Source organism: Gymnoscopelus braueri (assembly GCF_963280865.1).
Source record: "Gymnoscopelus braueri genome assembly, chromosome: 13".
Taxonomy (NCBI): Eukaryota; Metazoa; Chordata; class Actinopteri; order Myctophiformes; family Myctophidae; genus Gymnoscopelus; species Gymnoscopelus braueri.
This window is the reverse complement of record NC_137615.1, coordinates 35,324,002-35,381,914: the sequence shown is the minus strand read 5'-3', so window position 1 is coordinate 35,381,914 and position 57,913 is coordinate 35,324,002. Positions and strand designations below refer to the sequence as shown.

At 41.4% G+C, this 57,913-nt stretch overlaps 3 protein-coding genes across 8 annotated transcripts; 1 reads left to right on the top strand and 2 right to left on the bottom strand.

The window, feature by feature from the left end:
* Positions 1-780: 780 nt before the first annotated feature.
* On the bottom strand, positions 781-10,416 carry jpt2 (Jupiter microtubule associated homolog 2). The gene is made up of 5 exons (XM_080446063.1): positions 10,273-10,416; positions 7,094-7,245; positions 5,607-5,758; positions 2,764-2,800; positions 781-2,219 (listed from the first exon to the last, which is right to left on the bottom strand). The coding sequence occupies exons 1-5, from the start codon at positions 10,323-10,325 to the stop codon at positions 1,942-1,944; spliced, it is 672 nt and encodes a 223-aa protein (XP_080302189.1). The 5' UTR covers positions 10,326-10,416; the 3' UTR covers positions 781-1,941.
* A 1,463-nt stretch (positions 10,417-11,879) lies between these two features.
* cramp1 (cramped chromatin regulator homolog 1) lies at positions 11,880-42,180 on the top strand. 4 transcript variants are annotated; one of them, XM_080448056.1, is made up of 23 exons: positions 11,880-11,992; positions 14,368-14,729; positions 17,305-17,510; positions 18,244-18,397; positions 19,248-19,331; positions 19,974-20,022; positions 20,631-20,716; positions 23,242-23,365; positions 23,880-23,961; positions 24,170-24,551; positions 25,030-25,248; positions 27,293-27,514; positions 28,495-28,805; positions 29,447-29,624; positions 31,069-31,241; positions 31,986-32,060; positions 32,771-32,852; positions 33,407-33,520; positions 34,118-34,275; positions 35,570-35,759; positions 38,588-38,755; positions 39,589-39,734; positions 41,899-42,180. In XM_080448056.1, exons 2-23 carry the CDS (start codon positions 14,369-14,371, stop codon positions 42,016-42,018), a joined length of 3,684 nt encoding a protein of 1,227 aa, XP_080304182.1. In that variant the 5' UTR covers positions 11,880-11,992; position 14,368; the 3' UTR covers positions 42,019-42,180. The 4 variants fall into 4 exon arrangements, with proteins under 4 accessions (XP_080304182.1, XP_080304181.1, XP_080304180.1 ...); XM_080448055.1 differs by having other exon boundaries at positions 11,894-11,992; positions 14,365-14,729; XM_080448054.1 differs by lacking the exon at positions 11,880-11,992 and adding an exon at positions 13,590-13,965 and having other exon boundaries at positions 14,365-14,729; positions 28,501-28,805.
* Positions 42,181-42,314: 134 nt separating this feature from the next.
* Positions 42,315-55,026, bottom strand: dhrs7b (dehydrogenase/reductase (SDR family) member 7B). Of its 3 annotated transcripts, XM_080448059.1 has the most exons (8): positions 54,892-55,026; positions 52,620-52,810; positions 51,575-51,693; positions 50,651-50,864; positions 49,134-49,226; positions 48,165-48,317; positions 47,687-47,901; positions 42,315-44,375 (listed from the first exon to the last, which is right to left on the bottom strand). In XM_080448059.1, the coding sequence occupies exons 2-7, from the start codon at positions 52,762-52,764 to the stop codon at positions 47,696-47,698; spliced, it is 930 nt and encodes a 309-aa protein (XP_080304185.1). In that variant the 5' UTR covers positions 52,765-52,810; positions 54,892-55,026; the 3' UTR covers positions 42,315-44,375; positions 47,687-47,695. The 3 variants fall into 3 exon arrangements, with proteins under 3 accessions (XP_080304185.1, XP_080304186.1, XP_080304184.1); XM_080448060.1 differs by lacking the exon at positions 42,315-44,375 and having other exon boundaries at positions 46,413-47,901; positions 50,651-50,861; positions 54,892-55,025; XM_080448058.1 differs by lacking the exon at positions 42,315-44,375 and having other exon boundaries at positions 46,413-47,901; positions 52,620-52,815; positions 54,892-55,021.
* Positions 55,027-57,913: the final 2,887 nt, after the last annotated feature.

The following is a 57,913-nucleotide window of genomic DNA, read 5'->3' as shown; positions in this document are numbered from 1 at the left end:
AATAATGCTAAAGTATACATGATTTGAACATACACGGTACACCATTAACTTCTTGATTATGTCAAATTACTGATTTTTTTCTTCCCTACACACACACACACACACACACACACACACACACACACACACACACACACACACACACACACACACACACACACACACACACACACACACACACACACACACACACACACACACACACACACACACCTAGTGCCCAGAGTTCTCAGGTGCTCACAGTTCTGGTTACCCCAAATTGGTATACTGATTTTGATGCTATCATTTTGCTGGGGACCCCTGGAACTCCCTCACGGACCCCACTTTCAATAACAAATAAGTTAGAATTCTCAGGGGAAACTCTTAAGTTATGGAGGCGGATATCTCTTGGATGAGGTGGTCAAACATGTTATGTTAACCACTTAAACCGTGATATATTATGTTTTGTTGACAGGGGTCCCCCAGGGCTCGTTTCTTCCTTAATCTGTCCTACAGTCATAAGATCGGAAATTCTGAAAATCACATTTTACAATAAACTTCGATAAGTAGACGGACACACTTATATTGTACTTAAAGGTTTTGGAACATCTTATCTTTATATCTGCCTGCTAGTACACTGCAATAGCCTGGATGACAAAATCGCATTTCATCATCCCCAGCGCTTATGGCTCCCGGGGAGATACCACATTTCTCTTTTGGGTCTAAACTAAAGGTTAAGACTCAAGACAACTTCCACATCTTCTGAACTGTACCATTATAGTCAGACACACAAACTCAAGCTGCAAAATAACATTTTTATTGCAATACACAGGTTGTTTTTTGTCCTTCTGCTGTGCTCATTGCCTGCCAGGCACATCAACACTCAAGGGAAAGGCTGGCACTTGAATACCGTGAACATGTGCAGTAAATGAAGTAAGTCTGTGAAAACATCAAGTTTTGACACCTTAAGTCGGCCATGCACTTTTCCAGAGTTCACTTGTGTTCAGCCGTTTTAATTTAAAACATAAACAGAGGCCTACCCTGAGCGAGGAGCATTTTCTCTCCAGAGCAAGCAATGATGACAGAGCAGAATACCCGCAAAATACATTCGGCCTCCACATGTGACAAAATGAAAATGTAATTTTTGAGGAAACAGGCAACTTTGGAAGTGGGCAATGTCGACCATCTTAGTTTAAAATGTTGGTGTTGCTCCTTCATCAGTGTTCTAACCTGACAGCAGCAAATCAAATGTAAAACTTTGTAAGTCAGTGAGAGTGATACTGTCATATGGCAAGGTATCATTTGTCAACAATAAGCTTACCCAGAGCTTTTATTTGGCATAATCCCTTTGACGGTTATTCAATAGTGGTCAAATAAACATTTGGTTGCAAACATTACCATCAACTCTCTAAGGCATCTTAAAGCATTACATAGATGGGACAACCTACTCATCGTCAGTATGATCTATGGAAATGAAGGTGACAATAAACATTTGAGAACACAGGCCCACTTAAAAAAACTGACTTTTGTCTGCACATTGCCCAAGAACACTAAACAAGCCATTCATTTGTTTTATTTGACATAACCGTGCCTTTGACCAACATGGAACTTCTTGAAAAAGTTAAAAGAAACCGTAACATTGAATGACTGAACTATGTCAGTTTCAGTAATTAGATTGAAGACAGCCTGTTTGTTGATTGTACGCATGATTGTTAAAATGTTTCACAGAATGTAAAAGCTACAAACAAAGAGAGGGCCAAGGATTGGGGCAAAAAGTGCAAGAAGTTATGAACAACAGTCATAATCGGGAATTCAGCATAAGGGGCTAACATTCCTGATCGTACAGTTGAAATAAATGGAGGGGAAAGGACAAATATAAAGTTGGAATGAGGTTGAGTACGACAGCCGACAAGGAGAGGTGCACAGACAGAAAACAAGGGAGAGTGTCATATGGGAGGGTGTTCAGTAGAAGACAACACTAGACTTTCCTCCTGGGGGGTTGAGGACCCTGTTGTGAGAGCGAGGCCGGGGCCCCAAGTGGGGTTCGTGGTCCTTAAGCGCTTCAGCCTGAGTGGTGGAAGGGGAGGACTCTGGCTTAGGACAGGCTGGGGCTGGGGCAGGCTCTTCCTTGGCCGGGACAGGGACTGGGGCAGGCTCTTCCTTGGCTGGGACTGGGGGCTGGGCAGGTGGGGAAACAGGCACTTCTTTTACCTCCACTTGGCTAACTGTGGCCTGGGGCACTTGAAGAAACAAGAAGAAGGTGTAAGTGTGGAATACCTAAATACATTCAGAATTTGTATCAGAGACCAAATCATAAAAAAGCAGAACTACTACTAACAATAATAATACTTCTCTCAGCTGATGTGCACAACTTTGCTTTTAAACTAATGATTTTGTTAAGTCCCATAGACTGAAAATATAGTATATTTAACTATGACAATTGAGTGCAAGCATTCAACAAGAAACTTTGCAATAGATTCAAGTACAATTCATACCTGAACAAAACTAATCATCTAAAAACCCCACTAGCAGCAAGGATGTACTGCTCCTTACACCCCCTGATGTTACTTTTGTAAGCTTGTTCTTGACATGTCTGCAAGCGCCCTCTTGTGGTTATAACTGTACTGAACAGTTCAGACATTACATGCATTGTGTGCATCCTTTTCTATGAAAAATATAATAATTAAATATAATAAGAATTTAATATGGGTTAATAAAAGGAATAATATAAATCTATTAGCCGAAACAAACCTTGTATTCTGTTGAGTGAAAAATAAAACTCACCTGGTGGTTCAGGCTCAGCAACCACACTTACATTTTCCTAAATATAGAAAAAAATAAGGTGTAAGAAAACAAGTTCCTTAACATTTATTTATTCATTTGTCAAACAGCTTTATCAATCCTATGCCATACAGAATAACCATGACCAATTATGGTCAGCATATACTCAACTCCACTGAATTAGATTTCCTATTTTGACTGGGTAGTCGTCATCACTTAGATTTATCATTTGAATTATTCCCTCTAAAATATTCTAAGTATTATGGTAAAGGGTAACTAAACAGTAGAACATTTTTCATCATGGTTCTGATAGCTTTGTGGTTTGTATGCACTGTAAAGTTTGTTGTGCACTTCAATTTCCACTCTCAGCTTAATGTTACCCCACTATAATCAAGGGAATGTTACACACTGATTTCTGTTTATGTCTAGCACTTGCAAATTATTTATTTTTGGGGGATGACTACATTCAAGTCTGAGAGCAGGCTAAACTTAATGCACATGACACCAGTTTTCTGGTTTATATTCTCAACACTCCCCACACTCATCTCTCACACACACCATCTGTGACCAGATAACACTGCAACCAATTATCTACTTACATTCACATCCCCATGGCAGATACTTTCATAAGGAGTCTGCTCAGAATGTATGAGTGATTGAAATAATTGTGAAAGAAATGGGCAGCACCTAATTGCACTACATGCAACACCAGTGTACACGCTACACTCCCTCTGCCAGCCTAGGGAGAGCCCAGAGCCGAGCTCATGCCTCCTTCAATGCATGAGAGCTAACAAGCCTTCTTATCACCTGACAGGGGGGAGTTTCCCCGGTTGGACGTAGCCAAAGATTGTTAATATACGAAGATACACGATCTCAATTACGAAGATACACGATCTCAATTGGAGCTACTAGAGGCGAAATAGTACACAAATCCTACAAATGGTCTCCTAAGTAGGCATGGTTTGCTTCTCCCCCGACCATCCCACCACCCTCCCCTCTCCCTGACAACGTCATGTGGATGTGCATTTTCTTCATTAAAGAAAATAAATGCTTTACATGTTTGAAAGTGCACTGTTACTGTTATATGAAACCCATAAAATTCCCCCCCACAAACACACAAGTATTATTCAGTTTTATGCTAGATGTGCTCAACATTGTAACAGGCCTTTTATTTATAAAAGGTATATATTTTACCACTATAGTAGTGATGTGCGGGTCAGGTTTTTTCATGACCCGCCCCGCCCCAACCCGCGACGGAACCCAACCCGCCTCAACCCGCGACCCCATATAAATCTATGGCTCAACCCGCCCCGCGACCCGCGGTGGGAATATGAATATATATTATATAGCGCTCTTTTAAGTACCCAAAGTCCCTTTAAATGTCTACAGTAGCACAACATTGTCATGGGCTGAATAAACAAGCATGTTGTTCAAAATAGGGTTTGTTTTTTTTTTTGCGTGTGAGAGCGGCTGACCCGCTCACCCGTAGCCCGCATAATTTCCTCTGAAATCCTGACTCGACCCACCCGCGCCGCGGGTTGACCCGCGGGTCCCGCGGGTTACGGGTCGACCCGCTCATCACTACACTATAGACTATAGTTTGTTTAGCATGAATGTTTAGCAAAATGTCATGATTCCCAAATCATACCCCATCAACCAAGACAGTTAATAATAATGGATGATAATGATTTCACATACTATATTCAGAATCTCAGTTTATCAGTTTTTAGAGCATCATAGAGTTAAGATCTAATATAATAATACAAATATAAGACGGAGCCCTCTATGTCTCGTGCGTCAGACTGCAGATGGACTCTTCAGATATCTTCCCAAATCTTGCGAGAGTTTGTTGCTGGGATAGAGAAAAGTCGATAACAAAGTTAAATTTCTCCTCATTTGTGTCTCTAAAAAAGCCATTTTAGTATGAAAATCTTGTACATTTTGTGTGTCTTGTGACGATCAGGTCCAATATTTAGTTCAGTGAGCATGGAGCTAAAGAATGGTTCAGAAACAGTTCACGTTCATTCTCCCATTGGAATCAATAGACTCCAACCTGCTTCCTGTCTCCTAAAAAGGCATCCCCCTACGTCACGCAGATACGGGAAGTAAACCGGAGATCGCGACTCTTGCCATTTCCCTCTTGGACGTAGCGCATGGAAGGAACACGTTATTCCAACCAGTTCCTTTCCCCTCCATCAGGCGCCCCGGCTGACCAGGGGGAGGCAGTATAGAGACCAGGATTACGGCATGTTTTTGTGAAGGTATCTACCCTTGGGGACACGGGGAGAACATGTAAACTCCACACAGAAAGGCCCTTTCGCCAACCCCACCTAGGGTATGGGCACTGATGACGCGGAGGAGAGGACGTGCCAGCGTCCCCAGCGGGAATCGAACCCAGGACCTTCTAGCTGTGAGAAGACAGCGCTACTGACTGCGCCACCGTGCCCCCGATCCTCGCTATTTTCATACCATGAATTGTGCCCATTAAAAATCCATGTTACCCGAACAGATCGCCAGGGGGTGGCAGGAGTGGAAACAGTAGGGGTGTCATAGGTAAAGATGTACCATGCACAAGGTTAGCATAATTACGGTCCTCTGGGTTGCAGACGGAATTGCATGCGTTATGTTTTGAGACAGAGTTGGAACTGTGGCTTGCAGGGACATAGATTTATTTGAGACTTGGAAGTTAACCTGCTATTGAAAGAATTGAATAAATAAAAGACCATTATCGAGCAAATAAGCACTCGCACTGGGATCCAGGAACAGTAAGCGTAACCCTTAAATGACTGAAATATACCTAGTGTACAAATACACACTATTTTACTCGCAGTAAAGCTTTTCCTAACCTTTGGCTTGTTGGGGTGGCCTTGGACTGGGCTTTGTTCAGGTGTGTGCTCTGGTCCCCCGAAAATGTTGCTGGAGGGTCCTCCTGGAGGTACAGGCTTCTGTGCCTGAGCTGGAGTGGGAGGATCCCCAAATATTCCACTACTCTTCCCACCTATAGCATCAAAAACATAAAATCCAAAAGATATTAAAATGTGTTCATGTTATTTTGCAGTTGGGGAGGTATTGGCTATCCATCACTGTACATTCATTTGTCAGAGGGTGTGTGGCAGAGTTCAATTTTCTGCATTGTTACTGACATTCACATTAAGGCTCATTTATACTTGGTTGCACAACAACAATGATGTATTTTCAACTGAAAAAGGTTCATGAGGTGCGTGATAAACAGACTCCCATTATGGATGGGAGTTTGGGCATGTCTTGTACGTTTGTACACTTGGAAGTGTTGTGTGACATACGCACTACATGACTCCATGTTGTTGACAGAGACAAGCTTGTTCATTTATCATTACATAATATATCTCAAGTTCATTTTACGGGCACTGGATCAGATACACCTTGGCTATCAGCCGCTGGGGTCATGCTTTGTAAACAATCCACAGTGCATGCAGCGCTACGTGACGTCGACTTTTTTGTGTTATCCTTTTAGCCTAACCCATTAAAACCGGGAAAGCATCTGTGTCATTTTTTATTTTTGCGTTGGCTATTCAAAAATAGCTGACATACAAGCTCACTGCTATTTTTTTACATTTAATAATTGAAAGTGTGAGAACTGCTGATTTAGAAGGCATTTGTAGAAACGGCCTCAGATCTTAATGGGCTAAATGTCTGACTGTACCTTGTGCAGTTTACTTTTCTGACTTAAGTATTCAATCAATCGATTCCCAACTAAAGGACGGATTTAGCGTTGTCGGTAAGTAGAAGCAACGCCGGCATCGGTTGCAATTGTAGGCCTTTTTTTGTTTTGGGCAGCACGTTCATAATGACATGTACTGGTTCAGCCAGTCCACATAAAATCAAACCAGTTTAATCTTGCACAATGGAAAATTCCAAATTTGAGGACATCTGCATTTCATAGGAGAAATACACAGAAGAGACAGTGCCTTACCCATTATCCCTAAACTTCTTTGCCATTTTTTACCATTTTTAAAAACATTTTAAAATAGTTCAAATAGCCAATCTACAGGCTCACAACGTGTCAATGTAGATCGGCTAGTTGAACTATTTGAACATTTTATAGTAAAGAAATTGCAAATAAGTTCAGGGATAATGGGTAAGGCCCTGGTGAAAATATGGCCCAGGGTATTTTCCCCATACAATGAGGCTGAGGATTTTCTTTAACATACATATTAGAAGAACTTTGAGGTCAAGATGGCAATGAGCGAATAATTGTACTGTAGGGATCTTGTGACCACTTTCCTGGTCATTGAGAGAGCCTGACAAGCCTGCCTCTACTTGTCTGTTTGCCCAGACTGGCTAGTAGTCTAACCTGGGGGATTGGAGCGTCTGGGTCCTGCCTGGGGCTCTTCTGCTGGAGCAAAAATGGTGGAGGCCGACTTATTGGCCCTTCTTGAAGGAGAGACGTCATCCTCATAACCACCAAACAGGTTACTGGAGGCACCTCCTGGAGGCCGCAACACTCTGCAGACAAATGAATAAAAATACATTTAAAAAAAGACTTGTCATCTATACCTGTCACATTAGCTCCAGCATTTATCGAAGGCTGGGAACCTGGCCAAAGCAGGAACAGTACATTTAATGTGTGCGAGTGTAAGTAAGCATGCGTGAGAAATGATGGCAGTCTTAAAACAATCAACCAAATGCATTGCACTCAGAGGAAGAATCAATTGCTTATTATACTTGTTCTTTTATGTTTCATTTTTATTGCACCGTCATTTTTAATTGTACTTTTGACACTGCTGAGGCAGTGACTAATGGGATCTGAAACAGGTCTATTCTTAAACAATTGCTTAACTTTAAAATATTTCAAGTTAGATTCGATATGTCCACACAGAGCAGAGTGCCCTTTTTTGGTCCATGATCAACTTACAACAGAATGTACTCAAAGCTCAACACTATGATGACATATCACATTTATGTGACGGGGGAAAACATGACGTTGTGTTCTAATGAAAGGAGGATACTGGTCTGGAAGACCAGGATGACCAGTACCATCCTTCAGAGGCGGCAGTGGCACAGGAGTTATAGTGGCCATCTTGGAATCGGAATGTTCCCAGTTCGATACAGAGCTCCGCCTGGCTGCGAGTCGAAGTGTCCTTGAGCAAGACACTTAACCCCCTAAACTGCTCATGATGAGCAGGTTGGTGCCTTGCATGGTTTCCTCTGCCGTCAGTTTGTGAATGTGTGTGTGAACTGGGTGAATCTGAAATGCAATGGGAAGCGCTTTGGGGAAAGGCGCTAAAGAAATAGTCAATTTACCAGGCAAAACTACACAAACATAAACGAAACGATTCCTTCTTTAAAAGTAGGCTAGCTGTCTTCAAAAATGTCCACTGTGCTCACTACTGCCTCCCACGGTGCCTTTTGCTAAAGAAAGCAAAGCAATAACGGTCTAAACCGTTGTAAAGTTAAATGGGCCTATAATAATAGTTTTCCCCGTCTAAAATCTATTTGAAAGCAAGACAGTTAACAAGGAGGAGTACAATTTGCATAGGAAAATGAGAGCAGAGAGGGACATGACAGTGGAACAGGGACGTGGTGTTATGTAGTCGACGCACCAGCGATGTTTTGTGATGATGTGATAATGCCTTGGAGTGACAAAGCACGTCATGCTATGCGGAGATACTTTCAATGGATCGAGGAGCCTTTAGATTCATCTTCACTTCATTAGAAAAAAGAAAAAAAATGTTCATAGACAGCCAATTTCAATGGTCTTAAACACAATGCTTGAATAGAAACTTGAGCTTGGCCACAGCGCCGTCCTGAACAAGCACACAGCAGCCCTCTCCGCGGGCAACGCCTGGTAGGTGTTGTGTCAAATGTGGTATCCCCGTCAGAATCAGTTTCCCATCGCTTCATCCCATTTGGATTTAAATGTGATATGAGAAAATAAAACACGTAGACAGATTTACCAATCGTTGAACTATCAAAACGTCTAGAAGGTCTAAATAAGCAGCTCTCAATTTAACGTACAGATAAAAGTAGCCTAGACACGACTCGAGGCCAATGTGGCAAATTCTCGTATATTAATACTCTCTCAACCAATGAAGAATAAATACAATAAATATACTCTATATAATGAAAAGCGTAAAAACTAAGGAATATGATGGGGGTATGAATGTTGTCCTTTAGTCCCTGTCCACAATATGTTTACTAGAAAAGTATAGGGAAACAGATTTTGACGGGTTACCAATTTTGGCACAACACCTGTTCCGTAGACCCCTAGCTAGCTAGCTAGCAGTGGTGGTAAAAGTACTCAAACGTTTTACTTAAATAAAAGTAACAATACTGCAATGTAGAATTACTCCGTTATAATTAAAAGTCCAGAATTCAAAATGTACTGGAGTAAAAGTACAAAAGAATTGGCATCTAAATATAATTATAGTATCAAAAGTAAAAGTACCCATTATGCAGAATGTCCCATTTCAAATGAATAATGTATACAAATCTCTAGAGAATATATCCGTTTTCAAATAGCCAAAGTTTAAATAGGGCTGAAGTGGTTAATGTTTAAATAATAATAATCCAAATCTACAAAGTAACTTTTCTAATATATGAAATTGAGTAAAAAGTACAATATTTGCCTCTGAGATGCAGTGGAGTAGAAGTACAAGTACTGAAAATGGGAAAGACTTCAGTAAAGTAAAAAATACCTTAAAAAATTACTTAAGTACATGTACTTAAGTTACTTTCCTCCACCACCGCTAGCTAGCTAGCTTAGCAAGCCAGAAAGCTCCAGCTGAACCTTGCCATAAACACGCTAAGAGACAGTCAGTCCCATCAGACATCATTCTAACACCAACCTAACAGTAGCAGAGAAACAAGCTAGCAGTGGTGGGAGAAGTACTCACATTTTTTACTTGAGTAAAAGTATCAATACCACAATGTAGAAATACTATTCAGAATTTACTTGAGTAAAAGTACAGATGTTGGCATCAATATGTGCTTAAAGTATCAAAAGTAAAAGTACTCATTATGCAGAAATGTCCCATTCGTTTGAAAATTGCAGATCTACAAGCTCACAACGCGTCACGATGCCACGCGTTGTGAGCTTGTAGACCGGCGAAATACATATATAGAGCTTATGTGGTTAATGTGTGTTTAGTGGTATTAATCTAAATTTAAAAAGTAATTTAAGTTTTAAAATAATTGTAGTGGAGTAAAAGTACAATATTTGCCTCTGAGATGTAGTGAAGCAAAAGTACTGAAAATCGGAAGTACTCCAGAAAACTCAAATTTGTACTTAAGTGCAGTACTTGAGTAAATATACTTGTTACTTTACACCACTGCAAGCTAACCGCTACAAGCTAAAAAAAAAAACCCAAAGATTAGCTGGCAAAAAAAGGAGGGCGACTGAACTTTAATTAAAACACCGCAACGCTGACTTGTATGTAAATCCTTCATAATAACTCCTCCGTCGAGTGAAGTTACAGTGAACCGTCGGGCTCGATGTTTATTATTACTTTACTTATTATTATTACTTATTACCTCGAGCTGGGCTTGTTGCTGTCCAGACCCTGGAACATGTTTGTCGAAGTCATGGTTTTCGTGTCGTCAAAACTCAACAAGACGAACAACAACTTCTCTCTCTAAAACCCAGACCAGTTTAACCGTCTCCTGTACGTGTGTGTGTGTGTGGATACAACCAGTGTTTCATTCTTGCCAGCGTTGCCAGATGTTGTGAGAGAAATAAGCAGCCAGGTCTAGGAAAACAGGCCCAAAAGAAGCGACATGAGCAATTTAAAGTTTAAACGGTATCCGGAAGAGTCGCCCCAAAATACGCTCACCCCCATTTTTTTCGCGGACCGCTCGACCCCACCCCCCTGCACCCCCAGCGGACGCGTTGTGAGCTTGTAGATCTGCTATTTAAAAAATAATAATCTTTAAATAAAATGTAGAATATTTGGAATATGTTTTGAATCATTCTAATGAATGACACAAATCTGGTACGGGGCTCCCTGGCACAAAACATTTTCAGATGGGGTAAAATAAATGCATATTCATTTGGGGGTCCATGACATGAAAATATTTGAGAACCAATGGATTCAATAATAATTTAATTTAAAATGGATGAACCAAGTTCAAAGTCACTTATAATAAGTGGACGTGGCAACACTTCTTCTTGCTTGCGTGGTGCGCAGCCAACAAAGTCCGTCTGATCCCGCCTTCCGCGTGACACCGTGACACGTGACTGGTCAGAAGCCCCAGTCGACCACTTAATAACACTAGTCTCACTGGTTAATAACGGCAAAGATGGTTAATTTATGAAGATGCACCATCCCAATTGTAGCCACTAGAGGCGACATGGTACACAAATTCTAGTCTCCTAAGTGGGTGGGGCGTCGGCGTCTGGAGGCAAATCTCGCGAGAGTGTGTTGCTGCCTGGGACAGAGAAAGGTTGATAATAAAGTTGGGAAAAAAGTACAAATAAAATAAAGGAATTGCAGTGTTATATTAACCAAATAGACGTTATTCTTTAAAATAAATCAATGAAACGTAATGAGACTTAGTAAATAACTAATATACAACAATCAAAGAGTAAGAACACAATAATTGGTCGTTCGCGATTCCCTCTCTCGCCGACAATTGGACCAATCCCCCGTCATTCCGCCCTCGGTTCAACCTATGGGTTCAACCCGCTGTGTGTGATCAGACTAGGGTTGCCAGATTCTGCGAGAGAAATAAGCAACCAGGTGTATGAAAACAAGAAGCGACTACGCTACGGCTTCTTGAAAATAGCCGATTCTACAAGCTAATTTTTTTTTTAAATTAGGTTGAACATTTTTGAAACATTTTAACAACACAAATCTTGTATAGGCTCGGGTCCCTGGCACAAAATATTTTCAGATGGGGGGGGGGGGTCTGTGGACATTTACATTAAGTTGGGGGTCCTTCATGACAAGTTTGAGAACCACTGGTTTAAACAACATTCAGGAAACAAAATAAGCAACTACACTATAGAAACAAGCCCAATAAACCGCAACTTTAAAGAAAAATAATCCCAAAGTCGCTTATAATAAACGGACATGGCAACGCTAAATCTGACCAATCGCATGCTTTGTTTTCGAGACGTAGTGGGCGGTGCTGGAGCGCGTGGGCTACAGTGTGGTGCGGTGCGGGAGGAACTGTCATCACTGAGTTTAGCAAAACGAGACATGTCAAGTCTTCAAACTCGTGTTTGGAGAGGACAATACGACTGATCATCAAGGTAAAGTGTTGATTAATTGTTGCACTCACGGTTAGTGACAGATCCCCCTCGAAAATAACGGGATTCTGTGCTTGTTTTGATTGGCAACAGCTAGCTAGCTAACATTGGCTAATAGAGCAGCACTTGTGCTAGTAGCAGGCAAGCCGTCTGGTTGAGATGGGTCTTTCCTTTAAATATTCCACATCTTATTTCAAGACCTTTTTTTTTCTTTAAAAAAAAATAGCAGATCTACAAGCTGCTTGTAGATCGGCTGTTTTCAAACATAGGTTTTAAGTGCCCATGTGGTCTAATAGTCGTTTCTTTTGAGCTTGTTTTCCCAGACACGGCTGCTTATTTTAAAGCCTTAAATGCCAATGATTGTCATGGGTGTAAGTTGTACTTTATCTAATTGCAGTTAATTGCAGTTTTGAATGTTCTAAGGCTAGTGGTTCTGACCTATTGAATTAACGTTTTTCTTTAGAGGAATGAAACAAGAGAATATATAGGATTTGTTGTAACCATGTAGTAAGCCTATTGAAGATTTGTTATTACTACGATTTGATTAACCTTGAATTACAATTGATCTTTTACGTTGAGGTCACACATATAGAAATGTATCCCATTATCTATGCATGATACATGTCAAAGTCAGTTGTCAGAGGCTCAGAGCTCAGGGAGTAAATGGTTGAAGTTAGTTATAACAGGCAGATCAGGTTAGTCTATGGGCATGTATATGAGCATCTGGGTGTAATGATAATGTTTTGGTGAAAAATACAGTTCATTTAGGCTGTAGTCCTAAGTGTTGAGAATGAATATGGAATAGTGAGGATTACGATGCTCGTATTCTATTTTAGGAAGAGGTTTCATCATGTCACTGTTGTCAATATCAATCTCACTTGCTCCCTGTCCCTCCATGCTCCATAATGGCTTTAGACATCAGTCACAAACCACCAGATAACATGTACCAAAACAAAGTGTTGTGATTATGAATGTGTCACGTTCATACCAATGCTGTATAATGCCGTTTTCCCAAAAAACAACATTGGTTTCTGTACATAGTGGATATAATTCAATATCCACTATGCTGTTTTCCTGAGTATATGTGGTATTTATTTTAGTCGTTATACATGTTTGTTTTGAAGCTCTGCAACTCTATAAGGATTCACATCAAAATAACTTATAATGGCATTGGCAACTCATTTTTCTGCAGGCGTTGGTGACGTAGTGACAAGTACAGTCCACCAGCTTAATGATGGGATTAAAACTTTATTCAGCCCTTTAAAGACGGCGGGATGAGTGTTTGCTGTTGTTTTAATAATACCACACTGATTTAATATTCATATTCATAATTTCATGCTGGAGGTTTTGTTGTAAAGAGACATTAGAGAAATAAGCAGCCATGTCAGGGAAAACAAGCCCAAATTATTTTGCCACATAGCACTTTAAAGTAAACCTATATAAAATAGCCGATCTACAAGCTTACAACGCAATTGTGATGCGACGTGTTGAGCTTGTAGATCTGCTATTTTCAAAAAATTAAGTCTTGAAATAAAATGTGGAATATTTGGAAGATTCTTGAAACATTCTAACAACACAAATCTGGTACGGGGCACCCTGGCACAAAACATTTTCAGATGGGGGTTATAGGGACAAACATATATTAATTTGGGGTTCCAAACCATGACAAGAACATGTTTGAGAACCTCTGGGTTTAATACTAATGATAAAAAAAAAAGGAAACAACCCAAATAAGCAACAACTACACTTTAAGAAACAATGTGTGGTGAATGTTGTTGCTGACAGAGAACAGTTGAACTGCATCACAGTTCAGCTCTCAGTCGTAGGCAGAACACAGAACGACCAGGCAAGAAGCGACCCAGACCCGTTCAGTGTTTATATTATGCTTAATTGGATCGAATATTGCCAATTAAAACCGTCGGACCCATGGTGAAGAGAAAGAAGACGTCGCCTGCGGTCGAAGAAAAGGAAAATGGGTAAAATAGTCTCGTAAAGAAACACTTTATTTAGAGGTCGAGTTGCGGTGGAAGAGGGTTTCGTTGTCGTTTCTTTCTGCAGGGCGCTTAAACTGAAAGGCGCTCGGCGTTTTGAATTTGATTTAAATTCAACCCCAATGTTTTGAGATTCAACTGAAAAGACAACTAGTTCAAATACACGGCCAGCTTGTCCGACTGTCCCGATGGTTAAAACAACGCAAAAACAATGATATAGCTATGATATTTGGTGTTGTTTTGTTGGGACAGAGAGAGGGGATTTGAAACAAACAGCGGCGGCCATGTTGAGCGAGAGAGAGAACGTCGTCTTTTTAGAAGTTATTTTTTGCACAATGTTCTTCTTTTAACGTGACATATTCTCTTTGAAACGGGCTTTGCCAGCAGCATGACACTGGGCTCACGGGAGGGGATCGGTGCCGATGGAAGGAAGAATTCAGCCCGAAAGCCTGAAGGTTGTGACGAGGAGGAGATCAGCGCAGAGCAGGGGAGCGAGGAGCGCGATACAAAGGGAGACGGAGTGGAAATCCTTAATCCATCACCAGCACCGGTCCTTCCCACCTCAACACCCAGCCAGGCCGGACCGGGAGCCAGTCCGACCCAGCAGACCCAGACCCAGGCAGATCCCACTCCTCCCAGTCACGACCAGCATCATTTTCTCCGATCGAGCGTTCGACCTCCGAGCAAGCGGATCCGGAAGGATTCCATCGGCTCAGCCATCAATGGACATGGCGGGGCAAAATCGAAAGGCAAGTAGGAGTCTTCCATCGGTCCCTCTCTCTCTCGTAAAATTTGTCATTTGTTGAAGTTCAGTGGCCGAACACTTGTTCATTAGCCCGGCATAGAGCTGTTTTTTTTTGTAATCGAGTTGAGGTATATTTCTCATTTTGACTATTGAAATATAACCGCCGCAAGCAACTCTTAGATCCTATTTTTAATATCTGGAATTTAGAGTTATTACAAAAAAAAAAAAAATCTCCTGCACGAAATGTATTGACGGAAAGTAGCTCATAACTAGCTCAAATGTCTACGGTGGATTTTTATGAAACAAAAACTTTTGCAGATAGAAAGAGGATAATTCAAGCTTTCCATACAGCTGCAATGTTAGTGAGTTTAACGTCGTTTAATGCAATCAGATCGGACTTTTCTGTTTGGATGTATGGGCTGTCAAGGGTTGGTATTGCAACTCTAGATTCCAGATATTAAAAATAGAATCTACGAGTTGTTTGCAGCTAACTGCCAATCCATGTTACAATCCCATCTGACCACTACCAAATAGGACAGGAGTCACTATGATGTGGAGAATACAGACCACTTTCACTGTCATTCTACTGTTGAGGTGACCAAATAAACATAGTCGCCAACCTTTTGACATGAACCGGGTTCATATGTACACAACAAGTTAGCTGTCATTTTTAATCTAACTGTGCTGACAAATTGGTCCAGCCAGTTTGGGAAACTGTTCTGAAAATATATAGTTTTCATACTTAAAATAGATGCAGGTATTTGTTGTGTCAAAAAATGCACAAGTGTTGTTCTTTTTATTGCACAATATTTTACGATTTAGAGATGCTGTTTTCAAAATCACAACAATGCATTTGTCACAATGTCTTTTTCCAGATAGCCTTGAGTTTGATTGTATACAGCTGAGCTAACAAGTGCAATGGTACAAATCACTTCAGCCTCTACTAACAAAACAAATAACTCATTGATCATTCTACACAATTCACAGCAATACGAGATAATTTGGAGTTTCTAGATTTGACAGATTTTTAAATATAGAGGGGAAGAAGATGAATTGTGAACTAGTTGGTAAACTCGTCAGTTTGGGATTGACAAGATTACCACATCCTACAGCACTATTATGCAGATTGGAGATCCCATATGAAAACTGACTGGCTTCTTAAACACATCAATGCCTTTTAAAAGTGGCCTTATAATCACATCATTTTCCCATTAATGAGCTAAATAAATCCTGTCTTAATCATGAACAGCCCTCATCTGGGTTTTCACATCATAGTGTTGAATGATTCCGATTCAACTCAAGATTCATAAAACGGCCTAATGTCATCTAGTTAGAGATCCTGACAAGACCCTGGCAAGTCTATACAGCCCAGTAGCTGGAAAAAGCTCACAGCGTCCTATAAATAAACAAAACTTTTTAGACCTCCCAGTCCTAACCGCTTCTTTCTTTAAGAATTTGGGGGTTTCACTGTAGATCTGTTATGATTTGTTTCCTTCCCTGCTTAGGGGGCATTTAACTCCTTGCAGTCGCACTGGTCTTTCATTTATTGTTCAGGCCAGCAGACTGGCATGGTGTTGCCCTGGTGTACTCACTCATGCACACATTTTACAAACTAGCGAGGTGTCCGCTCTGTTTTCACCTGCATCTATTTCTTGTTGGTCTGCAAAACCCTTCGTGCAAAACTTTGTATTTCTGAAAAGTGCTTTAAAGTTGAGTTGGCTGATACTAGATGTAAACATTCAGCTTTTGGCACAATTCTGTCGGTGGCGGTGGTGAGAGAGAAACTGGTTGGTTAATCAGAAAATGCTGAGGTCAAACAACAGCATGTAGACCAAACAATTGACAAGATTAGATGGGGAGTTCAGTCCTACTTATCATGATAGCTATTGTATTGGTTGGTGTCCATCTATCATAAGAGAAGAAGACCTACATGTATCGAGTACAGGGCATCATTTCCACATAGGCTGTCTGATTGTGTTCATGTCCCCTGGCATTGTGCTGTGTTAGGGTATTCTTGGCTATATGCTGTATATTCTCCTGTATGTTGTAGACCTGGCTGTTTTCCAGCTTCCTTCCCACAGCTTAACCACAGAAGGAGAAACTCTGCATGTTGTGTGCACTGTAATGTTTTTGTGGATTCGTATTTGAACCTCTCCCCAAAAACTGTCACAGCAGAGCTCCACTGTACTTTCCTTTGCGTTCAGCCACACACCATGACATGCAGAGAGTTTTCCTCTATACCTTGATTTTCACATTAGAATTTAAAGCGGTGTGTTTTTCCTCTGCGAGGGTCTCCTGTTGATTGGCTTTAGGTTTGCAACTATTGATTACTTTCTTAACGATAATTCTAATTGATTACTTTTTGAATAAAAAAAAACTTTTTTGTTAACTTTTATCCTTCGTTGTTAAGTGTTGCACAAAAATAGCTAAAATAGCCAATCTACAAGCTCACAACGCGTAGCATTTGAAAAATAAAAATAAAAATAAATTTGATTAAATTTGTTTTATAATCGATTAAATTGATTAGTTAAATTAACCGGCTTGTATTTTGCTTTTTTGTTGTTGCTCGTATGCCACAGGGCCAGAGAATGGCTCTTCTTCTTCCCAAGGCGGTGCAGGTCAGTCAGGTTCTGTGACGGGTTCCGCCGGGGGCGTGTCCAAGGCTTCCAGGGGTCAAGGCCCCACAGACAAGGAGGAGCATGCAGGAAACCAGAAGAGGGCCCGTCGCCAATGGGAGTCCTGGAGCACAGAGGATAAAAGCAGCTTCTTTGAGGGGCTCTATGAGGTAAAGCAGGAGATCAAGGAGGTTGATTATTGCCCACGTATCGTTTCTGTCGGGCAGGAACCTCCTATCTCCATATTCTAACTTTTTGTAAATGAACGCCCTAGTTGATCACATTACAGCGTCACACAAAAGCATCAAAAGTAGCAGATCCGCAAGCTCTGAGCCTTTAGATCTGCTACTTCAGCTATTTTTTTTATTTGAATCCTTAAAGTAACAGTTTTGGACATATGAGGTTTCCACCCGACAGCAACGATATACTGCACTTATGTTATGATGTGCAGTAGGTGAGTACTGCACAAACAAAATGGACCCATATGGGGTCAGTATTCAAACTTAGGCAAGGCAGATTTATTCGTATCGCACATTAGGAGTTGAGGCATTACATTTTGTTTGACTCGGTTCCACAGATAAATATTGTGAAAATAGCCGATCTACAAGCTCACAACGGCGGTGTGAGCTTGTAGATCGGCTATCTTCAAAATGTTTGCCTCTTATATTATTTGACAATTTGGCCAATGTTTGACCTGTTTTTATAGTTTGGTTTGTTGATTACTTTTGATGCAGCAGAAATGGTCTTTTTCTTTTCTTTTCTTTGTAAAAGTCCATAAAATGTCACTTTACTGTCATCTGGGGAACCCCCCAAAATCATGTGGGGACCCCCCTGGGTTCGCATAGGTAAAAATTGTGCTTGTTCAGATATCTCTTTCTCACTTCTCACCTCTCCTGTCTTCAGCATGGGAAAGACTTCGAGGCTATTCAGAACAACATAGCCATGAAGTACAAGAAGCGAGGCAAGCCGGCCAACATGGTGAAAAACAAGGAGCAAGTCCGTCATTTCTACTACCGCACCTGGCACAAGATCTCCAAACACATCGACTTTGCCAACGGTGAGCCTTCTGTGCGATCGGTGATGAAAGAAGTACTCGTGGTGTTTTACATGAGTGAAAGTAACAATACTGCAATGTAGAAATACTCTGTTACATGTAAAATTCCAGTATTCAAAATGTACTTGAGTAAAAGTACAAAAGTATTGGCATCAAAGTGTACTTAAAGTACCAAAAGTAAAAGTAGTCATTGTGCAGAATGTCCCATTTCACAAGTTCAAAACGTATCAAAATATTTTGAAAATGGCATATCTACAAGCTCACAATGAATCGCGACGCATTGTGAGCTTTACACCACTACTGGTGGTACTTTACACCACTGTGTGTGATTTATACTCGGTTGTGCATTGTGTCGTGCAACAATAGCCAATCTACAAGCTTACCATGTCTTGCGGTGCAACACGTTGTGAGCTCTATAAATCTGTTTTCAGTGTGTGACAGCATTTGTACAAAATTAAGCCATTAAATCCTGAGGCTGATTTTTCAAAAATGTTCAAAAATAGCAGATGTACGTAAGCAAAAATGGCACAGTTGCTTTTCCCGTTTATAATGGGTTAAAAATTAACCAATTTTTTTACTACATTTTTTATTTATTTTTGAATATCAATTCTTGGTCAGTAATTCATAAATCTTCCAAATCCCCTTTTTGAAAGCCCCCCCTCTGTTTGTTGTTTATGCAGCCGGTGGTGGTGACTTCACTAGATAAGCACTGGTTGCTCTCTCCACTAATAGTCCTATAGCAGCCAGCCGCTGCTACTATGGTTATCTTAACAGTGCATACCCAAGTTTCTTTTTGCATCACCAGCTAATAAGGCAGCGTTGTAAGTAACTCTTTGCTCCGTTTAAACCTCAGTGTACTCCCGAGTGCTGAAGAAATCCTCTCAGGAGCTGTACGGACTCATCTGCTACGCCGAGCTCCGCAAGAAGGTCGGAGGACGTGAGTGTAAACGCATCTGAATGCATGGCCTTCTTCAGAGGCAGCGTTGCCAACTCTCGTGAGAGAAATAAGCCAACCCACCTTCAAAAACAACCCAAATCTGACCTAAAAAACAAGGCAATACAAGTCCAAGAATATTGCCATATATTATTCATAAAGAAATATTAGATGCATATATCATTATAATTACTATGTTGGTCTATAATGATTTATGTTTTGGTTATTTATTACAACACTTGAACCAGGGCTTAATAAGTAGAGACACCAGACCGATTCTGTCATTCAATGTAATTCACACTCCTACCCAAACGTATGGGGAATTATAGTATATACATCAAAGAAATGTTGGCTTGTTAGATTTGCCAAAGAAGCCACCGCATTTTTTAAAACGAGCCCCAAAAAATGCTACCCACGACTCGTAATTTCTTCCCGCAACTCTGGAAAAAAAACAAGCCAAAAGTTGCGGTAAATGAGCGCACTGTTCAGAGGTTGTTTGTGTGCAAAGTGTTCAGGGGACACGGGGGAAGTGATTAAATGGGTTGTGCGTTGCTCAGGGGGGGACAGTTGCTCCTGCTGTGCAGGGCGGGCTCCTGAGGGGGGCGATGTTCTAAACCGGCCTATGTTTGTTTTCTCTCCTGACAGTAATGGATGATAAGAACGTGGCGAAGCTCAACGAGCTCATCCAGCAGGGGTAAGTCAGTCAAAAGACAATAACATCAATCACAGACAGTCATTTAATCAGTTGAGACCTGAGGCCAATTAATTAAAAAAAAGCTTCTAAATCCTATGTTGCTATATCAGTGGTGCTCAAACCCCCGAAATTATATGAATTTGGCCTCAAAATATTTTGTTCCAGGGACTCTCAGAAGCAAAGATTTGAGTAAAAAAAATTGAGTTTGAAAAATACGTACGCAAAGATTTGCACAAAATTTAAAAAATAGCAGGTCTACAAGCTCATAGAAGTGGTTAAAATGATTGTGTTTTGAAAATAGTTTTTTATACATCAACAAATCGATTAGTTCCATAATGGTGTCATAGATGGCTAATGCTCACAAGGTGTTATTTAAAAAATAAATATTTTGCTTATAATGACTTACCCAAAATATCAATCGATCATTAATCAATTATTTTATAAAATGTACGATAATTGTTGTTAAATAATAGATTAAAGTGATTAGTTAGATTGACTGTTGCATCCCTAGATACTATGAGCAACCAGCCTACACATATTCAGATGAGAAGGATGGCATCCATTGTGCTCCCGCTGCCTTCTAAACTGTGTTTGTGTTTGGGAACCAGGGCTACCACGGTGCGCTCCAAAGGCAGGAACCTACGAATCAAGGCACCCATGTGCCGTGCTCTGAAGAAACTATGTGACCCTGACGGTTAGTACTGTGCACACACTCGCACACTCGCACTAACACACACACACACACACACACACAAAAGTAAACATCAGGGTATTTGCGACGCTTCCAATCAAGAAAGTGAGGAGCAGGGATTGTGGAGGCGGGGTTTCTGATGGCGAAAATGGCAGCATGTGGGCAGGGAGCGGCTGTGTTTCCATGGTAACTGGCCTGAGGAGGAGGAGGTGATGATGTTGACGGCAGCTCTATCCGTCTACACCTTCTGTTAAAAAAAATATATTTTGTTTAAAATATTTTTTTATCTAAAAAATGTAATTAAAATAATTAATTATTTAGCATGAGTTTAAAAAAAATCTAATGTTCAAAATAATTTCATTAGATGCCTTACATTTACGAAATTCCATAAATGAAAAAGAAGTAGTGAAAATATCTGATCTACAAGCTGACAACGTGTCGCAACTATAAAAACCCCAATTAATGTAATACAAGATGTTTGTTTAAATAATCCAACATGACACATTGAAAGGAGTATACTGTACACTTGGCTAGTTAGTTTAATGGGTTCTGGAAAAACCCGGAAGCAGAGCAGTCCCCACAACAAAATTTACGATTCTGTGCCTATCGGTACATAACTCAAACGGCGCTGAGTAGGCTCAAGGGAATGTCACAACGTTCGGGACGGCAACTCGTTCGCTTTAGCTCACTCGTTGGTCCCTTACGTGGCTCCAGTTCCCTTGAGACTGCGCGCCTCCGAAATGGTTTAGTCACAATGGGGGAGATGCGAGGCGGCTATGCACGGATTTTCGGGATTTACAGTTGTCTATGCACGGAATGACACCTCCGTGCTATGTATACTAAGTCGTGTGAGATCGCGTTGCGTCACCACTTGATTCGCGCCTCCATGTTGAACGTACATGCGCGTTCCCGTCTCACGACCATGAACGCCCATCTATTCAAGAGCATGGAGTCACACAGGCAGGCTAGCTGGCTGCCTTACTAAAACATGCTTTAAAAGTTTGTTTCAACCGATCAATTACTTTTTCCTGACAGTCAGAACTACAGACACACGTCGCATAAGCATACCGGGACTACCTTTCCTTTTTATTCGATACAAAAATAGCTAAGAATTGAGCAGAGTTATTGCCCCTCTTTCACACTTTCAACACGGGAGCGAGTGAGTCCCTTTGCTGCTGCTCTGCAGCGAGTGGAGGAGGGAGATCAGTGATCACAGACAAGACTAGTGTGAGAGTAGATGTCGGATGACTCGGATCGTAATAAACATTTAATCCTCCTTTCTTATAAAGTAACGAGCATACTAACGCGGTCATTAAAATGTCAGTAGCCTAACTGTAACGGATGCGACCGGCCACGGATGCGTTCAAGAGTACCGAAACGTGGTACTGTTTGTTTTTAAGTGAACCGGTACTCGGTAGTACCGACGTGATTCGGTCGGTACCATTGAAAGTACCGACTTCGGTACTCTACCCTAGTTGTAAGCTTGTTGTTGGTCTATTTTCACAAAATACCTATCTGTGGAACCGAGTCAAACAAAATGTGATTCCTCAACTCCTACAATTCCAAGTGCTTGTCAGGATGGAATATGATTATTTTGGGGCGTCGCGGCCTGAAAGGTTTGGGAAACCTTGTTCTAAAGCACAATGTCACAGTCTGGCCTGACTTTATAGAGTTATAAAGCTTTTTTCCTATTTTTTTGTTTTGTTACCCCTTTTCTTCCCAATGTAATCATTATGCCAATGAATTCCTCCCCACACACATTTCTGTGTTGTCACTGCTGTTGTATCCTATACTGACTCACCTGCCAGTGAGGAGGAGCCTCCACCGGGAGGACATAGTAGAGCCTCCGTCCTACTCATCCCATCCAACACTCCATGCTGACAGGTGCCAGTCTGATTCCAGTATGATTATGCCCTAAAAAAAATCTCAGATCTGTTGAAACAACCATGGCACCTCCCTTGCTCTTTTTTAAATCTGCTCACCACCTTCCATATCCATGCGTCTCATTACTGCATTATGACAGACGAATGCCACTCGACAAAATCGACACGTCACATGACACTTCTTTCGGTCGAAAATATGCGTTTCTTTTTGGACGAGTCAATCCACACAATATAAATCAATCTTAACCCATTGAGGCCTGAGGTTTCCGATTCTGCAAAAATGTCTTCTAACCTAAACCTAACGGTTTTCTGAAAAACGTATGTTTCTATGTCAGTGGTTTTCAAACTTTTTCATGTCAAGGACCCCCAAAATGATATGAATTTGGCCGCAGACCCCCATCTCAAAATATTTTGTTCCAAGGACCCCCAGAAGCAAAGATCTGAGTACATTTTTGCTTTAAAATAATATATACATTCAAAGATTTGCACACATTTTCACGATAAAAAAAAAGGCAGATCTACAAGCTCGAATCTGCTATTTTTGAATAGCCAAAGTGTAAAATAATGCTTTTTAGCTCAAATCAAAAAGTGACACAGATGCGTTCCAGAGTGGAAGCCAACTCTGTGTGTTTTCTTCCCCCTCAGGAGTGAGTGATGAGGAGGACCAGAAACCTGTGCGTCTCCCTCTGAAGGTGGCAGTGGAGCTCCAGCCACGCAGTAACCACTCCTGGGCCCGTGTTCAGAGTCTGGCCCACAACCCTCGCCTCAGGTAACACCTGCCCAGTTGGCAACTTGTCTCACACCACCAGCCACTATGAGCCTTAAGCCCCGTACCGAAAATAGCAGAGCTACAAGCTCGCAACACGTTGCAGTGTGACGCGTTGAGCTCTACCCACTAGGTCACAGAATGTATGAATATCAGACTAATAACAGACTTAAAGGAGTAGTTCACCCAAAACATTACTTGTCGTCTATCTCTGGGACCCCAATCCACACTGTAAAATCATCAGTGTTAATTTAACTCCGACAGTGTATAAATGGAACCACGGGTCCATTTGGTTCCATTTGTGCACTGTCGGAGTGACAGACCCACAAGGGTTCCTAACTATCAATCATTTGGTGGGGGACCACAGGGCTGGAACCCCTCTCAAGGACCCCAAATTGAGAACCGGTGAGCTCCAGGGTTAAAAGCTTAAACAGTATCCCATGCAATTCCTCCGCAGTTGGTTCTTGTGTGGTCCAAAAACTAATCCAAATGCACTGCTGTGGTCTCATCAACACAGGATGATGGTGGAGCTCCACAGAAAAGTGTCAAGCCTCATTGAGTACCTGAAACAGAAGTGGGCTTTCCATGACGAGCGCATTGTATCCTTTGTCATGAGCAAGTCGTGTGTGTTCAAATCTAAAATGACCCGGATACTTTCCCGATTTTAATGGGTTAAGCAGAAATGGACAAAAAATACAAATACTATAGTTGCAGATATAGGACATTTTTAACACGGTACTCGGTGTTGTACCTTCACGGGTTTAACCGTGTGTGTGTGTGGGCTCCTTGACGCCGAGGCCTTCCCAGATGAAGAGTCTCCAGGAGAGAGAGGCTCTGGAGGCGGCAGGCGGGCGCTCCGGCAGCGTGGCCTCCTCTCCCGTCAAGGTCCTCCAGCAGCAGCAGGAGGAGGAGCTCTTCCTCTACCCGTCGGAGTGCAGCACCGTGACCACGCTGCCCGGCGTGGCGCGCGTGGTCCACTCCAAGGCCTCCTGCACCGTGCACTGGCAGGAGAGTGGCAAGAGCCGCCCCGGCTCCAAGGAGCTGGCCGCCGGCGCCCACCAGATCCTGGGGATCCACCACCACCACCCTGCTGCTCCTCTTCCTCCTCCTGCGCCTCCTCCTCCTCCACACCGGGCCGGGGGCGGGGCTAAATCCGCACGCGGCGGCAGCGGCAGCAGCAGCACCTCGGGTAGGCCTGTCACAATTATTACATGATCGCCTAATCACAATTATTTGAGGTAATCGCAATCGTTTTTGCATTTTGTCGCTTTTGTCGTCTTAAGAGTGTTTACCAAAAATAGCAGAAATAGCAGATCAACAAGCTTACAGCGCATCACTTTGTGGCGCGTTGTAAGCTTGTAGATCTGTTATATATATATATATATATATATATATATATATATATATATATATAATTATTATTATTATCATTTTTTTAAGCATTCAATTATTAAATGTGTCTGTCATTTCTTTGCATATTTAAGTTATTTGTCATCATCTGCCCTGTGCAATTTCCTTTAATTACGAAGCCTAAAAGGCAAACAGAAATTACGTTTTTATTCATACGTATGTTCCAGTGTTCAATGCCAAAAAAATCGTATAAATAGTTGATCGCAAATTTTTTGTGTGACAATTAATCGTCAACTTACATTTTGTGATGGTGACAGCCCTGGCCCCGGGTGACGCCCGTCGAGCCGAACCCCTCCTCCTCCTCGCCTCCTCTGACCCTCCGCCGGACGGTTCGGCGACATGGGAGGAGCAGCAGAACCCTTTGCTTCCCTCCGTTCTGCAGCTGAGCCTGGCCTCCGCCGCGGAGGGCAGCGGCGGGACGGGGGCCAGGCCGCCCGAAGGGATGAAGGCGTGCAGCGGAGCAGAGGGTGGCGCTGGTAGGCCTGGCACAATTATTAACATGATCACAGTTATTTGAGATAATTACCAATTACTTTGCATGATCGTCATAATCCTTTCCATGTTAAATTTTTTTCATATATTTCCAAACATTACAAAAAAAATTATATTGGAAATGGCAGATCTACAAGCTCACAACGCGCCGCGTCGTAAGCTTGTGGATTGGCTATTTCCACTATTAATGTTTCTTTTGTTTGTTGAAGTATTATGTAGGGCTGTACCCAAACCCTGTTTTTAGGATTCGAACTTCGGCGAGAAATTTCGAACGGACGTTCGAACCATCGTATTTAATTATTTAATTAATGAAACGGTGGTTCGAACGTCGAACCATCGTTTTATTTATTAATTAATGAATACAACGATGGTTCGACTTTCGAACCATCGAAGGACGTTCGTTCGAACGATCGTGTTTATTTAATTAATTAAACGAACGTGCCTTTAACCAAGCTGCAATTCATTATAGAGCCGACATTGCATAGTCTATTGGTTTAAAAAAAAGTTGTTTCATAATGAAAGGATTTAAGGATCAAACAAGACAAGATATTTCCTAAAGTTTAGGATTTATTGCTGAAGTCGTTCGTTACCAGACAGTAGCCTACAAGCAATGCAGATCAATAGCCTCCCTTGAAAGCCTTCATTCATGTAACAGAAAAATAAAACAGGCGCATTAATTGTCACAGTGTCTTTTTTTTTCTCTCCAGACAACTCGCTCTCTTTTTGGCCAATATCTAACAATACGACAGACAATATTCTGCACAGGGCTGTTAGTTACATTAAACAACAACTATAAAATATAAGTATGGCAGGGCGTGGCAGCTTGAAACAGTTAACAAACAACGACTTTTAAAATAAAATGTCTCACTCTCGTCACTCTCGTCTCGTGACGAACCAAAAGAAAATGTCTTGCCGACCGAGTCGGCCCTCACCTCTGCTATACTCTCTTCATGTTGTGTGCCAAGAACACTAGTTTTAGCCGCGGTTGCCGCAGTTAACCGCGGTTTGGGTGGATTCGGGTCAATCAAATATAATTATTAATTAATATCGGATAAACCGCGGGTGAAATATTGCGGTAAATAAATTAATGACATCTAATATATCTATCCATAAAATAGCTAAATCTCTGCGTGCTTGTGTCTGTGTGAGTGTGTAGAGCAGCCGCTGTGCGATGCGATCACAATATGCATTGATTTAGCCTATGGAATGTCGGTGCGTCTTTTTTAATTTTTTTTAACCGGTGCCGCTGGCAGCAGAGCAGTGCGCTGTATGTTGGATGCCGCATGTATGTTGGATGCCGCATGTATGTTGGATACCTGTATGTTGGATGCCGCACAGAGTGTATGTTCAGCGCAGCACCGGTTTAAAAAAAAATTAAAAAGACGCACCGACATTCCATAGGCTAAATCAATGCATTTTGTGATCGCATCGCACAACTAATAATAAAACTAACAGGGAATACCAGAAAATAATAATATTTTGACATACGGGAAAAACGGTTGGTGCGGATATTTAAATTGGATAATATAATTATTGCGGTTGGATAACGGGCGGATAATTAATTTGTACACGGATTCGGGTGACGTGAGAGGCCATCCGCGCATCTCTACTGTGCGTGCCTGCGTGCGTGACTTTCAAATTATTGTAAACACAACATAGTACTGTGATATTCTGATATATATCACATTCTGATATATGTTTTAAGATTTTTATTTATTTTTATATATATATATATATATTTAAAAAAAAGTGGAGGTTCGAACTCATTAATTAAGATTCGAATGCAGACATAACGAACGAAGGTCCGAACCTTCGAACGTTTGGGTACAGCCCTAGTATTATGTTGTTTAATTAGATATGTCAGTAATTTCTTTGTATATTTAGGTTATTTGTCATTTCTGCCCTGTGCAAACTTCAAATCCCTAAAAGGCCAAAAAAAAAAGAAAAGACACAATTACATCGTTCAATCGCGATTTTATTTGCGTAACAATTAATGGTCATAAAAAAACTGTCATCATGGTGATACAGCCCTACAAGGCGGAAGCAAAGAGAAGCCGCCACTGAGCGGAGGAGGGCCGCCGGAGCAGGGCTCGTCGTCTGATCAGTGCAGAGAAGAGCCCAACGCCAGCGTCGTCTCCTCCTCCTCGCCGGAGGTCAACCGCTCACCACCTCCTCCTCCTCTTCCTCCTCCTCCGTGCAAGCCTCCAGGGAGCGGCTCAGAGGAGGCCACTCCGCACCAGCAGGGCGGCGGTAGGACCCGTTACAATTATTACATCAGGGGTCTTCAACAGGGGGTTTGGTGTAGGGGGGAAAAAAGAGCAGACCAAGTATAGAGTGAAAGTTCAAGTTTACTAATTATTGACAGTTTAAGTGGTTAAATGTCTGATAAAATACACATGAACATGAATCCAACACTGATGATAGTGCTGTGAAACAAGTCTATGAATCCATCTATGAAATCTATGAAAAAGTTGAATATGAAACGCAATTTTAGACAATATATGCAGTGGGGGGTCCCTGCTTCATCTCTCTGTCAGCTAAGGGGTCCTTGGTCTGAAAAACGTTGAAGACTCCTGTATTACATCAAATCACTTGAAAATAGCATGCTTGCGACGAGCTCACGCTGCGTGCTGCGATGCAATGCATTGTTGTGAGCTTGTAGATTTTGGCCATTTCCGCAATTGTTTACATTTTTATTGAAAGTAGAAAATGATTAAATATATGGCCTTTTTACATCATTTTTATTTTCATTATTGATACTGGTCATCGTCAGTCATTTAGCCAGTATATTGAAGTTATTTGTCATATCTGCCCTGTGCAAATTTTGTCTAAAATCTAGACGGAAATGTAATTTTATTTATCGTCTCTGTCGAGTGGAAACCTCATATGTCCCAAAACTATTACTTTTCTTGATTCAAAATCAAAAACAGCAAAAGTAGCAGATCTACAAGCTCAAAACGCGTCGTTTCGCGGCGCGTTTTGGCATTGCGGATCTGCCACTTTTGACGATTTTGTGTGACGCTGTAGTGTGATCAAGCATGGCCGTTAATTTACAAATAGCCGATCTACAAGCTCACAACGCGAAAAATATGGAGATGAGAAGTTTCTGCCCTACAGCGACGTTATAATGTTAAACACCCAAAACGACATTGAAATCACTAATTACATATTTAGTATGACAATTCAATCGTCAAACAAAAAAAACAATGTCATGATGGTGACTTTGACAGCCCTAGGCGGTGGTGGTGGTAGTGGTGGCGCCCGCTCCGCCGAGCAGCAGATCCGTGAGGAGGGCTGGAGCGCGGCCCAGGGCTCAGACGTCACCCTGGCGGAGCTCTACCTGATGCTGGGCAAACCCAGCAAGCTGCAGCTGGAGTACGAGTGGCAGACCCCCGCCGTGGCACCTCCGCCGTCGCCCCCCTCCCAGGAGAACGGACAACAGCCGCAGCCCCCCTCCTCCAGCACCAGCACACACCATCATCACCGCGTCCTACGCTGTCTGCTGAGGCTGGTGTCCACCGAAGTCAACCCCAAACCCGCGGTAGGGACAAACTCTCTCTCTCTCTCTCTCTCTCTCTCTCTCACTCACATCGTATGCCACTCTTTAACCCAGTGGTTCTCAAACCAAGGACCCCCAAAATGATATGTATTTGGCCGCGGACCCCCCCATCTCAAAATAATTTGTTCCGGGGACCCCCAGAAGCAAAGATTTGAGTTACAAATGTTTGCTTTAAAAATATATATATATAAAAAAAATTGACAAGTTTAAAAAAAAAAATCAAAAATAGCAGATCTACAAACTCATAGCGCTGCATTTTGTGCCGCGCTATGAGCTTGTATGTTTAGCTGGGGACCTCCAAGGACCCCTGGGGGTCCCCGGACCCCACTTTGAGAACCAATGCTTTAACCCATTAAAACCAGGAAAGCATCTGTGTCATTTTTTATTTCAGCTAAATATACTGTATACAGCAACATAAGTTTTTCAGAAAACTCAGGATTTAGAGCAGTGGTTTAGAATAATAATGGTTCTCAAAAATAGCAGATGTACAAGCTCACAGCGCGTCACTTGTTTGAATAATTTTGAAAAACATTTTCAGATGGCGGGGCTCTTCAAAATGTGCACATTTTTGGACAGAAGCCATAGTTATCGGTTCGTTCCCGTCTGTCTTGTCTTTTTCCCAGGTCCCGGAGGTGTGCTCCACAGCCACGTCTCCAATGAAGCCCACCCAGGAGGAACAGTCCCAGGCCCTCACCCCTCCAGGGAAGGGACCCACTCCGGGGGTCCGCAGCCCCAGCTGTGGCCGGCAGCAGGCCTCTGTCCGCGGGGCCAAGGTGCTCCTCCCGGGAGTAGGAGCTTCAGGTAACTTTGCTTTTATCTCTCACACTTTGATCCTCTTTGAGTGGTTCTCAAAGTTTTCAGGCCGCAAACCCCCAAAATGATCATATCTGAACTGGGTTCTGTTCGACAGATAAATATAGTGAAAATTGCAGATCTATAAGCTCGTTGGCGTTGTGAGCATGTAGATCGGCTATTTCCACAATCTTTTCCTCAACTATAATTTTTTTTTATCCCACGATTTTTGTAACCCTTATTTTTCACCCGGTGCCAATTTCCTAAGTGATCCTGGGCACTACACTGCCCTCACCAGCCTAGGGAGGCCAGGGCCGAGCTCATGCCTCCTTCAATGCATGAGAGCCAACTGACCTTCTTGTCACCTGACATAACAGGGGGGAGTTTCCCTGGTTGGACGTAGCGTGTGGAAGGAACACGTTATTCCAACGAGTTCCCTTCCCCTCCATCCATCAGGCGCCCCTTTCCTCTTTTCTTAATCTTCAATTATGGAGATTCCATGGGGCACAAACTATTTTCAAGATTGGGCGGGGGGGGGGGGGGCGGGGGGTCAAATATACAGTATAATAAATTTGTCCTTGACATGAAAACATTGAGAACCACCGCTCTAAAAGATTTTAAATTCTATTAGCAACCCGAATCCACTTGTCTGTGAAAGTGTAGTTACTTCTACTAGTAAAGAATATTGTCTCTGTCGGGTGGAAACCTCATATGTCCAAACTCTTACTTTTCTTGTAGATTGTAGCTTGTAGATCTGCTACTTTTGATGCTTTTGTGTGACGCTGTAGTGTGATCAAGTAGGGCGTTAATTTACAACAACAAAAAACACAACAAGTTTGAATATAAGGAGATGAGAGGTTTCTGCCCCGACAGCGACGATATAATAATTCCAGCGCTGTGTATATTTATGCAGTGGTGTAAAGTAACTAAGTACATTTACTCAAGTACTGTATTTAAGTACAATTTTGAGGTACTTTTACTTTACTGGAGTATTTCCAATTGTGCATACTTTTACTTCTACTCCACTACATCTCAGAGGCAAATATTGTACTTTTACTCCACTACAATTATTTTAAAACTTTAGTTACTATAGTTACTTTGCAGATATAAATTATTACATACAACATACATTAACCACTTTAGCCCTATTTTATACCTAGGCTATTTGAAAATAGCCGATCTACAAGCTCACAACGCGTCGCGATGCGACGCGTTGTGAGCTTGTAGATCTGCTATTTACAAAAATGTTAGTACTTTTACTTGTGTTACTTGAAGTACAATTTGATATCAATACTTTTGTACTTTTACTCAAGTAAATTTTGAATTCCGGACTTACTTGTAACAGAGTACTTCGACATTGCAGTATTGATACTTTTACTTAAGTAAAACATTTGAGTACGGTACTTTTTCCACCACTGTATTTCTGACACTTGTGTCCCGTCTCTGTCCCTAGGTGGTCGTAACCTGCCCCGCTCCCTGCTGGGCTCCGTGCCAGGTGGGGACACAGAGGGTGGGGTCTTTGCCATCCCCACCACGCTGCCTCCCAACAGCTCTCGTCACTCCAGGATGTTTTCCCCAAACAAAGAGGCCGAGCTGGCCTTCAAACAGCAGCTCGACTCCATCAGCGTAAGCCATTGGTTCTCAAAGTGGGGTCGGGGGACCCCCAGGGGTCCTTGGAGGGGGGGGGGGGGGGTGTCCCCAGCTAAATTAGTTACTAAATTAGTGTCGCAATCATTTTAACCACTTGAACCATATGTTATACTTTGGCTATTCAAAAATAGCAGATATACAATCTCATCATGAGCTTGTAGATCTGCCAGTTTTGAAAAATCTTGAAACTTTGTGCAAATCTTTGAATATATTTTTAAAGCAAGCGTGTTTAACTCAAATCTTTGCTTCTGGAGGTCACTGTCACTAAATATGAGACAGGGGGTCCGCAGCCAAATATGTATCCTTTTGGGGGTCCTTCACATGAAAAGGTTTGAGAACCACTGGTGTAAGCCAGTGGTTCCCTGAACTGGGGGTCGTCCACAACGCCTCGTACTGCGAGGCGTTGTGAGCTTGTAGTTCGGCTAATTTCCACAATATTTATCTGTGGAACCGAGTTAAACTATAAATGTAATGCCTACAATTCCAAGTGCTTGTCAGGGTGGCGGGGTCCCCAGTTCAAATGTGATTATTTGGAGTTTGTGAACCCTTGGTGTAAGTAAGCGTGTGTAACTCTGTGTTTGTCCTGCTAGTGTCACATGGTCCTTGACTTCACTCAGAGGAACACCCACCTGCAGGCTTCGTGATTTGATTACAAGCTTTTGATTATAAAATACAGTGAAGGTTTATATTTTTTTCTTCTTCTTTTTATTTTCTCTTCAGATGCAGTCAGATCTTTTCCTTTCCAAACAGAGAAAGTCCAGGAGCAGACAACTACGGAAGCCACTCGTAGTTCAGGTAAGACGGGAGTGGAGGAGGAGCTCGCTGAACCCCTGAAACCCACTTAGTTTCGGTCAACTTAACCTTCATCAGGTATCGGTTGATAACATGATCGTCAGTTGACCGAAACGTTATTCTTCATTAAGTCAAAGTTTTGCAAGACGGTGTGAGGGACCTCTTCCTTTCTCTACGTTGTTGACTGTTCTCTCCTACGCACCTGTCCTTGTAAATAGGTGTGCAAAAGCACATTTATCTACTGTAATTAAATTCTTACCACTGACCACAAAGGATGCTGTGTGTTCCGCCGTGTTTTTGTTGCAATGACATCAAGCCGTGTTCAGTTTCAGGGAAATCGGGGCTCTAAAATGATTAAAGAATACAATGAAAAAAAGAATACAAGAATACAGAATGCATGTAATGATCTAAAATATTTCATAAATGCACAGGTTAAAGACTCAATCTGCATTTTCTTCAACTGGTTGGCTGTATGGCTACCAAAACCTCATAATTCTACATATTTTGCTAATTGTTAATGAAACACAGCGCTAGCGTGTGGTGGGCTACTTTCACGCTGTTTGACAAATCGCAGATTAGGCCTCAGAAACAGTTATTTTTATTTTGCTTTAATCCATGAGTGTTAACTGTAGTTGGTAGCCGGTGTTGAATGAGTAGACGGATTGGATTAAACATGTGGTTCTTGTTTCCAACCTTCCTTTTGTTATCTCCAGCGTACGCTGCTCCCCCGCACCACCGGAGACACCCCTCAGCACGTCTGCTCCTTCTCCATCCTCTCCAACTCCTCTGCAACAGGTAACGCATTAACGATAATTACTCATTTTAAACCCAAGTTTGTAATGTTTGACTCTGAATTTATATTGAATACTTTTAATATATAATAATTAATATAATACCTTTTTAATTTCAAGGAAGGCCCATAGCTCTTGAGAGGTACAGACCTGTAAGGCCCCATTTCTACTTAGTTTCACCCCGTTGTCTTGAACAGAAAATAGCGTATCTACAAATTCACAACGCATCGCAGCATGTAGATCCGCTATTTCCGGTGCGAGACACTGCACGCCAAGTATAAATCAAGCTTTAGTGTCCATTTGGAACCCTGAGGGGCACTTTGAGAACCACTGATATAATACATAAAATAAGCCTGCTTGTTTGTGTATGGAAATCCCCCCTCTCCAGGAAGAACTCCACTAAGTTCTCTCTCTCTCTCTCTCTCTCTCTCTCACTCTCTCACTCACTCACTCACTCACTCACTCACTCACTCACTCACTCACTCACTCACTCACTCACTCACTCACTCACTCACTCACTCACTCACTCACTCTCACTCTTCCTGTGTCTCCCCTCAGGAACAGGCTCCTTCCGGCCCATCCAGGCCCGGTTGACCCCCTCCTCTCGGCCCTTGCTTTCCAAAACCTCCCCAACCACCTCCTCGGGCTCTGCAACCACCAGCCAGCTCTCCAGTACATATTATACATTTATATTTTTACTCATTCTAGGAATTATCTGTTCCTATGCAATTTGATTAAATCATATATATTTTTGCTGCTGGCTATTTAACACATTGAGTGCCAAAAACGGCCCTGGCCGTTTTTCATAATCCAACCATTGAGTGCCTATAAACCTTAAAAAAAATATATATGATGTAATATTATTCCTTCACAGCACCAGGAGATATAATTTTTCGAAGATTTAGACTCCCATCCACTTCCTGGTTAACTTATTAAGCCTGTATCTCGGTTCCTGTGTACTTTTTGGCAAAACGTGCTATTTTCAACTGGCTGCAACTATGGAACGGATTACCGAATGTTTATATTTTTTCCTTCTCAATTCTACGAGACCCCTGCGTGTGTAATGAGGGGATCACCGTGAGGACGGTGATCATGGAAAAAAAAAATGACGATTTTAACGATTTGAAAAAATCGTTGAATGCGCTGGCACTGAGGTTTCTGCCCGACAGCGACAAAATATATGTTTTGTACTATTACTATGAACTAGTAATGTGGTGAGAATGGCTGAAGTACCAAGAGAGCAGGTTTTATTTTTTTTGGCCATTTCAGGTGCCATCGACCTGGCGGCCAAGTCTGCAGGCATCATCCCTGGTATGTCCTGTCAGGAGCTGGGAGGAAGCTCCAGCGTTGATGGCGGCACCCTGCTGGAGCACCCACCCGTTGACACCCAACCACATCCACCACTCCTCCAACACAGTGCTCCAGAGGTCAGAACACACACATTACACATACGTTACAGGCCTTTTGTTCCACACAGGCCCTACACAATTAACGCCCTACAGCGTCGCTCAAAAGTAGCAGATCCGCAAGCTCGAAACGCAAAGCGACACATTTTGAGCTTGCGGATCTGCTACTCTTGTTGTTTTTTAATTTGAATCCTGAAAATAAACAGTTTTGGACATATGAGGTTTCCACCCGACAGAGACGATTATGTCTTCTTTTTGGGGGAGGCTCTAATACACAATGCTTCAAAACAGCCTACTTTAAAGGACCATAGCGGTGCTCTGGAATGTTTAACCCAGTGAATGTGACTCATGGTGTACTTGACATTCACTGCGACCATTCCCCCAAACACTAAACTAATCATTGTCATTGTTATAAAAAGAAATGTCAGTAATGTTAACATTGCATTTTAATGCATTTTAAAGCACAACATCTTGCCAAAATTGTCACCGGATAAAAGATTGATGGAAAAATCCATGACTTATTCACAACATAATTGTGTTTAATCAACAGTGACTGAGTATTCAGGTACGTTCGGTAACATTCTAATAATAACGTACGGACAGCTGTGAAGACTGAAGTCCAAAAGTAAATCCAATAAAGCCAGATTATTATTATTGTTGTCTATGCTCATGTATAGCTCAAGTATGGCCAAAGCTGTGAATGGACAATTACATGTATTGATGCTGGTATTGTCTTTCAAATCAAAGTAAAGGTAAATTATTTTACAATGTCTCATTTGCCTACAGATGTGCTAACTGAACAACAAAATCAAAACAAGAGAATCTACCATGCATGTTCCTTTTATTAATATGGTTACTATTATTGTACACATGGATTTAAAGTTCTCAGTCTCCACGACTTCAGTCGCTGAGTCGATTTCAGTCATTTGGATTCCATAGAAGCCAGCCTGTCTTCTATGGAAGCATGTTGCACAGTGGAAACAGCCAATCTACAAGCTCTCAATGCGTCGTTGTAGATGGGCTATTTTCGATTATCACTGATATTATAGCAACTTAGAAGATTTGCATAATCCCCAGAAGCAAAGATTTGAGTTACAAATGTAACTAATACAAAAAATATATATATATTCAAAGATTTGCACACATTTTCACGATTTAAAAATAAAATAGCAGATCTACAAGCTCATCTATGAGCTTGTATATCTGCTGTTTTTGAGTAGCCAAAGAACTTTAAAAAATTACACACAAATGTGTTCCCGGTCTTAATGGGTTAAACGATACAAATGATAACGTTTAACCTGATGTCTTTTCCCAGAACGGCCCGCCCCCTCTGTCTTCTCCTCGCGTGGCCAACGGTGGCGAGTCCCTCCTCTCCCCGCCCAGCGTAGCGTCTCTACTGGACATCTCTCTGCCCGGACCCCCTGAAGAGACACTGGCTCCTGGAGAACCCCAAACACACATCAGCGACTCCATCATTGAGCTGGCCATCAACTCCGCCCACTACGGTGTGTGTGTGTGTGTGTGTGCGCGTGTGTGCGTGCGTGTGGGGCCTGTATCCCAAGTAAACTAGGGCAGTGCTTCTCAAACATTTTCATGTCAAGGACATGGCCGCAGACCTCCATCTGAAAATCACTTTTCTGCCCCCCCCCCCCCTTAAAATAAAATTGGTCCCCCCCCGTAACCATTTTGTCAACGGGGGGGGGGGGGGGGGACTGCGCGAGAAAAAAAGGACGCTTCACCGGCGCGTTTCAATGTTGTAGCGCCCTGCTTCTAAATTCCGCCGTTTTTTTTTTCTTCACGCCGTTTGGTCCACCCCCCAAGGTTGGTGCCCTGTGCTGCGCTGCTTTTATCCTGCTTTTATCCGCCAGATGGGGACGTTAACGGCATATTTCGCACCATCACGGTGCGTTCATCATCGGTGACGAGTGCCTGTAACACAGCCAGCAGCGTGCTGCGTGCGAGTCGCGCGACTGACTGTGTCTGTGTGTCAGGATTCGAGGCTACACTCACACAATCACGTGCAGCATGCGTCCCCTCCCCCTCCGCCTAATGGCTGTGTTTGGGGCCGACGCGTGCTTTAGCGTGATTGTGTGAGTGTGGCTTCAGGAAGTAAATTCCTGTCCCAGCGGTCCCAGCTGTTGGTGCGCGAATGCGCTTCCCTTCGTCTGATGTGCCGCGCAGCATGCATTTTGACGACGCATGCGCACCTGCGCACCAGTTATGTGCACCCCTGGCGATGTGGCGCGTTGTGAGCTTGTAGATCAGCTATTTTCAAATAGCCAAAGTATAAAATGGGGATAAAGTGGTTAAACCGTTCCTCATTTTGCTGTAGACCCTATAGAACCCCCTCAAGGACCCCCTGGGGGTCCCCGGACACCAATTTAAGAACCTACTGAACTAGGGCTTTGGCCGGTGGCGCAGGAGTAAAGTTAATGCCCACCCCTGCTGGGAGGACTAGGGGCTTGAACCATAGACTGTAAAAAAAAAAAATCGGACATGGGGAACAGTGACGTCACCCATTAGTTTCTACAGACCCGTTTTGAAGGTGATTCAAATCCGCCATCTTGGAACTTCCTAAAAGAAAGGTTACGTTACACCACTGTGTGTGAAAGTCCTCCCTTGCTGCATGCGACTTTCTCTGACTGCAGCACCAGAGAGGAGACAAGAGGAGACAAACAAAGGACAGGTGTTTTTTTTTGCAGCTCAACCAATGCGAACCTTAACCCGCAGCAGTAGTCTTCTGTTTTACTGTTCCATTATTGCCTGGCATTGAGATTAAGTTGGTTCAACCCATTAAGACTTTAGGCCGATTCTAACGAATGTCTTCTAAATCCTAACAGTTTTCTGAAAAACGTATGTTGTTAATCAGTGGTGCTCAAACCTTTTCATGGGAAGGACCCCCAAAATGATATGTATTTGGCCGCAGACCCCCATTTCAAAATATTTTGTTCCAGGGACCCCCAGAAGCAAATATTTGAGTTAAAAATATTTGCTTAAAAAAAGTATACATATTCAAAGATTTGCACAAATCTTCATGATTTTTCAAAAATAGCAGATCTACAAGCTCATAGCACGGCACAAAGTGACGCGCTATGAGCTTGTATATCTGCTATTTTTGAATAGCCAAAGTATAAAATAATGGTTAAAGTGGTTAGAATAAAAACGAAATGACACGTATGCTTTCCCGGTTTTGATAGGTTAAAACCGGGAAAGCATCTGTGTCATTTTAGCGTTGGCTATTCAAAAATAGCAGATATACAAGCTCACAGTGCGTCACTTCGTGCCGCACTGAGAGCTTGTACATCTACACATAGAAGGCATTTGTGGAATCGGCCTCAGGTCTAGATGGGTTAACCTCACCTGCTATAAAGTGGCACCTGATCCATTTCTCACGCTGATATTTAACGTGCCACAGGAATGAAGCAGAACGGAAAACATTTGACTTGGCAAATATTTCAAACGTCTTTGAAGGGAACGTACACAAACGAGCACTGAGTACTAAGTCGATCTTGGCAGGCTCGGCTCTATTGAACGCAAGGCTCCTTACATCAGCTGTCAGAATGCTACCAAAAATGCAGTTTAAAAAGAGAAAGTGGCAGCCTGGAAATGTTTCAGTGCTAGGCTATCCTGTTGTTATTTATTATGTCTAACTCAGTGGTTCTGAAAGTGGGATCCGGCGACCCCCAGGGGTCCTTCAGGGGGTTCCAGGGGGGCCTCCAGCCAAAGGATTAATAGTTAGGAACCAAATGGACCCTTACTGGTCTGTAACTCCCAAGACTGTCTTCCATTTGTACACACTCAGAGCTATGGGGGGTCTGTGGTCTAATGCATACTAAACTGTTGGTCCTTGTAATTTAGTTTGAGAACCACTGGTCTATCTACAAATGTCTTCTAAATCCTAACAGTTTTTTGAAAAAAACAATGTTGCTATAATCAGTGGTTCTCAAACTTTTTTGAGGGACCGTCCAAAATGATATGTATTTGGCCGCGGACCCCCATCTCAAAATATTTAGTTCCAGGGACCCTCAGAAGCAAAGATTTGAGTTAAAACTTTTCGCTTGAAAAAATGTATATACAATGATTTGCAAAAATAAAATCATGATTTAAAAAAAAAAATGCAGCCGTGCTATGAGCTTGTAGATCTGCTTTTTTTTTTATAGCCCAAAGAAATCTTAAAATGACACAGATGCGGTCCCGGTCTTTAATGGATTAAAGCCTATTGTGTGTGTGTGTGTGTGTGTGTGTGTGTGTGTGTGTGTGTGTGTGTGTGTGTGTGTGTGTGTGTGTGTGTGTGTGTGTGTGTGTGTGTGTGTGTGTGTGTGTTACGTTGCAGGTGAGGAGGCCTCCCTGTCTCCAGCCAAGCTGAGCAGCAGTGACGGCTCCAAGCTGTTGGCGTCCTCTCCTCCGGTCAGCCCGACGCGGGGCTGGATCCCCTCGCCCAGCCATGACCCTCAGTGGTACCCCAACGACTCCTCTGACTCCTCTCTGGGATGCCTTCTCTGTGAGTCTGTTTATCTCTCTTAAACACACTCACGCAAGACTACACACAGCACACACATTTGATTTAACCCATTAACACATTGACCGCCAGAGGTTAATCTCATAATGTACTCACCAGTGCCAACGTTTTATTGTTGTTTTTTGTTTTTTTCACATTGCCATAGACCTCGTTAAAATCCTTAAGATTGAGCTCTGCACTGTTTGTAAACATCGCGGAGAACTCCCTGCGTGTACCAGTCCAAACCACGTGTCAAACGGGGCATCCATGTTGTAGTTAGAACGGTTTAGGTTAAACAGTGATCAGCAAGGAGAAAAACTACAATCGAAGAAAATGGCGTTGCAGTGTGCGCTTTAGAATGGAGTCCTATGGGATCGGCAAAACGTGATCCCGAATAATTCCATTTCCGGTGGTGTTACAATGAAATGTGCCGTACTAGAAAATTGAAAAAAGTTTTTTTTTTCGAAAAAAAAGGAAAAAGCACCACAGACCGTAGGCTACGGGATCGGCGCTTTACAGTTGGATTTATCGGCCCGTAGGCTACGGGCCTGGCGGTGAGAGTGTTAAGATCTGAGGCCGAATTCTACAAATACCTTCTAAATCAGTAGTTCTCACACTTTTTCGTGCCAAGGACCCCCGAAATGATATGTATTTGGCCCACGGACCGGACACTAGCAAAACATCTGCTATCAAAAATGGCAGATGTACAAGCTTGCAGTGCGGGACACAAAGTGAGCTTTGTAGATCTGCTATTTTTGAAAAGCCAACGCTAAAATCTAAAAGCAGACTTGTCATTTCTATTCATACGTATGGTGTGTTTTTGCTTCCCTTCCCAGCCAGCCTGGTGTCTCCTGATAAGGGCAAGCGGTCCACCCTGACCCCCTCCGGTCCCTCCAGTGGCACGGCCCTGCTGGGTCCCAGCCTCATGGACTGCAACTCCCACGATTCCTTTCAGTCCCGCGGCCTTCCAGATGTAGCAGAGGTATTTATTTATTTCATTATTTTTTCTCACACTTTTTTTTACAAGCTCGCAGCACGGCACAAAGTGACGCTCTGTGAGCTTGTGCGTCTGCTATTTTTGAATAGCCAACGCTAAAAATCTAAAATGACACAGATAGTGTATGTCTACACAGTGGTGTAAAGTAACTAAGTACATTACTCAAGTACTGTACTTAAGTACAATTTTGAGGTACTTTTACTTTACTGGAGTATTTCCAATTATCAGTACTTTTACTTCTACTCCACTACATCTCAGAGGCAAATATTGTACTTTTACTCCACTACAATTATTTGAAAACTTTTGTTACTAGTTACTTTGCAGATATAAATTATTACATTATAAAACATACATTTACCACTTTAGCCCTATTTTATACCTAGGCTATTTTCAAACATTTTAGTACTTTTACTTTTGGTACTTTAAGTACATTTTGATACCAATACTTTTGTACTTTTACTCAAGTAAATTTTGAATTCCGGACTTTTACTTGTAACAGAGTAGCTCTACATTGCAGTCTTGATACTTTTACTTAAGTAAAACATTTGAGTACTTTTTCCACCACTGTGTCTACACTATCTATGAAATGACTATCGGGACCCATCTTTGGGTGGCGGACAAATTTTTATGGGTTGCGAGTAAATATAATTTTTTTTCCAGTTTGCTACATTAATTTTTTTATACATACATACATACATGATTTAAAAAAGTTTAAACAACAAAAAACTTTTCAGCAATTGGAAAACAATTCCATCATTTTCCAAAAGTATTTCATAAATAAAATGAATAAAATAAAATTAGCCACACACCGTCCATAGACCTTCTTGAGGCATCTCATGGAATGCCTGAAGAAGGTCTATTGACCGAAACGTTGCTTAAATAAAGTTGTCCCTATTGTGCAAGTGTAGACGGTGTGCGGGTCATTTTATTTTATTCTATACGTGTGATCCCTGCCTACACACCCCTCGCTGAGCTGATCAGGTGTGCATAAGATGTTGTTGTTTCATGTAAATAAAACAAAGAAAATCTAATAATTTCCATAAATACATTAAAAACAGGTTAGTGAAAATAGCATATCTACAAGCTGTTTTCACTAGTTTGGGTCCGGGGCAAACGTCTCACCACTGATCGATCACTCTCCAGATAGATTTGGCATGACTTGCCGTGGTTCGGAAATAACCAATAGAGCTCAATGGGGCTGTCAATTGAGTTCAGAAATGACAATACAATTTCAGCCTAACAAATTGGCCTATTTTCTATTTTTCTATTGTTCTATTGTATTGTATGTATTATATCTTGCATAGAGAATTATGCACATAATGTAATGTTAGAACTGTTCAGTACCGTTATAGCCACAAGAGGAAGCTTGCCGCCCAATGTCGAGAACAAGCTTATGTAAGGCAATGTGAATTAATATTTATTTTATGTCTTAGTTTAGTAAGTTTTGACTGTCTTCTAAACTATTGCATAGTGACCCATTATTCTACCTGGGTTACACCTTGTGATACTAGTTCTACTTGAATGTTGTTAGATATTAACTCATTCACTGCCACTGACGTAAAAAACGTAATTTGTCCCGTTTACCAATCCTGCCACTGACGTAAAAAACGTAATCTTTTTTTTTTTTAGTTTTTTTTTCAAATTTGACCCAAAGACCAAGGAGATATGATTGTTTAAAGATCTACACTCCCATCCACTTCCTTGTTAACTTAAAACTTCTGTATCTCGGCTCCTGAGTACTTTTTTTTTTAAATGAAAAATCTCTGGCAGTGGGCAAACGCGGTCAGCAATAATTGTGGCAGTGAATGAGTTAAATAATGACTCATGTAGCCTAGCGGACCCCTATATTAATCCCACTCGTGTTTCTGCAGCGTGAGCTTCAAAAATAGTAAAATATACTTTGACAGCACACTTGACCAAGTGTTTGAAAAATGTTGATTAATTTAGTTTTTTTTTTTTTTTTTAAACACAAATCTTTTTTCTTCTGTGGGTCCCTGGCACTAAACATTTTCAAATGGGGGTCCGTGGCCAAAAACATCAATTTAAGGGTCCTTTGAGAACCACTGATTTAGAAGGTATTTGTAGAATCGGCCTCAGGTGTGGGATAAAGAGTAATACTTGTGTCTGTGATGGTTGCTTTTTCCTGCAGATGGATAATCAGCTGGCCTGTATGATGAGTGAGAGCAGCGTTGACTACATCGCCCGCTTCAATGACCTGGCGCAGGAGTTGGCAGTGACGGAGCCCTCCATCCCCCCCTCCCTGAGGTAGAGAGGAAGCCCTCCAAGCCCCCCTGACCCACAGCCATCTGGAGCGGACCTGGCAGGTGCCATTTGATGTTCGACCACCAACAGCGAGGAGAGGCCTCGCCGTCTGGACTATTGCCAAGCCGCCGCACCCTCCCCTTTCTCCTGCCTTTTGGAAGGAACAAGGTTGTGACAAAAGGCCGACCGCGAAGCCATCCCCCTGACCCGTTTGTTAAAAGTGCAATAATATAACGGTGAACTCTGACCATTGTTTAGAAACTCGCTGTGCAAAGTAAACAACACTTGTGTCGGTTTCATTGATTTATTTTTTTCTCTCGATGAAATTCTCTTTAACTTAACACTTTAGGAAATAAATACCGTTTACAAAACACAACCTCATGTACAGAAAGAAACCTATGCCAATATCTAAAAACAAAATGTCATTGTTCCCTGGTTCTGTCCCTTCTTGATCCTCTGTCTTTGTCCTCTGATTTCTCTAAAGATTTTACGGCCTCAGCGTGTGCAAGCGTGCCCAAAATGTGCAGTTTAGACCCCAAAACTACTGGTTGGTTGGGCTTTTAGTACGTAATGGTCATTGAACGTGCCTCCCGGACGTGGAAGGTTAACGGTGTCCTTCCTCCGTTAGTTGATCTGTGAACTATGTAACTTGTGTAGAACAGAAGTTGTTTACTTGCTCCAGTTCATGTGTTCTTGGTCAGGCTTGTAAGCAGTTAACCCATTAAAACCGGGAAAGCATCTGTGTCATTTTAGAGTTGAGCTAAAAAGCATTATTTTATACTTTGGCTATTAAAAAATAACAGATATACAAGCTCATAACGCGTAACTTCGTGCCGTGCTACAAGCTTGTAGATCTGCTATTTTTGAAAAATCTTTTTTGGGGTCCTTGACATGAAAAAGGTTTGAGAACCACTGATATAGCAACATAAGTGTTTCAGAAAACTTGTTAGGATTTAGAAAAAAGAGAAGAGGAAAAGCGTAGTCTGAGACTCAAGAGTCTCCATTGAGCTGGTCATCAAATTATTGGCTCAGGAATGTGACAAAAACAAAAAAAAACTCCATGAATTCAAGGCTTCATGGGGTGTGTAATTGATAGAAAAAGTAATTTTGGGGGTGAACTACTCCTTTTAATGGGTTAAAGAACACATGGGAGGAGGGATGTTAATCCAGAATGTAACACAGCCCTGGTAACCTGTCATTGTTGGGTCAAAGTCCATTATTATTCAGCACACGCAGCAGTAGTCTTCTGTTTTACTGTTCCATTGCCTGGCATAGAGATTCAACCCTTTAAGACCTGAGGCCGATTCAAACCTTAAACGTGTTGCTATATCATTGGTGTTCAAACTTTTTCATGTCAAGGACCCCCGAAATTATCATTTTGCAGCGGACCATCTCAAAATATTGTGTTCCAGGTACCCCCAGTAGCAGAGATTTGAGTTAAAGAAATCGCTTTAAAATATATAGATATTCAAAGATTTGCACAAATGTTCAAGGTTTTTCAAAAATGTAATAGCACGGCACGCTATGAGCTTGTATATCTGCTATTTTTGAATAGCCAAAGTATAAAATAATGGTTTAAGTGGTTAAAATGTTAACTAAAATGACAGATTCTTTCCCTGTTTTAATGGGTTAACCACATGAACCGTAGTGTCCCTGTTCTGGCCATGTTATAACAGGCGAACATTCAGCAAAAATGGCAGATCTACAAGCTCACGTGCAACACATTCGACATACATCAAATTATATAGTAGTTAAAAACTACCCTACATGCGTTCGAAGGCATTAGTCAGAATCCACCATGTAATTCTTACTAGACATTCAAAAATGAATACGCCATAGGACAAGAGATGTGAAGCTGTCCCTATTATCGTTTGTGATCCTGTGTTCTATGGTGGAGTTCATTAACCCATTACGACCTGAAGCAAATTCTACAAATGCCTTCTAAATCAGTAGTTCTTTCAAGATTTTTCAAAAATGGAAAAAAAAATTGCAGATGTACAAGCTTGCAGCGCTGTGAGCTTGTATATCTATTTTTGAATAGCCAACGCTAAAATAAAAAATTACATGCTTTCCCGGTTTTAATGGGTTAAGAAATGTCAGCACCTAGGCTGCCTGGTGACTCAGCTAGTGGCTGTGGAGTCGCATACCTTCCATCATATTGCATCAATTTCCAGCTTACAGTTGATAGGCACAATAGCAGTAATACCAAGGGGTTATGTTCTGCATTTCTTTCTACTATATAGATTTATCCATCAAAGGGATCATTTTTGTGTGTTTTATTCAGCACTCAGTGAAGAGTTAAGGTGTGTGGCTCCTGCTAGCTCATTGCCGGGTGTTTTTTCTCACAAGCCATTTGTTGGAGACCTGTAGGGAAATACAAAATGTCATTGTATCTCATAAAAAGGACAATGTATACACACAATACAAACACTAAGACCATGTCAAACACTCAAATACTTTTTTTGATTATTTTTTCCATCGCTAATTAGAGCCCCATGATTAGTTGTGCACAATAGGGTCTCTGCTGGTTAGCACAAATGTTGCTAACAAAAGGTTAACAGGAAGCCATTGCTAGTTTCTCAGACACAAACTTTGTATTTACAGAAAGCTTATTAGTGATCCTGGACCATTGCTTTAACCCATTAAGACCCGAGTCCAATTCTAAAAAAAAAATCTTCTAAATCTTACGTTTTCTGAAAAACAAATGTTTCTAGATCAGTGCTGCTCAAACCTTTTCATGTCACAAGGACCCCCAAAATGATATGCATTTGGCCGTTGAGCCCCATCTCAAAATATGTTGTTCCAGGGACCCCCAGAAGCAAAGATTTGAGTTAAAAATGTTCGCTTAAAAAAAAAAGTATATATATAAAGATTTGAATACATTTATGATTTTTCTACAAGCATCTACAAGCTCATGACGTGCCATGAGCTTATATTTGACACAGATGCTTTCCTGGTTTTAATGAGTTAACCATACCTCATTTATTTGTCGTGTGCTTTGGGTTTTGAGTTTGGCGTCTTAAGTGAGGCGTGAGGATAATAAAATGTGCTTTACTTTTACATAACCAGTACTTTTACAGTGGACTCCATTTCCCCTTACATTTGCACCTTGACATATCGCATTATACACGCACAAGGTGTTAAAGTATGCAGATTTCCTCTGGATGATTTCAATTAACCAGCATTGCAAATGGCAGTATTATAAGCAACATCTCATCTCAGCATAATGTTTGTAAACTTCCTTTCGAACTGAGTGATTTTTGTTGTTGTGGGGGGGGGGGGGGGGGGGGATTGTCTACTAAATCAGTAGTTCGCACACTGTAGATTTTTCCAAAATGTCCAAAAATAGCAGATGTACAAGCTCGCAGCGCTGCACGAAGTGACCCGCTGTGAGCTTGTTTATCTGCTATTTTCATCTAAAATGACTGATGCTTTCCCGGTTTTAATGGGTTAATATGCCACAAACGGGATTTCACATGTAAAACATGTCACCTTCAAGCACTGTGGTGCTTTCAAAGATTTAATATGACTCATATTTTTTTTACATTACAGTCACATTAAGTGACTGCATAATGTAAAAAATGTTTTATTCTGTGGATAAAGAAAACGTAACATTGTATTTCTCACACGAAAAAGCAATGAGACTCATGCTTCTAATTCATTCATGTATTTTTTAAATATATATTATATATATATACATATATATATATAATATATAGCAGGTTCTGTCTTTTAATAGGGCATGCAATGGTTTTAGTTTCTGCTGAAGGGTTTATTTGTACAGTTACAATACCATTGACTGCTTTTTATTTTTTACAATGTAAATTCTTATTTGGACTATTTATTGATAACATTTGCAAAATGGTGTTTAAGTTAATATTAAGATGACATCTAAAAAACAAAACCCTCATGTGTAAAGAGTTTTGTTTGTAAGCTGTGTTTTTATTCTGTGTATAAAGATAGTTATGGATACTAGTGACTCTGACCAGCCTGTTCATAATCACATCACACAGAGAAACTAATATCGCATCCCACAATAGCAGGTGGTTGTCTCATTTTTCAAAGAGTCTGTAGTGTGCTATCTCATGTTTTCATGTAGGCTAAATCTACAACCATTATACTAAGACACTTTAGTTTAGTTTGTGATAAAAACTAGCAAATATTGCAAAACAAATTGGCTGTGACTTAACACTTGAACCCTAGCGTCCCTATTCTGGGCAAGTCATAGGCAAATATTTGGTGAAAATAGCAGGTCTTTATGCTCACACCGCGTCACGTTGCGTTGTGAGCTTGTGGATTCGGTGTAGAGGGAAAACAGGAGGGGTCCATGGATAGATCCCTGGGGGACCCTAGTCAACCAAGTACATGGAGTTCAAGTGGTTAATTGACAAATGCTTATGCACATCAACTGTTATTTTCCATGGCTGAAAAAGGAGTTGTGACGTCACAAGGTTCAACTCCCTAGTCCTAGGCAATGAACTCCAAGAAATATCAAGGCTGTGATGTCAGAACCAACCAGAATTTAGAGTCGTTTCTGAGCAAGCACTGAACACTACTATAAAGCTTTTTTTGTTAAGACAGACACTGCAGCATTTAGCACACATTTCAATATTTAGTTCTGAAGTTTATTTGTCTGAAAGCTGAAAGAGACAATCATGTTAGTTGACGGGAATCTCATGAACTCAATGACGAAAGACTAGTAAGTCTATGATTGTTAAATGTAATATTTTTCACCACCCTTGGAATGGGTATGGTATATAAATGTATGTAGACATTGTTAAACAATCCATTTTTACTTATCTATGAATATTGGTGAATGAAAGAAGGCTTTGTACTGCCCAACACCTCTGTCGGCACCGAGATTCCCAAGTATTGTTCCCATTGCTATGGATGTGGGTGTATCAGTGATTTTCCACCGATGATGTGCACGTTTGACTAATGACGGCCATATCTAACCTGCAAACAAATATGGTCCTTTAGAGAAATCACGTATGGTAGGCTGGGTACGGTACACAGACGGATAACAACATGCAATGAATGCCAATGTTCTGGTAGTGGGCTGTCCCATTTCAGTTAAGCCCACATTTAAAATCCATTAGCCCCAACTGTGCTGATTCCACTGCTGTGGTCAATCTGAATGACCTCTAGAGACTGGGCATTCCAAGTGTCATTACTTGGACCCACATGCTCTGTGAAGCTTCTCTCTCTTGCGTTCTCGCTCTACCATACCCAATAAACCAGGGGTCTTCAACAGGAGGTCCTCAGAGTTACAACAGGGGGGGGGGGGGACAATTGTTTTTGTGATTTTTGCATTTCATTAACCACTTGAACCCTAGCATCCCTATTCTGAGGGGGACATTAGTCGAAAATATCAGATCTGCTATTTTTGGCAAAGAGGTTTGGCGTAGAGGAAAAAAAGAGCAGACTAAGTACAGAGTGAAAGGTCAGGTTTACGAAGTATTGATGGTTTAAGTGGTTAAATGTCTGGAAATAAACATGAATCCAACATGATAGCGCTGTCAAACAAATCTATGAAGCCATCTATGAAAAAGTTGAATCTGCAACACAATTCTATACAATAGTAGTGGGGGGCTTCATCTCTCCTTGGCCTGAAAAACGTTGAAGACCCCTGCAATAAACAGCTTCACACATGCCGCTTCAACCGCTTTGCGTACCTCCGTGTCTCATTCGGCTTTAAGCTTTTCTTCCTTGCGAGCGCGTGAGGACATGAGTTTGAAGAAGAGTGCGGGCCACAGCGTGCGGAGGTAGACGGCGAGGGTGGGCAGCGCCTCGGCCAACAGGACGTCTTTGCTCCTCTGACGGACAGCCTTCAGAACTGCCTGGGCCACGTCGCTGGGGTCTCGGCCCATCGCCGTGGTCTTGTCTAAAACTGGAGCCAGTGTAGGACGGGGAGTTGAACAAGTTACACCATCAGACAGCATGCGGCAATAGACACACACACAGATATAAAACATATATACAGTATGCTCCCATCTCCAATGCCATATTCTAACTTTTTGCGAAGCGGCGTGTTTTGAGCTTGTAGATCTGCTACTTTTGAATTTAAATCCGACAGAGATGATATATACACGCACACAGTAGCATCATTATAGTAAATTTGAAGCCGTTTTCTTCTAAGTTCCATTCTCTTACCTCCATACTTGGAGCCGTCCCCTGTGACAGCATTGAGCGACAGGTTGGTTCGGATGTAACCAGGGCTGATGACGGTCACTGGGATTCCATAGCGCTCCACCTCTGCTCTCAAGCAGTCAAAGTAGGCCTGGGTGGCATGCTTGGAGGCAGCATCTAACCAAAGTGGAAAAGTGCATGCAGTGTGATGATGGTTCCAAATCATTGGTCTAGTGAAGGAGAGGGGGAATGTCCGCACACGATATACTGCTCTCCCGTCTTTATTTATTTACCAAAAATGATGAGCAACGTTTCGCCCCTGTGTAGATGAAGCCCTACACGGGCGAAACATTATTTTTGGTTAAATAAATTAAGACGGGAGAGCAGTATATCATGTGTGGACATTCCACATTTCTTCACTTGATAATTTTTGGGTCCAGCACTGTGTCTTAAGAACTGTGGGGATGTGCATATCCTATGTTTTTTCATACAAATCATAGGTCAACCACTTAAACCCTATTGCAAAAATGGCCGGACTGCAAACTCACAACGCGTTGTGGTGCAAAGCGTTGTAGAAGCTTGCAGATCAGCTATTTTCACTATGTTTGACGAGGTACTCCAGGGTTAAGGGTGGGTTAAGTGGTGGGCTATATAAAGTGATATAGTTCCAAGTTTATTCATATACTTGGAACTATATATTTTGCTTTAAAGCAAAACAAGTTAACATGCCAAAGCGCTTTACAGAATTTGTTATAAAAGGACAAGAACAGCGGCTTCATTTCAAACAAAACGTCAATGTGAAATAACATTTTACAGTGAGAGGTTTATCCCTAATTAAAACGGTTCGCTATTAAAAAATAGCAGATATACATGCTCACAGCGTGTCACTTCGTACCACGCTGCGAGCTTGTACATCTAAAAATATATAACATTTTTGAAAAATCCTGTAAGGACTACTGGTTTAGAAGGGTTAAATGATGGAAGAGTACTCACAAGCTGATCTGTAAGGAATAGCTATTTTCCCCTGAATACTGCTGATGACCACAATATGGCCACTGCGACGGCGAACCATGGAGGGCAGGATGGCTACAGGTGAATGAAAGAACAATGTGAATGCCCATACTATGCATGCATGCATGCATGCATGCAGAAATAAATATTAATTAATGTATCAAGTTTTTTTACACTTCTTTAAGGGAGAAAATATACAGTGCTCTGTATATACTGTATATTATATATACATTGTGCACTGTATAAAAAAATCTCAAATCTAAATCTAAAATTACCCCTATAGGCCTAATTGGTGCTCGCCAGTCACCACTAGTCCATCCACTGGCGTTATCATCCACTGGAGTACAAATCCGATATAAGTGAGGAGAGCGACAGGCTGAGACGTTGTGTGTATATACACGTTACTGCACTGAATATGTGCTCACATTTGTGCATAACAGACTGAAAAGAAACGCTCCGACATATACAGTAGTTTAACAGTGATTGAGAAAAATATGATTGTGAGAACTTTTAGTTTTAACCAAAAAATATCACTTACCCTACCTTTAATCAAAAGGAAAATATATACTGTATTATTTTGGTTTCAAAAAGGCAGCTACAATGAATCTCCACCTTATTTATCTTCATATATTCAAATTGGCTTACGGGAGGACCAGCCGGCGGGCCGGCGGACCATCTCATCACGCTCATGTCACTAAGACTCCACTAAGACAGCCATAACCATATAAGATTTTTTTACTGGTTCACACAGCAGACATTTGATCACTATAAATAGTTCATTTCCATACAGATGAAGGATTAATGAATCAACTACAAAAATCTGAAAGACCTGTTTCGTTTAATGACTATAGAGATACTGTGTACCGATTTGGGGTTGTTTGGACAAAATCTGTAGGAGTACTGTCAAAAAATGTGTTTGGCAAAACTATGCCTCCTGGTGGCGCTATAACCGGCCCATGTGAAACATTTGGGGCAGAGGTTCTCCTCTGGCATCCAGGGAGTATGTGTGCACAGTTTCGCTGCGATCAAGCCAACAGTGCCGGAGATTAGCTGTCCACAGACGGACACACACACGGATTGACAGACGGATGGACACGGTACAAAACATAGTCCTCTGCCATGCCTTCGGCCTGGTGGAGACAATGAAGGACGGACGGACAGGGTGCAAAACATAGTCTCCGCAATGCCTTTCGGCCTGGCGGAGACAATAACAGGTTTCAATTATGGGCATCCCTACAATTGAGGAGTTTTCCTGAAGTTAATGTGTTGCTCCAATAGTTAAAAGAACATGTCATTAGACATTTTGTGACCTTTAGTTTTGCTCCAAGGAGCACTTTTTCTAGTTTTAAACATATTTTTTGGGGGGGGGTTTCAGAAAACAGGTCAGGATTTAGAAGTTTTTTTTTTATCGGCCTCTGGTCTAAATGGGTTAAGTTACCAAAGCTGCATTTCCAGGATGACAAAAACAATCAGAACAAATGATCTCCTCCCTCACTAACCTTGTGTAAGAGCGACTGGCCCAAAGTAATTTGTATCCATGACGTTCCGCTGCACCGACAGATGTGTCTCGAGGATGTTGCCCCGGTAACTGATGCCGGCATTATTGATGAGGACGTCGACCTGGCCGTAACACCTCAACACCTCTTCTGCTGCGCTCTCCACTGTGTCAGTGTCAGCCAGGTCAAAGGTCACGACACAGGGGGTGTGTGTCTGCTAAGAAAGAGATAGAGATATATATATATGTATAAAATTGTATACATAAAATATATGTATAAAATTGAATACTTTGCTGTCCACACTTAATAATTATAATTATGCATTTTGCTTATCTGAAGTTAAGCTAAATAAACAGTTAACACATTTTAGATCATTACAAAGCATCAGAATTTTTTATTAATAGCGTGTGCGCGCATATCCCACCCTGGAAATTTTCATTTCCGGGAGGTCGACACGGAATGACACACGGGTAATGCTTCAAATAATCTGATGTAAAGTGGGTGTTATATTTCTGTCATCTAAATTAAGAAGATAAAACCGACCGTATACCGGACTATTTTTTTTCTCTCCTTGTGCTTCTCAGACCAGAGGCTGCAGTCACTAGTAGACGCCCATCTTCCCACAGCGAATGACATTACTACATTTTGCCAGCGACACATGAGAACTAAACAAGAGGAGGTAAAAGGGTGGTGGTGGTGTTACAGGCTGGTCTGTATGCTTAATGTGTGCAACCGAGCCAGTAGGCGCGCTCTAGATCGGATCTGAGCAGTAAATAGAAACCATTTCCGGTAAATCCACCATGGTCGCCTGGTCGGCATTGGCGTGAGATGAGATTCATGAGTGGGTGTCCGGAAGCGGACGCTAATTCCCGGGAGACTCCCGGAACTTCCGGGAGAGGTGGGATGTCTGTATGCGTGTGTGCACACCTGTCGCTGAATGTCTGACAAGCTTTCTGTAAGTTCCTGGACCACTGCCTGTAGCCGGGTGGCATCTCGTCCACAGAGTACCAGTCGTGCTCCTGCAGCGTGGAAGACCCGCGCACACTCTGCAACCAGAAACACACCTCTTATCCACAGGGAATATCAGTGCTGCTGCATATCATTTCCTGCACAATAGGCTATGTAATAGGTTTCCCGAAGGTGGCATATCCATTTCCGGTTCAGTTCCCTGTAGTTTTGCTTGATTGGTGCGGCAGATGATGTGCTTCTGGTTTGAATCTGCTGCGGCGCCAATCAAGGTAAGTTATGGGAGACTGAACCAGAAACCGGAAACGGGTATGCCACCTTCGGGGAACCGGGAATACAGACAGTTCAATTTATCATGTTTAATGTTTTGCATAATGTTACATGTTTTGCATAACGCATAATGTAACGTACTGTTACTGTTGTATGTTTATCCCCAAACATAACATGTTAGGGGACATGTTTTTTTTATGAACAAAAACAATGCATAACCAAACCTTTTCCGAAACATTACATTCCAAATCTTTTCCAGGCCTGATACAGTTTTTTCATGAATTTCATGACCGTGGGAACCCTGTACAGTTATACACAAAGTCTACATATTATGGCATAATACAGATGCTAGCTATCTCACGTCAACATCAATAAAACACTGGCAAGCATATCGTTTTGTGATGAAGTAGGGCTGGGCAATATGACTTCAAATCAATCGCACGATTATTTCAAATGATTAGCCTTGATTCTGATGGTTTTTTAAATGTAGTGAAAACAGCAGAGCTTGTATATCGGCTATTTTCACCATTTTTGCATGCCACCATTGTACATAGAAGTATAACATAGTGGTTAATCAGACTTATCTATTTAATCGATTCAATAATAACTTCTCGATTATTCGATTAACCTACATGTACATGATCAAGATTAAGTCGGTATTCGTTTCTGAATGTCGGTTTCGATATATTTTCGGCTAATTCCCCAGCCCTACCATGTAGTACAAATGAGGCTTAACCTTTCCCTAGGCCAGAGCTGGCTCCTGTGATGACCACTACAGCATCCTGGATAGCAGCTCCCGCTCGGAGACGGACGAGCATACGATAAAGCAGAAAGACGCCCACGCTGCCCAACACCAAAGGCAACATGCCACCTGCTACCATCACACGCTCTATGAACCGTGGCCCCGCCCCCGCTACGCCACACAACCTATCCTAATGGAAAGGACACAAAGTAGAAAAATCATCATCATCACAATTACAGCTTGACATTGAATCATTGAAGACCTGAGGCCGATTCTACAACTGCCTTCTAAATTAGCAGTTCTCAACCCTTTTCGTAATTCAAAATTTCAACAAAAAAAAAAAATAATTTTCAAATACTTTCAAAACATTTCAAAAATGATGATTAATGTTTAATAGCAGTATGAGCTTGCATATCTGGTATTTTTGAATAGCCAATGCTAAAATCTAAAATGACACAGAAGCTTTCCCGGTTCTAATGGATTATACCCTCTTCTTAGTAAAAAACGGACCTGAGTGAGTTGCAACTGTACTTGGACCGCTTTTTCCCGTCTACACACCAAATGTCTTCGCCAAAAATAGCCGATCTACAAGCTCACAACGTGTCATGCTGTGAGCTTGTAGATCTGCTATTTTGGGGAGAATGTTCCCCCCAGAATAGGGATGCTGGGGTTCAAGTGGATAACTATCAACAATCAAGTGGTATGGCAAAACAAGCCCCTCTTCCAAATCTCAATGACTGATAAACAGCCTTTATGAACACAACAAACAATATTTGGAGGGGGAACATAAGTTGGAGCTTCAAAGCTCAACACATTGCCTGCCAAGAACGCATATATGCGTTTTTTTTTTATTTGACCCAAAGACCAAGGAGATATGATTTTTTTTAAGATTTAGACTCCTATCCACTTCCTTGTTAACTTAAAACTTGAAAATTCTGTATCTCGGCTCCTGAGTACTTTTTTTTCAATGAAAAACCCCTGGCAATAAACTGCAAAAAATCTGAAATAATTCTGGCAGTCAATGTATTAATTTATTTATTTACCAGGGACAGTGCACATTATTCAACATTTCAGTTTTCACATCAACGTAAATGAGGCAGTTAGCAAAGAGCTAATTTTCATCTGTAGCCCCTGAGCAGGTCGTTAAAATTGGTGATCTATAACTATCAATACAAAACAATACAGGTAGACATAGTACAGAAGACAAAACAATTACGGTATAATATGAATAAAAATGACAGCAGTGACAAATTGAGCAGATAATTACAAGTATGATTTGCTTTAAGCCATCTCTTAAGGTTAAATTTCAAATGATTCAATTCTCAGACATTGTGTCCCAATTTCAGATACATTGAGAATGTGTCTATTGCAGGGTGTGTTGCAAATCTGGCTTGGCCATTTGTCTCTAGAGCAACGATGGACAACTGGTATGTTAAGCATTCTGTGTGAAGGATCAGTCTAGAATGTTACCCACAGAAACACAAGTAGAATTAGTCCCTCAGACCAAAGTATATCAGTTATTGCTCTGTGTCTAAATCAAATTAGTTCATAAACTATTTTTTTAACAGGTGAGCAGTGCATATTCAGCTTTCTCTGTTGTTAACATTAAAAGTGACCATGACCTGTTCACCCCAAAATACTATATTAGAATGAAAAGGGGAATATGGGTGGTGTTGTGATGTCTGGATCAGTTTGTTAAACCTGGCAGTTTCCACAGCAGAGCGCAAAGTACAGCAGCAGTAACAACTGCTATTATATAGGCCTATTATGCACACAAACCAGGTAGTGTGAAAGAGCATCACTTGTCCCTCCCTCACTAAGGAACTACCATGAGGGGCCCATGAGCAACGCACAAAACCCTCAATCCCTAAGTGACGAATTTAGCCATTTAGAAAATAAATAGATATAAACGCAAAACAATAAAGCCTTAAACCTTTTATGGGTTATGAGTTTTTAAAAGGTAGAAACTTTAGAGCAAAGTCTACCAGAAAACTAAATATATCCAAGCTAATTCCAAACCAAGCTTTTCTTTCTTTTCAATTCATGAGATCAGAAAATCTCAGTAGCTAAGGCACACATCTAGTGAGCTCTGGATTGGAACTACATTTCAAATAAAGTACGCAAAAGTCGGACTCGATCAAATACATCTCTGATAGTCTTGATCCAAGGCTACACTGGACAAAATGTTTGAGCATATTTTAAATTGTGGTTCCCTAATATCACACACATGCCAGAAAACATGCTTTGTTTTCCTGGGTTTACTCACCAGAACAGAATAAGGTTACTAATACTAGCAACAGAAATGTTATTATTAGCTAATAAGCCAACACTAAATAGCCTGTAGAAGTCACCACCAGCCCACTTGAGTTGTTATGGTGCTGGACTGCTGGTACACTGAGATCCAAGTCAACACGGAAGAAAACTGCTACTAGCATGGGTGAGCAACCGGAAGTGTATCTATTGGGACGCCTGGCATTGTGGGGATTGGAGTTTATTGTGCATTATTGGCACCAAGGCTTTCTGAATGTATAAATGAATGCACAGCATCTATCTCTCTGACATTCTGACAGTGGTGGATGAAGTACTCACATTTGCTACTTAACTAAAAGTATCAATACCCTATTGTAGAAATAGTCTGTTACAAGTACAAGTTCGGTATTCAAAATTTACTTGCGTGAAAGTATAAAGGTATTGGCATCAAAATGTACTTAAAGTTAAGTAAAAGTACTCATTATGCAGAATGCCCCATTTCACAAGTTTGAAGTTTCACAAGCAGATCTACAAGCCCACAACGCGTCACGATGTGACATGTTGTGAGCTTGTAGATCGACTATTTTCAAATAGCCAAAGTGTACATATACGGCTGAAGTGATTAATGTATGTTTTGTAATCATCTAAATCTACAAAGAAACTAGTAGCTAAAGTTATCTAATAATTGTAGTGGAGTAAAAAGTACAATATGTATACTGTAATAATCCAGTCAAGTTAAAAATACCTCAAAAGTGTACTTAAGTACAATACAGTACTTGAGTACATGTACTTAGTTACTTTACACCACTGCATTCTGACTGATACAGTTGATTATGCTGTAATGGGTAATTACTCCACTTAAGAGCCTCAGTTCAAAGTTGCACTGCCACTTACCGTTGTCTTCTTTCTTTGTTGGGATTGAATGGTTGGTGGCGAGCTTGAGAATGCAAGTTGCATCAACTCAAGTATGAAACAAATAACCGGTGTACCCTTGACTTATTTATATAAAAATGAAAAGATTTATCATCATACACATGCCGTACCATAATTCCCATTTCTGAGTGTTGGCCACTGGCTGGGATGAACCTCAAATATTGCCTACTGGTTTCCATACTGATAAACAATAATGATTACATGATGTCTCTTCTCTTGCCTATACCTAGGCCTGTCACAATTACATAATCACAATTATTTAAGATATCTAATTGTTTTTAATATCGTCATAATCGTTTCCATGTTGAAAATTTTTCATGCATTCTCTTTCAGTAGCAGAAATAGCAGATCTACAAGCTTACAGTGTGTCGCATCGGCTATTTCCACTATTCATGTTTTTTTTAAGTATAAAGTTAATAAATATGTAATTTGTATATATTTAAATTATTTGTCACATCTGCCCTGTACAACTTCAAAGTCTAAAAGCCAAACAGAAACGTAATTTTTATTCATATTGTTCAAACGACAAGAACAAAATGTAATCGTTAACGGCAATTATTTGTGTGACAATTAATCGTCATCTAAAATGTCATAATCGTGACAGCCCTACATATACAGTACCTACTGATAAAGGTTGGGTTTTTTCAACATGTGACACAAGCTTATGGAGCCTATGGAACATACTTACAGTATAAATAGAGCCTTGTCCTACAACACCCACTTCATTTCTCCCAGCATTGTCATGTACAGTAGATCTTGGGCCGTCACCTTCCTATATTTATCAACGCTAACAGGGGTTGGGGCAGGGCAGACTGCATTCCAACTCCTTACTGAGGTGAAACTAAATCACCATTCTGTTTTCTAGAGGCCAGAAAAACATCACATGAACCACCTGTGATCCAGGAGTGACAATCAAATTACAGCAGTTCTACAGTGAAAGGGTTTAACAAGCCTAGTTCCAATTAAGTTTTATTTAAATCATATGGCGGAATTAAATTTAAAGTCACAAAGAGAACCCTGTTCAACTGGTTGTTCTGCATATACTCAAACATTGTGCACATGGGCATAAGCTCTCATAATAATTCTCCCAAAGCTTGATTACAGTAATAGAACATGCAGCAATCTGGGGAAGCTACTATATATCACAAGCTGCAATGGAATTGTCCAAGTATAATGCTACCAAAACATAGATCCATTATTTTTTTTCAGATGCTAAATACATTTCAATGTTAGCTCTCTTTAGTAGATACACTCTTGCTTTCTCCACAACACTTAAAGACACTTGGATGGAGGATAAATGTTGGGAGGAGGGGGGTACACATCCCAACTCGACAGGGGTCTAGCACTAAAGACAAACCCACAAAAGGTCAAAAGCCATCGCAACCTAGAATTAAATAATTGACAAACATAGCATTAATGCTGATGTATATTCAAGGCCCCCCAAGTCTCAAATTTGGTATTAAAAAAACAGTTGAACCATTTTGCCAAGAATTCTCTGTAAATCTTCCTAGAAATTGGCCCCAGCATTTTAATGTCCATTTCTCAAAATAGTTTGATGCAGCATGAAAGATTTCATGTTGCACAGGACACTGCAAACATTTCCTGCAAGAAGCAAACTGCATGAAAATAAACTCCACACTTTTGTCATTTTACTGACATGTCAGTTAAAGTGTGTATATTGGTATATTATTGTGATTGTTGTTTGCGCTCTTTTAGCTCGTTGTATTTCCATCTTAAGTCTCCTAAGTCATACCATGTACCAAACTAGTTTGCTCATAAAACCATCATTCACTTGGATTATGAAGTAACCTAGCATGGGCAAGAGGGTGAAAACAAGCACCAGTGCAGCAAACACTCACACACTCAAAATGATCTGCAGGGAAAGAATTCAACAGCCATCTAGGAGGACCTTAGTCTTTTTCCATCCCAAATCATTAACTGCAGGCTACTCTACATGTATTCAGTTAATGTGTGATTACTAGTACACCATGTACATTTTAGAGGGCATTTGATAAATGTCCCTAGAAAAACCATATACCTGTGAAATGTGAAATTGAAAGCCTCCCCCTTTCAAATGAAGATGATCTCCCTTGCTCTCATATAGC

What these genes read in the sequence shown, in the direction of transcription:
- dhrs7b (XM_080448059.1), bottom strand. Translation starts at nt 52,764, where the DNA reads ATGGTAGCAGGTGGCATGTTGCCTTTGGTGTTGGGCAGCGTGGGCGTC. An exon ending in TGTCAGACATTCAGCGACAG is followed by an intron (nt 50,865 to 51,574) that starts GTGTGCACACAC and finishes TCTCTTTCTTAG; the next exon opens with CAGACACACACCCCCTGTGT. An exon ending in TATTCCTTACAGATCAGCTT is followed by an intron (nt 48,318 to 49,133) that starts GTGAGTACTCTT and finishes CACTTTGGTTAG; the next exon opens with ATGCTGCCTCCAAGCATGCC.
- cramp1 (XM_080448053.1), top strand. Translation starts at nt 13,916, where the DNA reads ATGGTGAAGAGAAAGAAGACGTCGCCTGCGGTCGAAGAAAAGGAAAAT. An exon ending in AACGAGCTCATCCAGCAGGG is followed by an intron (nt 20,023 to 20,630) that starts GTAAGTCAGTCA and finishes TTTGGGAACCAG; the next exon opens with GGCTACCACGGTGCGCTCCA. An exon ending in AACCACCAGCCAGCTCTCCA is followed by an intron (nt 33,521 to 34,117) that starts GTACATATTATA and finishes TGGCCATTTCAG; the next exon opens with GTGCCATCGACCTGGCGGCC.
- jpt2 (XM_080446063.1), bottom strand. Translation starts at nt 10,325, where the DNA reads ATGACTTCGACAAACATGTTCCAGGGTCTGGACAGCAACAAGCCCAGC. An exon ending in AGCAACAAGCCCAGCTCGAG is followed by an intron (nt 7,246 to 10,272) that starts GTAATAAGTAAT and finishes ATTTGTCTGCAG; the next exon opens with AGTGTTGCGGCCTCCAGGAG. An exon ending in TGCTGAGCCTGAACCACCAG is followed by an intron (nt 2,220 to 2,763) that starts GTGAGTTTTATT and finishes TGTTTCTTCAAG; the next exon opens with TGCCCCAGGCCACAGTTAGC.